The 60,948-nt window shown below is 45.5% G+C and overlaps 1 protein-coding gene across 1 annotated transcript; it reads left to right on the top strand.

Annotated features, from left to right (window-relative positions):
- The first annotated feature begins 21,943 nt into the window (after nt 1-21,943).
- TNFAIP8L3 (TNF alpha induced protein 8 like 3) lies at nt 21,944-59,286 on the top strand. The gene is made up of 2 exons (XM_082734834.1): nt 21,944-22,282; nt 57,788-59,286. Exons 1-2 carry the CDS (start codon nt 22,231-22,233, stop codon nt 58,348-58,350), a joined length of 615 nt encoding a protein of 204 aa, XP_082590960.1. The 5' UTR covers nt 21,944-22,230; the 3' UTR covers nt 58,351-59,286.
- Nucleotides 59,287-60,948: the final 1,662 nt, after the last annotated feature.

A 60,948-nucleotide genomic window follows, 5' to 3' on the forward strand; every position in this document is an offset into this window, starting at 1 on the left:
AGCAACACTGACAAAGAGAGTTAAATTTTTGTGATTTTTCTGAAGGTTAATGAGTCATGAGTCAACCATTTCCAAGTAAACATTTCAAGCTGCATTTCTAGGGCTTTGGGCAGTAATAAAAATGAAGGAGTTACATCTGCATTTTCATTCAATTTTACTTTATTTTAGACATAACTCCAGACTTGTAGAAAAGTTGCAAGAATAGCTAGTTATTTTATATAATGTCCTCAATTTGGGTTTGTCTGATGCTTTGCCATCAATAGATTCAGATTATGCCATTTTGGTAGGAATGCCATATAAATGGTGCTGAGCCCTTCTCATGTCTCCTATCAGGAGGAGGTATGTTTAAATTTGCAAATAAAATATAACATAATATGGAGGGATTATTCTCTGAATAACTGTGTAGAGATTATGTTTACTATAAAAATGAGAACAAACTGTGCCTAGAGGAACCATAGTAGGAACAATTGTGAGCAATGAAGGTGTTTTGCGAGATGACACCAAAGCCTGAAGTTGTTTTCTTCCTGTCTACAGAAATTTTTCTGTGTATTTAAGACCTGAGTCCATGTAAGAGCATTTGGCCCTTAAAATTTTTTAAATCATGTAATTTAAAAAACAAGTCTTTATGATATATCCATAAAATAGAATGCTATACAGTCAATAAAATGGTGAGAAGATAAGAATCATATGAATAGACATGAAAAGATGTCCAGAGTAGGTTTTATTTTTTGTTGTTGCTTTTCTTTTCTTTTCTTTTTTTTTTTTTTTTTTTTTTTTGAGTAGGCCCTATACCTCACATGGGTCTCAAACTCACAAGCCGGAGATCAAGAGTTGCATGCTCCACCGCCAGAGTCAGCCAGGCACCCCCAGAATAGGTTTTTAAAAGCAGGGTACAAAGCAGAAATGACAGAAACCATCAACAAAACTAAAAGACAACCTACCAAATGGGAGAAGATATTTGCAAATGACATACCTACTAACCAGTTTATATTCAAAATATATAAAAAACTTACACAACTCAATACCCAAAACAAAAAAAAAATCCAATTAAAGATGGGCAGAAGACATGAACAGACATTTTTCCAAAGAAGACATACAGATAGCCAATAGACACATGAAAAGATATTCAACATTACTCATCATCAGGGAAATACAAACCAAAACTACAATGAGATATCACTTTACACCCAAGAGAATGGCTAAAATCAACAACCCAAGAACCAAAATGTGTTGGTGAGAATGTGGAGAAAGGGGAACCATCTTGCACTGTTGGTGGGAATGTGAACTAGTGCAGTCACTCAGGAAAACAGTATGGAGAGTCCTCAAAAAGTTAAAAATAGAACTACCCTATGATCCAACAATTTCATTACTGGGTTTTTACCCAAGGAGCACAAAATATTAATTCAAAGGGATCCATGCATCCTGATGTTTATAGCAGCATTATCAAACTATGGAAACAGGCCAAGTGCCCATTGACTGATGAATGGATAAAGAAGATGTGGGGTGTGTGTGTGTGTGTGTGTGTGTGCATGTGCACATGTGTGTGTATGTATACACAATGGATATATATCCCCCCAATGAAATACTAATGAAATAACTCACTCATGAAAAAGAATAAAATCTTGCCATTTGCGACAACATAGAGCTAGAGAGTATAATGTTGAGTGAAATAGAGAGAAAGACAAATACCATATGATTTCATTAATATGAGGAATTTAAGAAACAAACAAGCAAAAGGGGAAAAGAAGAGAGAGAATATTGGATTAAACAAAGTTCTACAGGTTTCTTAATACAGAACTCATAGAAATCCTTCATACTCAAATGGATACTTTGAATCTCTAAAAAAGAAGTTGTAAGTCCATTATTTTTCAAAATTATTTGACCTCAGATTTTTTTTTTAATTCATAGAAAATTCATGTTCAGGAAAGATCCTTGTGAAGGGGACATAAAATGGAAAATAGGTCCCTGAGCTACTGCTTGGGGCTACCTAGGAGACCAACCTTACAAGAAACACCAGTGATCCGTTTTGGCTAGGTGGGAAAAACATTTTTATTGTATCCAGCCACTTAACCTTCAGGATTGTTTGTAACAGCAGTTAGACTATGCTGTCTAATACAACAAATGCATGCAGGTTTTTAAGTTATTTGCCAAAGAATAGATTACCTTTTTCAGTCTGGGAAATTTTGTCACAAACAATAATACGGCACAAGAACTACAACTTTCTTAAGACTGGTGCATTGTGATAAGCACTTTGCAAACGTTATTTCAGTTAATCCTCTTGACCACCCAGGACAGTAAATACTATTGTTGCCTCATTCACAGATGAAGAAACCAAAGCTCTCACCAAGGCCAATAACTTGGAGACAAAAAGTCCAGAAAATGAATTCAGGTCAACTGATTTCTGGAGCTTTGCTCTTTATCACGTTGAGGTCCAGCCTTGTAAGCCCAGGTTGCAAGGTCAGAAAACCCGGATTTCAGGTGCCATGCATTAATTACCTAGACCAACAGAACATACAAATGACTGACTTTTAGCCTTTTTATTTAGGTGGGTGGGTCTTAACCAGAGGTGGTTTTGACTGTATCTGGAGACTTTTTTGGTTGTCACAACTGGGTAGGTACTACTGGAACAGTACTTTTGTGGCCAAGAACACTGTTAAAACATTGTACAGTGCAAAAAATCCCCCCACTTCCCACAAAGAACTAGCTGATCCAAAATGTCAGAGTACCAATATTGAGAACTTCAGCCTAGACATCTTATATATTTTCTTGACAGAGCTCAAAATGTCCTACATTCCTGCTGGACTGAGAAGCATGTTTGAAAAGTCTACTTTCTACCTCAATACCTATACCTAAATACCTAAGTAAGTGGATCTTAGTGCTCAGGGATTTTGAACCTTGGCCTTTGTGGAAGGGAGTCCAGCCCAAAGAAGACTGACCATGGATAAAGAATGTGCCTGGCAAAACCTCAGGAACACTATATGGTGGCAGAATAGAAAATTTCTTGAAAGAATGCCAAACCCTTTTGGTTTCCTAGTAACATAATTTTCCTGAGATTTTTCTTATATTTGAATATGCAGCAACTCTACACCTATTTTAAATCAAGGCAACAAAAGAAATAAAAAAAAAAAAGATGACATAATAGTCTCAGAACCTCCTTAAGAAGGAGAGAAACCTAAAAGACATCTGGTCCACCCCCTTCCCTCCCCTCTGGTATATGGTGCTGATGTTTCAATACCATATGATTGCAGGGTAGGGATGTCACCATCACAAGGATCCTGTTCCATTTCCAGAATATTCTGTAGAAAGTTTTCCTCCCCAAGGGAAGAAACTATCTTCTCTGAACTCCATTGGCTGCACCTAATTCAACTCAATGTTGGAGGTTGGTGGGGAGAAGGAAAATAGGTACAAAGAGAACAACATGGGATAGAAATTACCCTTTAGGGAAAACTTACTGGTTCCAGGCAGTATACTCGGCACTTTATGCATATAATTTTTATTCCTCCAACAATCCATCTAATCCTTCCAATTCTGTCCTCAGCAGCCTCAGTAATGATCATGTACGTTCTCTTGCCTGTTGACTCTTTCCTTGATGAAACATCACAAGATCTATTTTCACATAGAAAAAACCTTTTGGCACGCTGTTTATTCACTCAATCATTCAGCACACATTTACTGACTACCTTCTTTGGGCCACGCTTGTGCCAGACTTTGGGGATACCACTGTGGGCAGGCTGGTCTCTCAGGACAGCATAGAACTGTTGTATAGTCTTGGCAAGGAAAGCCTTCAGTTTGAGCAGTCATTATTGTTATCTATGCCCAAAACTCCCATGCTGTTGACTAACCTACAACATCAGGGACTCATCTTGGAGAAAGTGATGTCTAACTGGAAGGTAAAGCTCCGAGAGGGGGCCTTCACCAGGCAAAGGGGATGACGAGTGTTCCAGGTAGAGTAAGTCCTGTGTGGATACCGTGAATGGACTCAGGTCCATGTGACAAGAATGAAGAGCAAGGATCTAGGAGAGACAAGAGTCATGGGGCTGGGCCCAAACCTTCATCAGCCCTGCAGGTCCTGTAAAGAAACTGGGTCTTTAGCCAAAGGACAATGAGGACCACCAAATCTGGGAACAACAGGATTGATTCAACTTTTAGAAAGCCAGCCTTGAAAGCTATGTAGAGAATGGGTCAGAAGGAGTACAGGTGTCAGGGAGTCTGGGTGGGAAGCCCCATAGCTGTCCTGTGTCCTGCAGTTGGGGGAGGAGGCTGATGCAGTGGGGACTGTGAGATGAAACTATGGTTATGGAGGGGTTGGGGGATTCTAGCCATTACTCATGATCTCCCTAAATTCACCTCCAAAGTCATCCCAAGTAAACAGATCCTCAAATTTAAAGCAGGGTGTTGGCTATGCACCTATAGCCAAGAAAAGGCCTCCCATTCTGTCCCTCTTTTTTTTTTTAAGATTTTATTTATTTATTTGACAGAGAAGTCACAAGTAGGCAGAGAGGCAGACAGAGAGGGAAGGGAAAGCAAGTTCCCTGCTGAGCAGAGAGCCCGATGCGGGACTCGATCCCAGGACCCTGAGATCATGACCTGAGCCAAAGGCAGAGGTTTAACCCACTGAGCCACCCAGGCACCCCCATTCTGTCCCTCTTCTACCAGAAGCTCCCCTATAGGGAATTTTATCCAGCCTGGAGAAATGGGATTATTTAGGGTAGATAGGTCTTCGTATTTAGACATGGGACACAGAGAGGGAGAGGAAGAAAGGATGATCCCAATCCCTGGCTTAAGCAGCAATAAGATGGAGTGTTTCAGGAACCAGGAGAAAGTTCATGTTCAGTGGGGAGGGGCCAGGTAGAGCAGGGGGCACCTTCGGGTAGTCCAGGTGCAAGGAAAAGGATTGGGAGTCCCGGGAGAATCAGGGTGTGGGAGAAGACAGAGGACAAAGGAATGAGCCTGACAGGAGAGTGAACAGCCTTTTGACCTCCATGAAATCTTAAGGATCTGTGAAACTCACACAATGCTTGCCACAATGGCTACCCCAATGGAAACAAGTGTGGCTGAGCTTGGCACCAGGGTGGATGTGAGAGAAAACATCCAGGAGCCAGAAACTGAGGGGACCCCATGATTATCCTAGACATGGCTTCATCAGGCTGTGGAGATGTGTAGGATAGCAAGAAGGAGGGGTGTCTGGGGAATTTTACCTAAAATAAAAGGAAGTGAGAACCCCAACACATATCCAAATTATGTTCATCTGGGGTTTTGGTACAAGAGTTCATTTGCAGAAGGAACTCCATTGCATTACCATCATGCCATCGAAAAGAAGTCTGAAAACAACGGCATCAAAAGGGAATATTACTTAGCCATAAAAAAGAATGAAGTCTAAGCATTTGCAATAACATGGAGAAATAAGTCTGTCAGAGAAAGATAAACACCATATGATTGCACTCAATGTGGAATTTGAGAAACAAAACAAATGAGCAAAGGAAAGAGAGAGAGAGAGGGGCAAACCAAGAAACAGCCTCTTAACTCTAGAGAACAAATTGCTGGTGACCAGAAGGGAGGTGGGTTAGGGGGATAGGTAACTAGGGGATCAGGGTTAAGGGGTGCACTTACTGTGATGAGTGTAAAGTGTCCTAGGAAAATGTGGATCACTGTATGGTACAGCTGAAACTAATACAACACTGTTTGTTAACTAATTGCCCCCTGAAAGAATGATCTGAGAGGCCAAATTTCCCTATAGTTTTATGTCTGGAGGCTGAATAAAAACAGGCTTAAACAATTGCACAGAAGCATCATAATCTCCCGGAAATCTCTTGGGAAGCTATGAGGTAGATGTGGAAATTTTTTTTTTAATTGCTGAAAAAGTAATTTGCAGTTTGATTGCCATATGACAACATTTTTTATATCATGTACATTTTCATTTCAGGCTCATCTTGTTGAAATAGCATTGTCTGTTCCGTTTTTGTTTTGTTTTGTTTTTCAGCACATTGCTAAGCAAGAAGAGGCCCATGTTCTGCCTGCTAATAGAGTAGTTCAGGTACCTGTCTTGTATGCTCCTGCTTCCCCAGCCTCCAATCAAGTTAGTCAACTCTTTAAGACTAAAAAGGTCCCATTTTTCTGTATCCTCAGAGAATATCCTCAGCAAGCCCAAAACCATCCCTCACAGGTAATAAGTACTCAAGAAGAATCGGCAAATCTGAAGGAAACTGGGGAAGGCAGCAGCATGGCCTTTTCCTCGGGGCAAAAAAGGCAGGGTCACAGGGCAGCCATCTGGAAGGGCACCTGGTCTTCTGTTCTGAGTGTTCCATGACAGTAGGGACTGGGCCATAACTCGTTTTGTATCCCCAGTCCTTGATACCCAGAAAGTACTTAGCAAATGTTTGATGTAAGAGGCCAGGCATTAGGGCCAGGAAAAAGAACATTTATACATCAAGGGAAGTACTACAAATCCAGGCCTTTCTTCCCCTTGCCATCAGGGAATTCCAGGCCAGAGGATCAGCCTTGCTTTGGGTGCTGGCTTGTTAGAGCCGTCACTGGTGAGCAATGGCAGGATCTGCATTCCTGGTGGGTAAAACATGGGAGCAAGGGGCACAGATCAGCTCCTCATTGCCTGGACTCTGCAGAACACAGAGCCTCATAAGCCTCAGTTCAGAACCTCTTTCTGAATACATTCAACTGTTGACATTTTTTTCTGGGAGGGGCTCTAGGGAAAGACAGATTTGGGTTTCAGCCAGAATTTCACCAATTAGCAGCCATGTGACCTTGGGCCAAATGACAGCCTTTCAGAGCCTCCATTTTCCCATCAGTAAAACAGAGATAAAATTTAGTAATGCCCATCTCATCAGGAAATCTCAACACATGTAAAGCACAGTAGTTAGAACATGTTGTCAAGTACTCAGTGAATTTCCCAAGTTCCCAAGTGAACTTCCCAAGGCAAGACTTACCCAGGGTGAGCCTTGGCCAAAACTGCGAGGTGGGACATGTGTGTCCAATAAGCCCTCTCATAGCTCCTTTCCCTGGTGGTGATTACATGCAAACAGGCCCTACCCCAGGAATGGGGTGGGAGGACTGGCGAGGAGCGTAAGTGGTGGCACTGGAGCAGGACCAGGAAGGGCTGGGGCTAAGGGGAACCAACATGCAAGGTGGCCTGCTCCCACCTTGGTGTAAGGGGTAGGGGGTGGGAGTGGCCAAGTAAAGAGTGTTGAGGCCATCCCCGGGGCCCCTACAGAGCTTGCAGAGGGATGTAGTGGGGAGGGATGGGGAATTGGTAGGCTGTTTCCAGGGCCTCGCCTAGGCCATCTGGGGCTTTGGATAGAGCTCCTGGACCCTCTGGGAGGGAGGCTGTCATCCACTAGTGTTTACTCCAAGCCTCCCAGGCAGTTGGACTGGGAATCAGGAGTAAAAGCTCCCACCCACCCCCATCTCTGACTTCCTCATGGACCTCACCATGTCTCCCCTGAGCTCCCAGACCCTCTTGCATATCACTTGTTCCCCCAGCATATCACTTGTTCCCCTGTTCAGGGCTTCACCCTAGCTGCTGCCTCTATCTGGGGTGCCTTCCCTATGTTGCCCACTGGCTCTCTCACTGCATACTGCTTCTGCCTGGCTGTCACCCCATCCAAGAGAACTTACCTGTCTATCCAGGTGAAATATCACACTCTCCTTCCTTATCACTCTCCAGCCCCCTTACTTTCTTTACAGAATTTATCACAGCTGACCCATGATACATCTATTGGTGAATTTATTGTCTATCTCCTACCTAATGCATGCCCCATGAGGGCAGGACCCGTGTCTACTCCAGTATCCCCAGAGTCTAACCAAAACCCTGACACCTAAGCATGTAGCTCAATAAATATTTGCTGAATGAGGGATGAGTGAGTGCATGAGTTCCAAAGCCCACCTGCTGGCAGGTGAAGGGTACCAGCATGCTGAATCAGCTCCGGAGCAGGCCAGGACTGAGCCAGAACCTCATGAAGCTCACAGGCACTAGTGGCCAGGTCTTGGAAATGGGGAGGAAGAAGGGCTGAGTGCCGAGAAGGCAGCAGCTCTCCTTGGGGCTCCCATATACCTGCTTCAACTATCCACCCAACAGTACTGTTATTAGGGGACTCTGACACTCTGACAACTTGCTTTGGATTCAAGGGTATAAACCACTGACGGTGAAACCTCAGGCCCTGGGGCCAGCAGGGGAGAGGTGTTGAGCTGCTGGCCTCACCCAGATCATACCCCTTGAGTCACTTCATACCTACTAGTAAGTCTAACTCCAATAGCAACCAAAAGGCCATTCATTTAAGCCTTAGTTTCAGTGGCTTTACCTAGATGAGTGACAGCTTGTGGCTAGAGCTTAGATGGCATTCTCATCCACAAGTCAGTGTTCCTTCTCTCTGATGCTTCAGATCACTGTCTGGCAAAGGACGCAGCAAGTAAGGTATCACTACCCAGAACAATTCAGGACCCAAAGTGCAAGAATGTCCCTTAAGCCCCACTCACAAGCCCATGGTCATGATGCTTGCCCAGTCTGCTCATGGTTGAACCCATTGTGAGGGATTATTTTGGTACTAAGAACATATTTCTCTAGTTCCTGTCCATATGGGGGAAGAATTAGTAAACGCCTCTCTGTGACAGCACCCAGCAGACTCTCACATTGGTAAGTGACAGAAACCTCACCCACAGCCACAGTGGACATCTCAGAGGTTTTCTCAATAGCCTTCTTGAAGCAGCAATGATATTTTCCAGAGAAGGGTGGGGCACGTGGAGATATTTGGAAGTGGGGAAAGAAAACAAAACTCCCCATTCTGAAAGTGATGGTTGTGTAGGGGGCTGTCACTGCTCTGTCTCCTGTAACGTGGCTTCCTTGCTGGCTGCCCCCCAGGGTACTGAATCCCTCCTTAGCCAGGGCCAGTTACAAAAACACGCCATTCCCAGGAAAGAGATGTGCCTGCACAGTGTTCACTTGGATGGGATCGGATCTATGCCTGGGGAAGTATTCTAACTTACGTGGGTCTCCAAGCTGTCATCAGGACCTGCCATAACTACAAAGTGATTGAGTTTGAACATCCGGTCTCCCAGTTAGCTGAGTTAACCCTGGACAAACTTGTCCTCTCTCAGCCTCAGCTTCTGCATGTGCAGAGTAAGACAACTTTAAGCCCATGTGTGATTTTATCGGGATTAAATATGATTAAGTAAAATTGTGTACATAAAAAATTTAGAAAATGCCTGGGAGTGTGCAATAGATATTATTTTCCCTGTCCAAGCCCCTCGCTGTTTTGCTTACTAAATAATATTTGCAGGGAATAATTTCTCCTTTTAAATCCTGGCTTAGACTGCCCCATTAGTTTCTTGTATTTTATTTTACAGAATGTAGATAGAATATGCTTGGCTTTTAGCTCTGATAAAGCTATATATTGGAACCAGTTCAGTCCAAGAACACTCTCAAATACTAGGGTGATTTGAGGGATATCTGTTCTCATGAATTCATTTATACCCCACCTTGCTCCAAAAGTATTTTGAGGAAGCTTACAAAAATAAATACAGTGGGATACAAAGAGAGAAGAATAGGTGTTCTAAGTTGATCACAAAGCTGACCAACTGGTTTCTAGAAAGCTTCCTAGAAGTCAAAGCAAACAGGAAAGGCTGAGCAATGGTAAGACTCACAGAGTTTGTTAGATATCAGTTGTCACCAGGAAACACAATTACTCCTGCACTAAGCTCTAAGTGAGCTCTGCCCCATCTTCAACACCATCTCCACAGAAGAGTTGCCTCTGATCCTACCTGTTGGTACGAAATGGCACCATAGCTGAGGGCTGCTCAGGAGAAACCTAAGCACAGTAGTTTTCTGCTGGTCTGGTTTGATCCAAAGGTAGGATTTCATTCAGAGGAATCAATAAAATTCATCACAAATTGCCCCCAAACTTAGAAGCTCACAACTACCATTTTTTCTTGCTTAAAATCTCATGGGCCAAGAATTTGGACAGGGTACAACAGGGATAGTTTATTTCTGCTCCATGATGGTAGGTGCTCACATAGGGGCAACTCCAAAGCTGGAAAATGGAGGCATCTTCACATATATGTCTGTTTGTTGATCTGGTGCTCACACATGGCCTTTTGATGTGTCCAGGACTGCCTCACTGCATGAAGCCCTCCGGGTAGTCAGAATTGTCATTGGTAGCTCAGGGCTCCAAAGATGAACATTCCAGAGAACTAGACAGGAGCTGTCTACTCATCTCTGGCCTACCTTCAGATGTTATGCAATGTCCCTTTCACTGGATTTGGTTGGTTACAAGCAAATCACAGCCCTCCCTGATTGTGGGAGAGGACATAGAACTGCTTCTTGATAGAAGGCCTATTAAGGTACCACCATGGTCAGATTCTGGTGAAAGTTTTCCCCTTGGGTTGTAGATAGCTACCTTCTCACTGTATGCTCACATGACGTTTTTGTGTGTGTGTGTGTGTGAAAGCATGAATGTGGGGGTTTGGCAGCTGGGGAGGACCTCTCTTGCCTCTCTTCTTATAAGGGCACTAATCCTAACATAAGGACCCCACCCTCATGACCTCATATAACCCTAATTACCTCCCAAAGTTTCCATTTCCAAATACGCTGGGGATTAGGATTTCAACATACAAATTGAACACATTCAGTCCATTACACCATGCTTATAGACATGCCACCATTCAGTAGAAAATGACAATTCCTGAATATTTCCAAATATCTGGAGTCTTTAATCAAGTAGACAAATCACCCACACACATGAATTTTTCACTTTCTTTCCAACTTCGTCTTACAGCTAAAACTCAAGCCAGAGACTATGACATAGATATAAATAGACCCAGAGCATCATTATATATAATTTGGAAAGGATTTCACTGGTGTACATCTGTAAGCAGTTCAGGCACACTTTCAAGCTGTGTTTACATGATACCAAACATCTGGATGAAAACTGAAAAAAATAATCAATTTGGATTGGAAACAAAACAGAAGTACAAATCTCAGTACATGGGCCCTTGGAATACTGAATGCAGAACTGATCCCCATACTCCAAGAATGAGATAATAGTGCACAAGAAGAGCCATTGAAATGGCCAAGGGGCAAAAGGGGCTTCCATGGGAAGAGAAGCTTAAAAAAAAGAGAACTCCATTATGCAAACAGGGTATGGGAAGGGATGAAATCAAGGACTATGAAAAACATGAAGAATACAAATATTTAAAAACCAAAGTGCTGGAACCAGGAGCTTTGAAGCTTTAAGGCAAGGATTTTAGTTCAACTGAAAACCCAATATATCCTGGCTATCAGGGAAAGTAGCACCCAAGAGACTCGAGCTTTGGGATAGTCAAGGAATTATTCCCTGACACATCACAACCTATTTCCACAGTTTTGGACAGAAACCTTTCTAAAATTTACTTCTTCCCCAGCCTCCTATAGAAATTACACCACCCCTAGATCACCACTAAACCCCTCATTGCATATAGTAATTAATAATAATAATAATCTCCAGTACCAATGGTTCCTGCTAAATGACCTCCTGAGCCCCAAAATAGTTCTTGTCCCTGCTTTTTTCAGAATTCTTCAAGTTCCTCTTTCCATCTCTTCTCACCTTTTCATTCTTGTGGCATGATTAAGACAGGTTCCCTTAGACACAGGCCTTGAGATAGGATTGGAGGGCAAGTTGTTTGTTTGGGAGGTGATCCCAGGAAGCACCAGCAGGGGGCTCGAAGGGAGACAGGACCGAGGAAGCAGCGCATACAGGTGCATTACTTACAGGTGCAAGTTACTTAGCTCTGGGAGCAGCTGGGGCTCAGGGTACTGAGACTTCCACAACACTGTGCAGAGCTGTTCCACAGGAGGGGCAGAAACCTAGATTTTATCCCCAAATCCTGTCTGTCATTATTTAAGGGCTGCTCCCCTTAGCATCCTGGCACTTCCAGAAGCCTGCAGGTGTTTGCAGTAGGAATGCAGCAGGATATGGGGGAAAGTGAGTGTGGGGGACAGAGGCTCCTCCACTGTGGTTCTGGTGCCATATGGACTGGTGCTCCACCCCTCTCTTTTATTCTTGCACCGGAATTTCAGGGTAAAGAAGGAAGACTAGACTATGGCTGAGAGCCTAAGGGACCCTCCTTTAGGTAAAAGATACCTTTTATGATAGCCCAATAAAGTCTTAACTTCTTCTGGTTCTTGGTTATATTCCTAAAATGTGCTAAACGACAACTGGTAGTTTAAAAAAAATTTTTAAGCCACTCAAAAATATCCAATCACACTAACTTCTGAAACAGAGTGAGAGTCCACAAATTGCAGGTTGTATTAGGCAATCTCTCTAGAGATAAAAGCTGGCTTATTCATAGTACCTCAAATAATAGGATATGCCCAGACCTCAGGTCTGTTCAGAGTGGGGTTACAGTCTCAAGAAGGATGTGTGAGTGCACATGGGAAAACTGAGGCAAAACCAAGCATACTGCTTCAAGTATAAACCTTCTGTGGGGCAGAGCCAAAGGAGAAACTGTAGGTCAGTGGAAATGCGGGGTTCAGGGTACACTGGATGCCAGGTTACAAACAAGACTCGTCCCCTCCCTCATCTTGGTGGGGTAGGGGACTTGGTCAGAATAGACACAGGAATTAGCAGGGAGGAGAGGGGCATGTTCATGTGAGATGACAAGACACAGACACATGAGATAACAAGCTGGAGGTCTTCAGAGCTTGCATATGAGGAGGGCTGGGACAAACATCCCTGACTTATTTAAAGTCACATATCAGGTTCATGAACAGTCAGGACAAAAATCCAGGTGTCTTCACTCCACCACAGCAGAAATTACCCAATAGCTAGTGGTCCCAAGACATAGCCAAGAAGAAGATGTGGGTTCCAAGAATACCAGGGCACACTGGCCAAAAGTTCCTGCAAGGATAATTTCAGGGAGAAGGGGCCCTGGGCCAAACCAGAAAGTCAAAACCTCTAACAAAGCACCATGACTGATAGGAAGGAGGCAGGCTTTATGCTGGAGAGAGGAGGAGCAAGGAGCCTACACACCAGGGATGGGGCTGCAGCAAACAGAGCCAGAGAAATTAAATGTGGGGCAAGATAGAAGCAGGGAGAGACGGAAACTGGGTGGGCATGGAACAAACCCATCCCTGCTTAGACTCTAGCTAGTTCTCTGTTTTGATATGTATTCAGGGCTCTTCTGTGCATGGGGAGCAGTGCAGGATAGTAAAGGCACAAGCTCACAGATGAAAAAGATGGAGCCTGAGCTCTGGCTTGGGTGTAGCGGGATTTGAGCAAGGCTGGATGGACAAAGCGTGGGTGACAGAGGAGAAGAGCAGAGAGGAGGGAGACTGCAGATTTGGAATCAAGAGGACTGTAGAGAAATGGCATTAGAATTTGATCAGACTGTGGATGCCAAAGTGAAAGAAAAACACAAGTCAGGGAATTCAGTAAAAGATTCTGAGCCTGGGGGATGGGGGGCTGTTGGCACCGTGGGTGCTGATGGAGACTTTGGAAAGACGCGATTCTTTGGAGCAGAGAGTGCACGTGGCGCTGACTCCACCCTGCACTCTGTATCTGGGAGAGGAGAGCATGATGGAGCTGGGATCCAGTGTCCAGGGCTGACCTCTCTCCTGTGCATCACTCCCCATTCCTGTTAACTCTTACAGCAATTTCACTGCCCTAAGGAGACAGGTGTCCCCTGCACTTGTTTTCTGGGATAGAAACCTAGTACGGGATCCTTGGACTTATCAACTTCACCGAAAGAAATTAAAGTATGAGTTATAAGAATGTTAAGGGTGAAATGCATTCCTGGATTCCTGACAATTATGTGATTTGACAAAATCCACATTGGAAAAAAGTAACACAGAGTTTGGAAGGAGAGAGGAATATAATTAAGCCAACTGGAAATATGGCGTCAATGTGCCTGTTCAGGGGGAGAATTGGTGCATTTGAACAAGGTCACTGTGACTCAAATATTGTACTGTCATGATGATATCCTGAAAAAGCTTCAATAAATCTAACCTCTTGTGAACGTCCGGATAATACACATTTGGAAAGATCTAAAAACCAGCTAAAACTGATACTGACAGCTAAAGAAGAAAGTTGTTGAAACACTGAAAACTATGGGATGGTATGTGTTAATGGTTTGAACTAAAATAAATTTGGTATTTTTGGCTAGGGAGGATTTCCCATCTATGCCATACTGTCTGAGATGGTAAGATGCTCACATCCATAGTTAAGAGGCCAGGGAAGTAACAGAGATATGCCCAGGAGTCCTTCTAAATGATGACATTAACTTATGGCTTTCCTTAGAAAATGATCAGAGGTTTATGGCAACGAGGAATCATATCTACTGCTTGAAAGATTTCTCCCTTAGAAGTGTTGATGGCTTCAACCAAACAGATTGGCTTTGAGCACAGAAGGGAGGAATCAATTAAAGAACAATGCTAAAGGAAAGACTTGGTGAGAATGAAAATGTTGGCTAGCAAGGAAAGAGAAACGGAAATTTTGAAAATCCGTTAGAGAAGAATAAGGGAGGGAAGAGAGTGGGGAAGGGAAGAAGGGGAAGGGAGGGGAAGAAGTAGGTGAGGAAAAGGGAGAGAAGGGGAGGGGAGGAGAGGGGGAGGAGGAATGGGAGGGGAGGAAGGAGAGGAAAGAGAAAGGGGAGGGAAGGGAAAGAAGGGTAGGGAGGGGAGGGTGACAAGGGGTAGGGAGACAAGGAAGTCTTTGATGAGATGAAGGAATTAAAGAGGGGTTGGTCAAGTCCTGCTTTTGATAATTCCATTCCAGGTGGAGATGGACTACAACACTGGTATGCAAGAGGTGATAAAACAAGGAAAGATCAGTATTGAGGGGGGAGATTTGAGAGCTGAATTCAGAAGCAGATTGAAAACAGATGTAGTAAAGAAGAGTAAAGAGCCCATAAAGGAGAAGGGTACTATGACGAGTGTCCTGAACTAGGACCAGAGACCTGGATTCTAGCCTTACTTCTGCCTCAAACTCTGAGCAAGTCACTCCATCTTTCTGGGCTTGTCTCTTTGTATGTAAAGTGATGGGCTCAGACTAGGGGATCTTGAACATCCCCTCCCTCTTCTACAGCCATAGACTCAGTGAAATCAGAGACTTATATAAATGGAACCTTCCAGACTGGAACATGTATTTAGCTTTTCTAAGTAAAAAATGCTTTGAATGGAGGGGAAAAAAGGTTCCACTCAACACTTGGCGAGCAGTATTTGTTCTGTAAAATAATTAGCAAGTAAGCATTATTGAACTGGGTTGTCCCATAATTACAAGAGAATTAAAAGGAAAAAAAGAATTTAGAGGAGACTCAATTTTCCCTCACATAGATCAGAAGAGTGATTAACATAAACTATGGGTGGATGGCTAATAAAGATATAAGCAGGAGGAGAAAGCTAAGATCAGATGAAAAGAGTGCCGGTCCAGGGGTCGAAGTCTTGAGTTCAGTCCCAACTCTGACTCGTCCAGGATCTGGACATGTTATTTCTCCTCTGTACCCCAACTTCCAAAGGAACCTAAAGATCATGGATGCCAGCCTCTCATCATGTGGTCATCCACCTGTAATCATTAAAATAGTCTTTCTGCTCTCTGTATGTCTCTACTAAGAAGATCCAACTAGGAAGAAGAAGCTAGTTTATGTATTTTCAGGAGTAGTGCGGGGAACTGGGCACAGAGGTGACTGAAGAGCTGAGAAGGCAGAAAGAGGACAGCAAAGCAAGAGACATTAGCAACAGCAAGGAGCCACTGCCACACTGAGCTGGAGGGACTGAAGAGAGGAGGTGCTGTTGTTGGAACCCAGAGGCTGTGGTCACCTGATCGAAGCTCCAACCACAGTGGGTCCATCTGGTGGAAGCTGGAGGAGCCACGGAGGAGATGTGGCCACTGTCAGAGCTGCTAAGATCTGAGGGACAGACAGTGGCAGAGTACATCCCTGGCAAATGCAGACTGCCGGGGTCAGCATTTCCTCCACACAGAACAGGGAAATGGCAAGAAAAGGATCTGAGGACAAGCAGGCCAGGACTGGCATGAAATCCAAAGTCTACCTTCTTACCATGTTCACCTATGGATCCTGCAACAGCCTCGGGTCCGGGTCTTCCACACATCTGAGGACATCCCTGCTGTCATGCCTTATTTTCTTTCTTTCCCAGCATGATGTTCAAACTTCCTCACACAGAATGGTTTTCAAACCTCTCTCATCATCCTAATTCCTCTCCTCTGGGAGCTCCCTGGTCTGTCCCCTTAAAACGTGGCTCCAGATGTTCACAAGACCCCAGATGTCCATAATACCAGGTCATACACAAGACTATCCCTGCCCTTCTTCTGGCAATGTAGCTGTTCTCTCACTGTTGACTCACACTGAGTTTATGAACAATCAAGACGACATATCTCTCCAATGTGATTCCAAGTCTTCTCTAACTTGTCCTAGCAGGGTAATGTACATATTTGATAAACACAACTAAATTCATCCTCTAAATCACTGATTAAAAAAAAAAAAAGTAAAACAGACCAAGGACAGAACCTTGTGTCACTCCACTCAAGACTTCTGTCAAATTAACTCGGAACAATGAATGACTCAAGGCTCACTGGGTAGGGTTGTTCAACCAGCTTCAGATTCACCTAACAAGAGAATTAGGCAAGATTTCATCAAAATCTTTACTTAAATAACAATTTATGGCATCTGTGGCAATCAGATCCCTTCACTTTGCACCTGAAAAACAGAGAGTACCCAACTATTATTTGCTACTTTGAAGGCAAATAAAATTATCTTGATTTATACACCTTGACACCTAGTGACCCTGTGTAAAGGAAGTCCGTATGGTCATTTTAATGAGACATGAGAATGTATCCATGTTGGCTGCTGGTGAGCACCATTTTCTTCTCGAAGTTTGTTCTAGACTTCTGCTAGCAGGCACCAAAAATGTCACCAATCTGTTACTCCTGGCATTTATTCCTTTCTTCCTTTTGAAAACTGGGGCAATATTGCCCCATCCAGTATTTGAGTACTCTCCTATTTTCCTGAAAACCCAATATACCCCAGAAGGAGCTGGGCCAGAGCATAAGAGAAATTGGGCCCACATAGCTTTGTTCTTTTTCCCTCGTTCTCTCCCCCCCCCAATATCCTTCTCCCTCTGAATCGGTTATTTATTTATTTATTTATTTATAGCTGGGGTGGAGGAGGAAGAGACAATCCTAAGCAGTTTCCACACTTAGCATGTGGAGCCTGATATGGGGCTTGATCTCAGGACCCTGGGATAATGACCTGAGCCGAAATCCAGAGTCAGATGCTTAACCAATTGAGCCACCCAGGAAACCTTGAATCAGTGTTTTAGAGTCACTATAACTGCATTAGCTGCTCCAGAAGCTATCTTATAGGCAACTCATGAGGGCAAAAGCTAAGAACATAGAACAACTTGATGCCCAACTGCCCAGGTCCCCATACCCTGTCTCCTATAAGGTGGCTTTATTTGGATAGGGCTGTGCAGGTGATATACTGTCCACCAAGAAAATGTGAAAGGAAACTTTCCACTCCTCTCCTCAACCCAGAGGAATCCCCTCTGGGCTCAATGAATGCTTAGAAAATGCAAAAATGAACTCAAATGACTCACTTCCTACTGAGAGGGGACAATGCCCATGACAATTCTTGATAATCTTAAACTCTTGATATATATATACAGCAATTATTTTGTTAGATGCAATCGTCCATCTCTCTCCCCACTATAAAAAAAAAAAAAAAACAAATGAAGTTGTTGAAAGTTCACAGACATTGATTAAAGATGTATACAAAGATAAGCATGAAGTGTTTACTAATGCTGTCAGTTATACCAGAAAATTGGAAACAACCTCAATGCCCAATAATAAAGGATTGTTTAACTACATGATGGTATATCCCCATACAGTAGAATACTGTGCAGATATTAAACATCACGGCAAAAAGTAGATGGAATGATGTTCATAACATACTATTAAAAGGAAAAAGCAAGTTGAAAAAGCAGAATGCTACACACACAAAGAGAAAGGTTTTTCAAAAGATGTGTTATAGTTACTATAACTAGTGCACTTATTACTGGATTTTAATTTTTCCACAGTGATACTCCTGAAATAAGGAATGGAGGACAATAAAAATTTATTTTTGCTAGCCAGAAAGAAAGAGGAAAGGCCCCCCCCTTTCAAGATTGTCTTCTGCCAGATGAATATGAAGCCAGTTCAGATCCCAATGTCCAGCTTGCCTAGAGCCCCATGAAGGCCACCTCACTCTGGGCAGAGCTTCCCTGGTGCCATAATCCACCTCAAGAGTTATTTAAAGTTATTTAAAATGGGGCTGTCCTAGGCAACCTCTCATCCTGAAATACCAAGGACCACTTCAGCCTAGAAAAAATGGCAGTGCCAGAGCCCTGTGGGGTTTTGAAGCCGAGCAGCAGCCCTAGCGTGTGAGAGGAACCTCCCTCCTCTCTCCAGGCTGCTTGCCCAAAGGTTTACAGACAGCTCCCTTGCCATCCCACAAGAGGAGACAGGCAGATGAGTCATAGCACTGGCTTAGATTAAAGGAGTATTATTGTGTTCACAGAAATGGATATACTTTATTATCCGTTTCTTGACACCTTACATATATATAGATAGGCTTTTCCCACCAGACTGGGCAAGTTTCTTTAAAAGCCAAAGACTTCATTAGCTAAAGCTAAGGAATGACCAATAAGAGTTAGAGACTCATCTGTCTGAAAAGCTGCCAGGCTGAAAAGATGTAGTGGAAACACTGAGGAAAGTGGTTTATAACCCTCAAACTTTAGATTCAAGTCTGCAAAGTGATGCCATTCTTCTAAAAATACACAGAGGAACTACGGAAATCCTTTCCTCTTTTCTAAGAGCTTTTCCTTTCCTTCTTTTTCTTTTTAAAGAAATATACTAGGTCTGCTTGTAAAGGAGATTCACCACCTCAGATTTCACTGTTTTCGTGGGGGTGATGGTCGTGAGATACTATTTTAAGGACTTCCTTCTCTTATACAGATTTTTCCACACTGGGAGGACAGATAAGGTATATTCCACTAATGTTCCTCATTAAACCCACATGTGTGCCAGCAGTCATTTCCCTTTGTCTTGCTATCCCATGACAACAGATTGCATGTCATAGGAAATTGGAATGGGGACCTTATTTGGTTTGGATCTCTCTTCTCCATTGTTTAATTCCACATTCAATTTTTCATTCTAGGTCTGCTTTTTTTTTTTTTGCAGAAATATACTATGACTGAATATAGGAATAAATAAATGAATAGGTGTTGTTTTTCTGGACTCATACACTTTTCTGAAGCACTTTGACCAGCATCCCCCACCCACAGCATTCTATCTCTGGGATGAATGTACTAGTTATTCAGTAAAGATCCAATGACTGATGGGCCTGTATCATAAATGTGTGCTCTCCATACCTTGTTTACTGTTAACCAAGTTCCAGTAGTGGCTTCCCCATTTCCTTTATTGCTGTGATGTACAGATACCTCTGTGGGATTCTGTCTCTCTCATCCGTCAACCTAGACCATCTGTCCATTAAAACAAACAAATAAATACTCATTAAAAAGCTTCTACCAAGTGCCAGGAAAGGAGGTGTAAGGGAGCAGAAAAAGTTTCACATTTCCTGTTGTTGAATCTAGGGTTGGTTTTCAGAGGAAGCTGGGTGTCTTTTCAATCTAATATACTCTGTTCTCTGCTACCATTCTTGTTTTTCCTTAAATATGCAAAGCTATGGGGCATAACTAACTGGGTAGCTCAGTTAAACAAATCTCTTGATTTTGGCTCAGGTCAAACCTTTGGCAAGGTCCTGGGCTCCAACCCTGACTGGAGCTCTCCAGTCAAAGCAGAAAGCAGAGTCTGCTTGGGGTTCTCTCTCCCTCTCCCTCAGCCCAACCTCGCCTCCCCTGCAGCACACAATATAAATAAATAAATAAATAAATAAATTTTTAAATCTTAAAAAAAGAAATGCAAAGCTATGATGGCAAGCTCTTTTTTTTAAGATTTTATTTATTTATTTCACAGAGAGAGATCACAAGTAGAGAGAGAGGCAGGCAGAGAGAGAGAGAGGGAAGCAGGCTCCCTGCTGAGCAGAGAGCCTGATTCAGGACTCGATCCCAGGACCCTGAGATCATGACCTGAGCTGAAGGCAGTGGCTTAACCCACTGAGCCACCCAGGCACCCCTATGATGGCAAACTCTTTAAAGGATACCAGCTATTTATTTTTTGAGTATCAACTTTTACACAACTGTTGCTGTTACTCTTTTCATTTAAAAAAGCGATTTTAAAATATTTTTTCTAAATGGGAGCCATTAGATCTAAGAAGTAATGTTTTTCCCACTTATCAAACATTAACTGTGTGTCAGGCATTGCGTAATAGCTTCCACAGTCATTATTTCATTTACTCCCTTACTATCCTATGAAGGAGATGCCAACATACAATGAAACTGAGAGATTAAGCCATTTGCCCAAGATCACATGGCTAGAATGGGAATCTTTTGACTATTCCACAGAAACTGATCCAACTTTTGTCAACTAAAGCCCATGAGTTTGGCCACCTAGAAAATGTTTTCTGAGGACGCAAAGTAGAACCGCACTTGTATTCTATGAAGCCCCTACCTTCACTAAAAGAGGCAGTCATCAGGTATTCAAAAGGCCAAACTGACTTGTTACACTCTACCCTACCAGCTGGGAGCAGGTCTGGACCTCAGACAAGCCTGATTTCAAGTCGCAGCTCACTCACTCACTGGACATGCGACCACAAGAAAATTATCTGCTCTCCTGATACTCAGTTTCCACATGTATAGAATGGAGACAGCAATATAGGTCGGATTCTATGAAAATACCAACTTTCAGCTCTTTTTGAACCCCCAAAAAAGCATCTGCACGTGGTTCAACCCAAATTCTTCAGTAGGTCGCTGTACAGATTAAACAAGAGCACACAGGAAACAATTAAATGGCACTTTCAGGTAGACTGTGTCCTCCTGACTTCATTTCGCTCACGTCAATATAGTCTGCATCTTCGGTGGCACTTCATAAACACAGAGGCTGGCCTGAAGTTACGGAAGTGCTAGGAGTTGATAATTCGACTGCATCGATGGTCGAGAATTAACCAGCGATCTCCCGATCTCCTGAGGCCTTACAGTTCCTGCTCAGGGCGTACCCCCCCACCCACCCACCCACCGGTCCCCGTCGTTTTGTCTCTTAATTACTAAGTGAATTCACAAATATCTCTTTCTACAAAGTGAAAGGGTAGGCGCTTCGGAGCACGTGGAGCGCTCCTCGTTAACACGAGGTTTGAAAATCCCATTCTCCGCCCGAATCCAGGGCACCAAGGGGCGGGGCCGGCGCGGGCAGGGTGTGTCCCCGGCGCGCGAGGGCCACGAGTTAGGCCCCCAGCTCACGCCCCCAGCGGGGCCCCCGCTGCGCTCCGCCGCCCACCCGCCCGCCCCGCCCACGCGGGCAAGAAGCGCAGCCGGAGCGGAGCGTACCTGCCGAGCGCTGTTGCCTTCCTCGCCAGGTGCCAGGCCCTGCTCTCGGCTCCTCACGTGCATTATCTTATTTACTCCCCCACAACATTGCCGGCAAAAGGCAACTGTCATTTCCCCATCTGCCAAGTGAGGAAACACCTTAGGGAGGTTGAGTTTCTCGCCCAAGGTCCGGAGCGGTGGACTCGGATTCCAGCCAAGGCAGCCCCAGGACTCCCACACGGAACCCTTTTTGTTTGTTTGTTTCCCTTACGGGGTAGGGGCTTTTTCGCCTCAAAAGCCAACCAACTTGGCCACCCGCACGCGACCGCGCTCGGTCTCGCCGACCGGCACGACCTCACCGCGCGCCTCAAGTCCAGGGCTTTGGGCGCGGGCGCGGGGCGCGGGTGGGAGGAGCGGCACCGCCCCCGGGGTATTTAAGCCCCGTCTGGAGCCCACGGGGCCGGACGCTCCCGCTCCTCCCAGCTCGCGCCTCCCCTCCCCCTCCCCGCTCTCTCCCCGCGCGCCACCACCCTCCGCCCCGCGCTCGCCTGGCGCGCAGGCAACGGCCGGCGGGGCGCGGGGAGCGGGGCGCGGGCGGCGCTCGCCTCTGCGGAGCCGCCCCCCGGCCGCCGCCGCGCGTTGCCCAGCCCGCGCCGCCAGCGCTGCCGCCGCGCGCTGCCCGTCCCGAGTGTGCCGCGGTCGCCGGAGCCCGGACGCCGGCCCCGAGCGGCCCCGCAGACGGGCGAGCGGCTGTGGACGTCCGGCCAGCAGTCCGCAGCATGGATTCGGATTCCGGCGAGCAGAGCGAGGGCGAGCCCGTGACCGCCGCAGGTACCGAGGGGCCGCGGCAGCCCAGCCGGGAGGGCCGGGGCCGGGAGGAGGGGAGGCTGGGGCAGGAAATCGCGAGTATTTCTCGGAGCTGCCGGGCGGGAGGCCGATCCCTTCCAGGCCAGGACCGGGGATTGCTCCGCGCCGTGAGTTTGCTGTGAGGTTTTCCACTGCACTTGGGCGCGCGGGAGGGAGAAGAGGTGCATCTGCGGGTGGCTCTCCGCGTAGCTACGTCCTGCGGCGGGCTCGGGTCGCCCGGGCTGGGTGGGGGTGGGGAAGGGTTCGGGAAATCCGCGTCCTGTAGTTTGCTGCAGCGAGGGTTGCAACACATCTGCCCTTTGAAATAACTTTCTGTGCGCCGACCCTGTCCTCGAACCCTGGCGCCAGGGACGCTGCGGGACAGGTGACCCGGTCCGAAGGCGTGACAGAGGACTCCGGCAAGGAAAGGACCCACGGGTGGACGGGCAGGGGTCAAACCACAGCTAGTGGCTGCGGTTCCCGAGGCTGCTACACGAGCGGAGCAGAGGGGTTCGCCCATCGCTGCCTCGCAGAGGCCCAGGAGGTCCCAGTGGAGGAGTCCCGGAACACAGCCACGGTGGGGGGAGGGGGGGAGCTGCGGGGGCGCAGACGCGCGAGTCGGGCTTCGCCTTTAAGAGGCGCCGCCGGCTTTTCACGATCGATAGTTATCGAAGCAATGGGTGGATGCTTACTTAGGAAAAAATGAATGTCCTCCCCCGCTTCTCCCTGATACTGAGCAACAGGAGGAAGCCACCCACAGCCTTGGGTCGACTTACCGCTGGGTTCTGCCCACCTTCACCGGTCGGCTCCACCTGCCGCCCACGGGTCCACGCACGGTAGAACTGGTCGCCCAGCCCACCTGTCCCCGGCTCCCGGCACCCTCGGGGGCCCTGAAGGCTAGCCGCAGCGGACTTGTGACCTTAGAGTTGACCCCCCTGTTACAGACCCAAGGTCCTAGACTAGTCCCCACTCTTCCCTATGTCAGACCAGCAGCCTGAGAGTGGGGACCAAGTGCCAGGAGGCACTCTCACTCAGCCCAGGCGTCCAGGCGTGGGTGTAGGAAAGGCAAGCTCAGGAACCAGGCAGGACAGCGCCAGGCGCTGTGCCAAAGGCCCTACATAGATGATTCCCCTACATCTTCACAGCATCTAGCCAGGTGGTTATTAGTTCCATTTTACAGAAGCCCAGAGAAGCTAAGTAGCTTGCCCACGTCTCACAGCAGGGAGTAGCCAAGGGCACAGTGATTCCCTATCCACTACACGGTACCCCTCCGCCTTTCACAGGGCGGCTGTGGTCAACATTTTTGGGTGGGTGGAAGAGATGAGGCTGGTCAAGAGGCAGGGTGGCATTACCAAGATGCCTGTGTTGAGGATTCCTCCGTGTGTGTGTGTGTGTGTGTTTGAGTGTATGTGTAAGGGTCACCTCCTTTGTGCCGGTAGGTGTGGATATAACAAATTGAACTGAGCCCTTTGCCTATTTGTATGTTTCTGTGACGAGGAAGCACCAAGATTTTGTGTCATGGGGGACTTGTGGATCTTCTCACATCTGTTTAAAGTTCCTGTGGGTGTTTATGTATGTATCTAAGTGTATCTGGAAAGCTGGGGCAGGGTTGGGGGATGCTGACCTTGACACTTTACAGTCTCAAAATCCCAGGAACTAACATGCTGTCCCCACCCCACCCTCAGGTCTCTTACGCAGGTTGATGTTTCAAGGAGAGGAGAAGGAAGCTTAGAGAAAGAAGAGGGAGGAGAAGAAGAGGGAGGAGAAGGGGGAGGAGACACTCCAGAGGAGGAGTTGGTGCTTTGGTAAAAGGGGAGGGAAGGAGTTCTCAAGAGTCCTGTTTCTTCACCACCAAGCCTTCCCAGTCCCGGGTATCCCAGATGTGTGCATGTCTGTTTGTGTCAGGCCCCTGCGCTAACAGCAGACCTTACCACTGAGGTCAGATGGGTCCCATGAAGAATAGGACAGCCAACTCTATGAGCTGTCACCATGTGTCTCTGCCCTGCTGTTTCCTACAGTCATTTCTTCTTCTCTGTGCATAAATCTCTCAATCTGAACATTTAATTGAATATCACAAGCCATTCTGCTAAATGGCATTCCATCTCATTATTCTCAGGCTTAAACTATTTTTCGTGACAAAGCTTCAGAACTAGATGCTAATTCATTGCCTTGCTGTAGTTGCATCCTGTCAAATGGAAACCCTTGTTGCAACTTCAGATACAGGTTAAATGAAGCTATGTTATCCTTAGGGGTTGATCTTTGTCTCCATGCAGGTCCATCTGTGGACCTGTATCTGTGCAAGCTGAGTGCATTTGTGTAACTGGGGACAACAGAGAAGTGGGACTTCTTGGAGTATTCATTGTGTGTGTGTGTCTGTGAGAACCTACCTCTTGGGGAGTTAATATATGAGGACTGCTTCCTCCTGAGTGGCCTTCCCTTCTAGAACTTGCAAAAAAAAGGCCCTGCCATGAGATACCCTGTTAAGGTCAAGAGCCTATATACTCTTGGAATCAGAAGGACCTAGGTTTCATTCTCTACCTGTTGGGCAAGTATCTTAACCTCTCCAAACCTGTTTCTCCCTCTGTAGAATGGAGATAACAGTAGTACCACAAAGAGGTGTGAGGATTAAATAAAATACCACATGAAGGAAGACAAACCATAAGTGACTCTTAATCTCACAAAATAAACTGAGGGTTGCTGGGGGGAGGGGGGTTGGGAGAAGGGGGGTGGGGTTATGGACATTGGGGAGGGTATGTGCTTTGGAGAGTGCTGTGAAGTGTGTAAACCTGGCGATTCACAGACCTGTACCCCTGGGGATAAAAATATATGTTTATAAAAAATAAAAAATTAAAGATAAAAAAAATACCACATGAAGTGTTTCCAGTAATTTTTCAGTACATGGTAGCTGCTATGTTGATTGTCATCTGACTGGACTATTTATTGTAAGAATACTGCTAAATAACGTACGCCAGTGCTTTATAAAATGTAAATCAGTAGACATGTGTAACACGTATTATTGTCATTATCATCATATTAATGTAATTGCCTGCGGTTTGTTTTGAATTTCACTCTCTCATTCTCTCTGGGGTGTGTGTGTGTGTGTGTGTGTGTGTGTGTGTGTTAGTTTGTTTGGGGAAGGTTATCTTTAATTTACCTCTTCTTCCAGCTCAGGGCATGAAGATGGAGACATTCAGAACTATTACCTTCACCATCCCCCTTTCCTCTAACCCTAGGTAAAGTAACACAAAGCAGAGAAGCCCTTATCCAACCCACCGGCTAACTTGGAAATATCCACTTTCATGCCATTTCAAATGATACAAGAGGAGGTAGCCCTTCCAACCAGTGAACCGTTTTCCTTCAAGGTAGAAGGAGGCCCAGGAAGTCCTCATCATTCCCCTTCCATTTTTACCCATCTCAGTCACTTTCCCAGTTACAAATTGGCAGAAGAGTAAGAAAGTCTCCGAGGACCACCTACTCTTCACCCCTTTCAAGAGACGTTTCCAAAGATCTCCCTGGTGCCTGTGGTGCCCTTATCAAGCAGGACAGCACTGTGCATAGTGGGTGAAGGGGGGAGATGAGATTTGTCTCCAGCTGCTCTTTCTGTTTTTCAGGAAGCACAGGATGAGGCTTCTGTGTCATTCTGCTGCCTGAAACTCTACTCTGCCTTTCTGTCGTTTGGGGTTCTTTCTATGATTAGGAAAGAGGCAGGGTTTATGGAACACTGGATTCATTCCAGAGACCCAACTTGGCAGTCTGTCATTTGGCAAACCCACCATCCATCTCTCAGAAATTTTAGCACTTGGTATATTAACTCGACAGTGATTAAGAATCTTTCCTAAGAAGCAACAAGCAAGTAAACATTATCCCTGTCAGCTTTTTCTCTTTTAGGCCTGTAAAACAAAGTCTACCCAGCTGAGGGCAAACAGGCTCCTTCCACTCACCGCTAGGTGGTCCAGGGTCGTCAAGCTGGTGGGGTTTCTTCACAACCCAGGCAGGCGCAACAGAAAAGCATTTCCAAGCCATGGAATCAAGATATGGTAGGGAAGCAACACAAAAGCATTTCCAAGCCATGGAATCAAGATATGGTAGGGAAGCTTCAAGACAGTAAAGGAAATGGGAAGACATTAGGCCTCTAACCCTGCCTTTTCCATCCTTCTCATCACCTAGGTCCTCAGTGTGGTCCTTGTGAACAAAGTAGCAAGGTGGATTAGGCAGGTAGGATTCAAGTAGGTAGGATTCCGTAGGTGATTGAGAAGAGGAAAGGTGTTCCAGAAGTCAGACACCACTTGAGCAAAGGCCCAGATGAGCAGGGAGGTGACTGGAGTGGAGGACATATTCTAGGGAGTATGGAAAATAAAGGTATTGGAGTGATAGGGAGGGCCACGTAGAAAAGGATTCTTAGTGACTAGTCTTGATGGGGCCAGGGAGGACCCTAATGAGCTGATCATTATGCAGAGACAGGACTGACAGAGCTGGGTTTGCAGGAGCCGCATCCAACAGACATGAAGTGCGGGACTGCCTAGGCTTGGAGCACCGGTGACTGGGGTGGCCGCGGTATCAGGGCAAGTGGCAGCGCTCAGGCGAAGCAGAAGAGGGAAGATGCAAGTGCCATTTCCGAGAAGCAAACAACAGAAGTGCTGACAGACTGTATAAAAGCAGTGAAAGGAGAGGGAGAGTGGAAGAGGACTGGCATGCTGAGTCGGGGTGAGGGCCGGGGAATACAGAAGAGTGACTCCCCGACCCACACTTCCCAGCCGACCCCTTCTTTCCATCAGGCACTTAGAGGTGGTGTTTTGCTTACAGGCACTTGTCCGCTGTGAATAGTAGACCATGCTAGAGCACTAGCTTGAGGTGATTATGAGGTTCGGCAGTTTGTTCATTCTCATCGTTAGGTTCCTGGTGGAGACTGTTGGGTAACCCTAGTTAACTGACAGATTGACAGTGGATGGGCTGGCCAGCCTGGGATGGAGACCATCTGAGGATGAGGTACCACATGCCTGTTAGTCACTGTCTTGTGTCTTGTTCCTGTTTGTGGACATTTCCATGGGCCTCTGCCTTGTCCACACACTGTAACTGCTTTATGGGTCAGGACCTTGTCTTGTGCTTTCAGGTTCCTGAGATTTTATGGGCATAATAAATGAATGTGCATCTTGAGGAGCCTCCTGAGAACTCTGCACTGAGAGACCAGACAGCCAGAAACCTTTCCTATGCAGTGGAACTGCCAAAGATTGCCTTCAGTGTTTTAAGATTTCTTGCTGTCTGGGACCCTGTGTTGGGAAATATGGGGAAGGCAGAGAGGTAAGGACACTATCCATTCTGGCTTCCAGGGCTTAAGATCAGATGGGGAGACAGGACACATACAGCAATGGCCACGGCCTGCACCAGTGCATGAAAACTCCTGACCCCTTGCCCTGGGATTGTACCCAGCCAAATCTCTGTTGTCTTAATAACAGCCACTTGCCATTGTGTGCTTTAGGGTTATTCTGGTACATTCTTGCCTCTTGTCCTGGATTCTTAGCTCCCTGAGGGCAAGGATGGGGTCATTTTCACCTGTATCACCTCCCACTAACACCTTGGATCCCCCCCACACTGGTAGGTTTCTGGCTGGCTGGCTGGCTGGCTGGCTGTGTGCCTGCATGGATAAGTGAAGACAGGCACAGCACAGGATACTGCAGATTCAGTATATTGCAAATATTGCAATAAAGCAAATATTGCAATAAAGGTAGGCCAGGGAATTTTTAGCTTCTCCAATGCATATGAAAGTCACATTTATACTGTAGTGTAGTCTCTTAAGTGTGAAATTGCATGATATCTTTAAAAAAACAATTTATATACCTTAATTTAAAAATCCTTTACTGTTCAGGCACCTATGTGGTTCAGTCAGATAAGCATCTATCTGACTCTTGATTTGAAGTCAGGTCATGATCTAAGGGTGAGATGGAACCCCACGTGGAGCCTGCTTAAGATTCTCTCTTTATGGGGCACCTGGGTGGCTCAGTGGGTTAAGTCTCTGCCTTTGGCTCAGGTCATGATCTCAGGGTTCTGGGATCGAGCCCTGCATCAGGCTCTCTGCTCAGCGGGGAGCCTGCTTCCCCCTGCCTCTCTGCCTACTTGTGATCTCTTTGTCAAATAAATAAAATCTTTAAAAAAAAAAAAAAAAGAATTCTCTTTGTCCCACCCCCCATCTTTTTCTCTCTCACTCAAAAAAATTTTTTAAGAACATTTTACTGCTAAAAAAATACTAACCATTATCTGAGCTTTCAGTGAGCTATAATCACTGATCACAGATCGCCATAACAAATGTTAATAATAATTTGAAAGTTTGAAATATTGTAAAAATTATCAGGATGTGTTACAGAGACATAAAGTGAGCAAATGCTGTTGGGAAAATGACTTACTCCATCAGGGTTGCCATAAACCTTCAGTTTTGGGGGGGAAATGTGCAAAGCTCATTAAGCCAAGTGCAACAAAATGAGGTATGCCTATATGTGGATGGATGGATGGATGGATGGATGGATGGATGGATGGATGGATGAATGAATGGATAGATGCTGTTGTAGGCTGTTTCCCCAGGAAGTGGGCTCTGTGATTGAGGTTGGCATGCACTGGGTTTATTTGGGGAAGGAAAGGGAAGGGGAGGGACACTGGATTAGGCAGAGTGAGAAGCTGAACTCCAATGCACACCCAGTAATAATAGCCTCCAGCTCTGGAGCTAGAACAGCCCTTCAGAATTGTTCTGAGTCAGGGTAAGGGGCCAGGCCTTCATGTCCCCTTATACAAGGGGACGAGGTTGGTCATTAGATGCAGGCCATCCCAAGGAACAGGGTGCAAACTTGGGTGAAGCTCTCCCCACCCACTGAGAGCTATCTACAGGCCCCCAGAGGCTTGTGGCATGCTTGGCCCTTCATTCTCCAGGAGAAACCTGGGCAGGACATTGCGACATCCCCTGCAGGTAGTCCCCAGAATTCTTCAGGAGTGTTTCATTAGAGAGGGCAGCCCGGTCTACCAGCAAAGCTCAGGGAATAGTCATTGAGCTGTAAGTTTTACCTAGACCTCCCTAGGAAAATTTGGATTGCCAGATGAAATTAGCCATTCCAGACCTCATAGCTCCGCACCCAGTTGTTCAGTCCATTCAATCCAAGAGGTACTGGCTGTTCACCTGTTTCATGTTCAGAGTGGCACAGGGTGCTATGGTCACATGGAGAAATAGAATTCGATGGGACCCTACCCTCTAGAAATTTGCAGATTTGTTGAGGAGAGAAAACACCCACCCAAAACTGAATCTGCAAGACGGGGAGGCCTCAGCAAAAAATGCTGTAGGATCTGGAGCAAGAGGCATTGTCTGGAATTCTGGTGGTGAGCTTCATGGAGGAAATGGGCCTTGAGGGTAGCCTTGAAGGAGTGAAAAATTTAGATGGGGGTAGAAAAAAGAGAAAGTGGCAAGGCTGGAAGCCTGTGAGGAGCTTGGCCTGACCCAGTGGGGATCTCCTTTGATGACCAGCAGCAGAAGGGAGTTGTCGTACTTAAAAAGTAAAGTAAAATGCGGGGGTGCCTGGGTGGCTCAGTGGGTCAAGCCTCTGCCTTCGGCTCAGGTCATGATCTCAGGGTCCTGCGATGGAGCACTGCATCAGGCTCTCTGCTCAGCAGGGAGCCTGCTTCCACCTCTTTCTCTGCCTGCTTGTGATCTCTCTCTCTCTACTTATGAGATCTCTCTCTCTCTCTCTCTCTCTGTCAAATAAATAAATAAAATCTTAAAAAAAAAAGTAAAATTGGGTGTCATAGTGGTACTTGTAGCCAATGTAAGTTTCTAAAGTTGGAACAAGAATATGTGTGAGTGTGTAAATATAAAGCCCTATTTCCTATGCTATTTTTTTCTTTAAAAATATGGCACCTGTTTTTTGATTTGTCAGCAAAACCAAATTATAGTCACACTTTCCATTAGCACTCTCCACTAACTGGTTCCTTTTCCTCCAGAGTTACCATTGGCTCCTACTTTAATTCACATGCAGATCTCTATAAAAACACTATATACATAATTTGGTTTTGTTTTTTGCAGTCACTTGGCTTGTAGCTCTTCATGTAAAATGCCTGTGTAGGTGGGTGTTTGGGCTGTATTCTGTGCAAGTATAGAAATAAAGGATAGAGAAAAATTTTAAAAACAAGTTTTCTCTAACAACCTAATCTAAAGAAACATATGAGAGTGAGTACCCTTGTCCCCCACATATATTAAGGCATGCCAAAAAAATCTATTACTTTTTTGTACGTCAGAGATGGGTTTGTTTGCTTGTTTTTAGGCAGTTGCATGGTCCAAATTCTGATGCTGCTTTCAAACAGTCTTCACGTTCATATTGGCTTGCCTAAACATCATTGCCTGGGAATAAATTTGAGCCTGTTCATGGAAAATCTCCTAGTGTGCAGACTATAAAAATGGAAAGCTTGGCGGCACAGAAAGTGCTAGACACACCCTAATAGAAACCAGTATTTTGTAACTCAGTTCTCCAGAAAAAAAAAGAAGAAAAAAAAGACACTTTGGTAGTGTCCAAATACTGGTTTAAACTGTTGAAAAACCCCAGGAGAAGCCACTGTCTTATAGGTTCTCTTCTCAAAAGTAAAATATGCTTTCTGTGAAACTGTTCTAACCATGCAAGGAAACATTTTGGTGATACGTAGCTTTATGGAGATTCCTAATTGATATTTTTATAGTGGAGGCTCCTGTTTCACGCAAGGGAAGAAGTTCTGTCACGGGCCGTTCTGGTGAGCACGCATGTCCAGCAGGTCTGATTTGGGGCCTGTGGGTTGCGCTGGGGAAGTCAACAGAGATTTCGGTGTAGAACGTGGGAGGGAGATGATGGGGCCTTCTGCAGGGCAGGCTTTAACAGCGACTGTCTACCAGTGTGCTTCCTTGGTTTCCTTAGGATAACACTGACACAGCAAGTGTCAACTGGGGTTGGGGTTACAGCGGAGAGGGCATGGGGTTTAAGAAGCTGTGGCAAATATCTAACAAGATGAGAAGCTGTGAGGATGCTCTTTGCCAGCCAGAGTCCAGTCCCAGAGGGCTAGTCCTAAATGTAAAATAATAGTGATGTTTTGAATTTTACTCATTTATTTCATGTTAACTAAGCACATATAATGTATTCAAATCTGGACAGATTATTTATGTGATATTGAACCCTTATACCGCCTTCTAGAATATGTACTAGAAATAGCCTCATTTTATAAACTGGGAAACAGAGGCACAGAGAGGTTAAATAACTTGCTTAGGAATGTGCATCTTGTCAGTGGATATGAAGTCAGGGGAACTCCAAAAATAGTGCTCTTGTACAAGGTAGATTAGGTGCTTAAGTTGTTGGATGCCACCAGGCTCATTTGTATCCCCCTCCAGCACCCATGGGGCCCAGAATCCTGACTGTTAGGTTTCTCCATGAGGCTCCTTCTGGTAGGACATGACATCTCCAGAAAGCCCTGTGTTAAGCACCAGATATCACCTGCACTACCCCAGTAGCACATTGGCAAGGACTGGCTGGCCCAGATTCCTCTTCTAGAGCTGGTGAAGTGTGGTTTGGGAGGGAGGATGGAGAGAGGGGCACCAAGCTCCTACCGGGGAGAGAAGGTTATAGAAGGACCCTGAAGCCATGCACATCTCCAGACCATGGGGACGTGGCAGGTTGTGAATGTAGCAAACACTAGGACAAGAGAAGGACTGAAAAGCAAATTCAGGAGAGACAGACAAACATTCTTTTTATCAGAGTGTACTTAAGCTTGCTGGGTCCTCAGGCATTTTTTTTCCACTCCAGCATTAAATCATCTCAGATAAAGAATTCTGAGGGCATGGTAACCCATTGGATTCGAGGATGAGCAGAAACGCAAGGATGAGCCTGCCTCACAGTGAAGAGAAGTTGAGATTCAGAGCTTGATTATTGGGGTTTGGGTGTCCCTGCGGTCTCTTACTTGCTGCTTTTTAGTAACATTAGTTTCTGACCAAAGGAATGCAAGCTCATGGTAGAATATGTGTAAAGATCGGTACAAAGAAGGAAATTAGATTGAGCCCTAAGAATAGATGTGCTTTTCCGAAGCCAAAAAAACAATCCTGAAAAGATGCAAGGGAACTTTCTTTGGGGAGGGAGCAGTCTTTTTAAGAGAACAAAAGCCCCCCCAACGCAATGTTTTCTTGGGGACATTAAAGCCTCTGGTTATGCTGCCAAGCAGTGTCAGAACCAGAGCTGGAGACCAGATCCTCTGGCTCCTCTGTCCTTCCCAAAATCATACATAATTTTTAGAAAAGGATCAGAGTTATTTTGGATGTTGTGATATCAAAGGGACCCCTGCTCTGTGTCCTCCCAACACCTTGTCTTGGGTTCTTGCCACCCCTTCCCCACCAGGCACGTCTGCCCAGAACTCAGGCCACCACAGACCCACACAAGGCCTTACCCTTCTGCCTGGTCCCTCCTCCCCTTCGTCAGAAGGGCCCTACACAGAGCCTTCAGAAGATTTTCATAGTTTTTAATAGCCAAAAGATGTTTACTGGGTTTTATAGATGCCCAGTGACAATTGCAAAGGCTAATCTACTTTTGAGTTTAATATTTACTGGCTTCAGGGATAGATTTATTGACTTCTAGTTCTCCAGTTATGATTTTTATCTGTGTTTAGATTGACTGTTTTTGTAAGGAAACAGGGAAATTTGTTCATCTGTGTTAACCTCTCTACCCTTAGGATTTAAGGGTATTCATATTGAATGATTCAGTCTCAGTGAAGCAAGACAGGCAGAGTTCAGTTAAAACAGAGTCAACTTTGAGAGAGCCCAGGGTCCAGTGGGAATTCAACAATAATATCTTGGCTTTTTTTTTTTTTTCCTTTTGAATTCTCCGACCATATGTAATCCTGGTTTTCCCAGACGCTTCTTCCATTGCTCCTCCTGTGTCCATCATTAATACTTTTTTCCTACACATGTCTCTTCAGGCTGAGTCCTCAGCCTGGTCTTTTCTGACAATATACTTTCATTTGGGAGAGACTGTTCGTTCTAAAGGCGCAAGGCCAAAAATTCCCAAAGCTGCAGTCTCGCCCAGTCCTCTCTCCCAAAAAATCCTGCCTTTAAGGCATCTGGGCCTCTCCTTCTCACTGGCCAGGAGGCCCCTCATCTCAGCACCTCCACACCCAGACCATTACCTCTCCCTCAGCTTTCCCCAGGTTTTCTGTGGCCTCCTTAGCCACTAAGTTATTCGGAGTGAAACAACGGTAAAGGCTGAAGAACAATGAAATCCCCTGTACACTTGATCCACAGCAAAACCAGGACATGGATAAAGCAGGCATTATTATTCTCAGTTTACAGATGAAGATACAGAATCAGAGATTACCCCAAATCACAAAACAGGTGCTGAATTTTCACTATTAAAAACAGCACCACCACCCCCACCAAAATGAGGGCAGCAGCAAACCTACGTATCCAACCTAAAAAACAACATTCGGTCAAATAGCTACTGAACAATTAAATACATAACAACATTTCCACATGGCAGAATATTATTCAGTTGTTAAGAAAAATTTGGGGGGCGCCTAGGTGGCTCAGTGGGTTAAAGCCTCTGCCTTCAGCTCAGGTCATGATCCCAGGGTCCTGGGATCGAGCCCTGCATCGGGCTCTCTGCTCAGCAGGGAGCCTGCTTCCCTTCCTCTCTCTCTGCCTGCCTCTCTGTCTACTTGTGATCTCTGTTGTTTAAATAAATAAATAAAATCTTAAAAAAAAAAGAAAAATTAATTTGAAGAACATATAATAATATAGGGAAGAGTTTGCAGTATAATGCATAATGAAAGCTTGATAATCTGTGATCTCACTTGTGCTCCATACATGCATATACACACATATATGTACATATATTTACTTATACACACACATGCTCCTACACATACATATACATACACTCGTTTTTATAGAGAAGAGGAGAAGAGTCTCCTTTATTCTCATTCATACACATAAACATTTTTTTAACTTTTTAATTCTGGAACAGAATTAGTCATTTTATATGATGAGTTTATGGGTAATTATAATTGCCTTCTTTGCACTTTTCTTCCAGATATTTCACAGTGAGTATGTATAACTTTTAGCAGGACATGCTAATTGAAAAGCAACAATCCAGTGAGATCTGGTGGCCTAGGCCACTGCTCATCCTGTGGTTTTCTTTTAGTTTTGTCCCAGTCCCCTCCATCTTCTTCCTTGAAAGCAGTTCTTCCCTCACTTCCCTGTGCTCTTCTTTCCCCTCAGACATGTCCTCCCTGAGTCCCTCTCAGGGCTTCTTCTGGTGGGGGTTATGCTCCAGGCTTCTCAGCCCTCTTCCTGCTCACCCACTGCCTGGGCTGTGGCCCTCCACTCTCCCTGGTGCCTCCCCCGCATCATTCTGTCCCATCTGGGGCCACCTGGCCTAGGCTTCGTGGGCCCTCGTGACATGAAGAGGAAGTGTGGGCCGTCAGAATAGGTAATGAGTAGGTAATGAGCTCATAGCTTTGGGGTTCAGAGTCCGGCACAGGGTACCAGAGCCTCTCAAGCCAAATGCAATGCTGGAATGAGCTTGCTGACTCAGCCATCTTGGCCCCTGAACGTGGCCTCACTGACGCTAGCTGACTGTCATTGTATGCAGCTGGCATGACATTTCTTTATCCCTGACCTCTATCCCAAATATGAATGACTATGACTTTCCACTTTTTCATTTACATATTGATTTTGTGTCTTTATTACTTTTACAATTAGAAAAAAAGAGGGGTGAGCATTTAAAATCCTATTATAGAAGTCTACTGCCACCATTGGTCTGCCATTCTAAAACAAAATTATTATTGAGGAGCTGTATGATATTAAATATCATGTGTATCTATTTGTGTGTGTGTGTGTGTGTGTGTGTGTGTGTTTCTAATGGAATTAGAAATTTAATTGAGGATTTCTTACGCAGAGGGTTTCTTGGAGCTGAAAATAAGAGACATCGTGGCCATAGTGTTCTTTACTGCCTCCCTATGTCCACCTTACTCTACTCTAGCCAACCAAATAGGGGTAGCCCAGTCAAGAAGCTTATAGGAAACAGAAGTACTAACCATTTCAATTCACCTTTATCAAAATTTTTAACCTAGGATTTTGTCTATCTTTACTTTCTTGGTTTGTAATATACAAAATAATTATTTTTACCTCTTTTCAGATATAAAAATATATATTGACTATGTTCACCCCCCAAAAAAAACCTCATTCTCCCATTTGAAAAAAGAAAAAAGTTACTTAATTTTCCCATGGAGAGCAATGTCAGTTCTTTATTAAGCAGCCATATCTCCTTCTTATCAATTGCAAGTGAGTGAATATGGCCACTGTGATTTTTTTTTTAAAGATTTTATTTATTTACTTGAGAGAAAGACAGTGAGAGAGAGCATAAACGAGGAGAAGGTCAGAGAGAGAAGCAGACACCCCATGGAGCTGGGAGCCCAATGCGGGACTCGATCCCGGGACTCCAGGATCATGACCTGAGCCGAAGGCAGTCATCCAACCAACTGAGCCACCCAGGTGTCCCATGACCACTGTGATTTTTAAAAAAGAGATCAGGGAATAAGAAAGACAGAATAGTCAAGATAGGAGTGAGTTCTTAGAGAAAGTAGGCATTTATGTCCATAATGGATGATACATCCTGAGACCTGCATTTGTAGTAAAGCACCCAGGAATTATCTCCAGAAAGCTGTCACCAAATACCCCCACCCCAGGCTTTCCTTCACCCCAGGAGGGAGGTCAGTGATGAACTGAGGCACGGGTGGGATGAAGATGTTCCAAACATCCTTAGGTTTTGTTTATTTCATTTTTGGTTAAGGAAAAAAAAATCACATAAAAATAATTCTGCCAAATTGTCATAACTCAATGAGAGAAACTGGAGTCTAAGTCTGAAGATCGTTGATATATAAGGAGCCAAGATTATCTTAAGGCAGCCTGGAGGCAGGCAAGAACGAAGAGCAGCTGGCCAGGACATCAGGAAGTCGGGTCACATGGCAGGGAGGCCAGAGGGGCAGGGGTCGCAAGAAGGGCCCTCTCTTGAGTCCCTAGGCCTGCAGTGGTCCTGCCATTCATGGTTGCCCAGCCTTCTTGGACCTCTTCACCTGGAGGATTGTACCTCTTAAAGAGTCCAACACTGAGAAAAGCTGGCTCCCCAGCAGCAGCCTCCTGGCCTCTTACCTCTTGCCAGAAGCAAGTCTCACTCCTGACCTGTCCCCTTCTGTCCTATCTCCCTGGCCCCAGATCACTGTCTCATCCTTAATGCTCCCCTTCCCTGCAGCCTTTTCCACCCAGGTGCATCTCTCCATTTCCTCTCCCTGGACCCCCCACTCACCTCACAAGCCCTCCTAGGCATTAGAGGAATGAAGGTGGAGGAAATTCTGAGACATACGGCCATGAGTGGTCATGAAACAAAGATCTTAAAGCTTCCAGAGAGAATAACCAGGCCCTTTTACCAATGGACTAGTTTTCCAACTAGCATCACCAAGAGCTAAATAACAGTGGTACAATGCCTTTGAATTCTCAAAGCAAAGGATTTCCCAGGTAGAGTTCTAAACCCCATCAAACCATCAGTCGAGTGTGTGGATGGAATAAAGTCATTGTAAGATATATTACGTGTCCACATTCCCTTCCTACCCTTCATACCCTACCACATTCCCTTCCTTAAGGAGCTGCTAGATCAGGAGTCAGCCACCTGAAGCCCCCAGGCCACGTCCGGCCTGCCACCTGTTTTTGGATGGCCCATGAGCACTTCTACTTTTTCTTTAATGGCTACATTTAAATGGTTCTATAAGTACCCAAATATATTTTGCCTTTTGGCCCTTTGTTGTTGGGCTCTTTCAGATAGTGTGCTGATGCCTCTGCTGCACAATGTGTTCCACTGAAACGGGGTATAAGTTAAGAAAGAGGAAGCCATGAGACGGACACAGAGAGAAGGGAAGAAGGATGGAAGGAGCACCAGGGTGGGGGCCTAGCAGGGGCTTAGGAGGGAGAGGTGCCCAGATTTGGACCAGGGCACCGAGAGTGCCCCAACAAGTCTCCAAGAAAGAAAATTAAAGTAAAAGATGAGTTGATGTGTCTGAGCCCATTGAGAACGTTGTATTGTGCTAGGAACTTTGGGAGTAAATTAGTGCTAGGTAGATAGAAAACCAACCGGAAGAAAAACAAGGCAGTGTTTAACTCCTGAGAAAATAAGATGAATAAAAAAGGAAATGCAGTCATGGAAGTGATCGAGCATACATGAGTCAGCTACGAACGGTATCCAAGTCACAGTAATGTAAATCACTAAAGTCTGATTTAACCAAATATTATAAACCAGAACTAAATGGGAAAGTGGAAGGAGAAATGAATGGGGGAGAGCTAATTTCTCAGCTTCCATAATAGGAAGTTAAAAGCAACGTGGAGGACTAACAGTATAAGCATGTAATTTATGTCTTTATGTAAACATAAAGAGGCAATTATTAGTTGAAATAGCTAAAAGAGTTTGAAATTTTTTGCCATGAAGAGCCAGCATCCAAAGTGGGCCAGAAGATGCTGCATTTTGGATAAGCCCTAGAGTGACCAGACTTTTAAAATAATGTACCCATATCACTTTGAAAATGGATTTCTAAAATAATAAAAAGGAAGTGTGACTGATGACCTAGAGGAGTGATGTCCTGGCAAGCATGCCCAGGTGGGAAAGAGGCTCAGTGGGGGTGACCTTAGGCCCCTGGTTGGAGGAGATAGGCTTCAGTGTCCTGGGGCCACACTGGTTCTGATTATCGTTATTTCTCCTGACATAAGTGTGAAGACATTTCAATAAAATGTTAAGACTGATAACCATTTGCTCACGCAATGAATGTTCTCTGCGTTTCAGTCCCTGGCTGGAGCCATGGGATGAATACATCATGATGCCTGCCGTCCAGCCACTCACAGACAGGCGGCACATGACGTCACTCACCCAGCTGGTGTGTGATGGCTCTGCACTGGGACGAGTAGACTAGAGGGAAATGTGGTGGCAGGGATGCATGCTCAGAGATCAGAAGTCCTTCTGTGGAGCCTGGCTGGTCAGATAGGAATCGGGAAGAAGGGGGCGAGGGAGGCACCTACGTCCAAACACCAGGGAGCGGGATGGGCAGAGGCGCAGAGAGGACCTGAGAGTGATCAAACCTGGTACTGGGACACCTAGGTGTGGCTGGCAGTCAGGAACTCAGAGTCTAGAGAGAATGAAGCTGGAGAGGGGAACAAAACATAGATTCTTGGCCCTGCAAGGTGGCATGCCATGATAGAGCCTGTCCTTGTCTTTCCCCCACAACATTGCTTCCTGACTTGTCACTGCTGGTTTTTTGAGGTTTAAATTTATTTGAGCTCCTACTATGTGTCAGAGACACAACTGTGGACACAGCAGGGCAGGTTTCTGCTTCTGCAGTTTGCAGTGGACAAACCAGTGAAATCAGGCAGGAGGTCCTTAAAAAGGCCTTGTGTTGGGGGTGGGGAGTTCTGGCTAGAAGGACTGTTCAGGGGAGGGGTGTAAGGGAGAGCAGCACAACATGTTTGCATTCAGGTAGAAGCTGCATAGAGTAAAACGTGTGGGGCTGGGGCAAGGATGAACCACTTTCTCTTTGGGCAGAAAGGTGGGATGACAGGGAAGTGAGACCCGGCAGGAAGAGCTGGCCCTGAGGGTTTCGGCAGAGCTCCCATTGGCAGCTATGTCAGCACAGGGCGGCCTGCTGGGGCTGGCAGTCTGTGGCTTGGTCTGTGGGAGCTGAGGCCAGCACAGGGACAGGCCTTGGGGAGAGTCTGCCGACCGCCTGTTCTGTGGTGACCACAGGCTGTGGTCTGATGGAGGAGGCAAAGGCCCCAGGAAATTTATGGAGGGGACATTCTGGAGGGAAACCACAGAAAAGGAAAGCTGGAGTCTTGAACGTCAGTGCCCTGGGTTTTTCAAGGAGAGAAAAAGGAGGTATTGCATTGCTGAAATGGGCAGTTGCAGAGCAGAGCGAGAGCTTGTTGAATGAAGGAGAATCTGAGAAAGGAGCCTGAGAATCCAACCTATGGGTATCTGCTCGTATGTCATGTATGCTCAATACTGTTCTTCTACAGACTTAAAAACTCCATTTATGATTCTGAAGAAGTTAATATAAAATTAGCAGAATCATCTAGTCCAGCTCCCCTATTTAACAGACCAAGAAACCAGGAAGGCGTGTATCATGGGCCCATGATACACAGTGAGCACAATGGGGGCCTTGGGGCAGCCTGGGGTTGGCCTTGGTCCTCCACGCCCTGCTGTCTACACAGTGACTGGGCACAGGGACAGGGGAACAACTCCATGGCCACAGCTCTGTATCCTGACCTCACAGGACAGCCATTGTCAGCGTCTGGGGGTGACCACACCAGATGACTTGATTTGAAATGGTAAAACAAATCATTTAGAGACATCTCCTGCCATGGGACAAGTATGGGACAAGTTTAATCTAGAAAGGAAGCCTCAAAGAAAGACACATTTGTGTGTAACTTCCAGGAACGTGAGTTCTCCACAACTTGTTTGGTTCCTGAGTGATGTGAGTGGGACCCTCTTGGCTGATAGCGGTTCTGTCTGAAGAGGGGTCCCAGCTGAGCCCAGGAGTCCAACCTTGGAGACTTTGCAGGTGAATGAGAGACCTGCCATCTCACCTCCCCTCTGCAAACTCCATTCCCTGACATGACCTTTCCCCTGGGCCAGAAATGACCATGGCCCCAGTGGATATCCCAAATGTGGTCTGACTTATGTCTTAGATCTCAAATCCATGGACAAAAAACAAAAACAAAAACAAACAAACAAAAAAAACCCCACAATTACTATCGAGTATATGTAAGGGGTATTATTAATGATATATTACATGTGCCCCTTTCCTGTTGTTCTGCTTTCAAATTGACTGAAATCCAAAAATGTCATTGTACAAAATTTATTATTTCACTTAAAAAAAAAAAAAAGTAAGTAGAACATTGAGCAAGGCATGGTACTGTCTGCCAAATCATCTCCCATCTAGAAGTACCTTCTGGTTTCTTACCCCTCACGTGTTCTGACCTCTCTAGTACAGCTACTGTTTATTTATTTATTTTCTTTTTTATTTTTTTATAAACATATAATGTACTATTAGCCCCAGGGGTACAGGTCTGTGAATCGCCGGGTTTATACACTTCACAGCACTCACGATAGCACATACCCTCCCCAATGTCCATAACCCCACCACCCTCTTATTTATTTCCTTTAAACTCACTAAGCTGTGTTAATCTAATCACAGCACCTTCCAAGAGCCTCATTCCTTTCTCAGGCCATTATTTTGTTTATTTTTTTTTTCCAGTATAGACTGAATGTGTTTCATCTTATTGCCTGATTTTTTTTAAAGGTTTTAGGTTTTATATCTACACTCCAAACTTGAAGAATTCCAAAGGCTGACATTTTTATTACATCAGTCTGTTTACTAATTTCACATATTACCAAGTTGGCATCCTCCCATGGCTCTGAATGCGGCATCCTACTGGTGTCCTTGTTAACAGTCTGCTGGCCTGAGCCTGGGTTTTCAGTGCCTGCCATGGAGAACAGTGTGGGAGCCCCGGCAGAGAGGGGATCACCCAGAGAGACAGATGTGGCCCATACCTTTGTGATCCCCAGCAGCTCCTGGGTGTTAAAATATTGAGTAAGCCTGAAGGGATGTGAATGGGAAGGCTCCGGGGGTGGCAGGAGGGTGGGGGCTGCTGCCATGGAGAGAGGGCTCCTGCCAGAGTTGAACACGGAGGATGTAGTGAGCAGCACCGCTGGTGTCCCGGGGGACGCTGCCGCGTGCAGGGGTGCAGATGGGCAGGACCCAGCTGGGCCGCACAAGTGACTTTCTGGGAAAGGCAGGGCATGAACTTGTGCAGAGCTCAGAATGTTCAGCAGGTACACCATGACTCCGCACACCATGCCAGCATGGATCCTGAACAGATAGAATCTGGGCCTCAAAGAATGAGAAAGAGCACTCTATATCGTTCAATCGGTTATTCGTTTACAGACATTTATTGAACAACTTGTACGTGGCAAATGCTGTCCTCATTGGGAGGATACACAAGTTCTCTGAGCATCAGTCCCAGAATAACTCAGTGCTGATCACAGTGAAGCACTGGAAAAGGACCACACTGGACATGGATGCGAGGGCCCCCCATCCTGGAAGGACGTGAGTGCTGGAGAACAAACCTTCGCTGCCCCTCTGCCTCCTGGTCAGGTATCCATGGGATTGCATAATGGGCACAGAAGACCAGAGCAGCTGGGGTCGGGCACTAGCCCCAGAGGAAGCCCACTGAATTTCTGGTACTGCTTGGCTGTCACCTGCCTGTCTTCAACCATTTGGGCTAGGGCAGAGCCATCCATGTGAAGGGATGAGCTGCACTTTGGCGCCTGATTTCAGCGTGTCCTCTAATGTCCAACAAGCAGGCATCTGATGGGATGAGGTGGATGGAGCCAGGGGTTCTGTGGAAGGCGCTCCTCCTCGGTGTCTCCTGCCACCTCCTGGCTTAGGAAGGGGCAGTAGAAGGGACTCCGGGATGTGCAGGTAGACACCTTTGGACACCCTTTCCCCCATCACACACCTGCTGCTGGGTATTTGTTACTTTCTATAGATTAGAAAATAGGGTTCTTTGATCATGTGTCTGTGGATATGAAAGTGTGTATACCTGAGAGAGTGTTTGGTAGAATATACACATGGGGACTGTGATGCATGGAGGGGTTATGGGAGACTCATTTTCTTCCCTTAGTGTATGCATCTTTTCTGACTTTTTTCAATATTCATTAATCATTTTTTGTAATAAAATTGTTAAAGAAAATATTTTGAGAAATATTTTATCTTAAAATAGAACAAGGAGAACAGTATTGAAAATTATACCTGTGGATGGGGTTTATTGCTTTATTCCTGAGAGTGACCCATCATTCACAGCAGCTACCTATTTTGTGGGTGCTTTGGGGAAAGAAAAGAAAAATCTAGAGAGCTTAAAATAAATGTTAAAAAAATCGTAAGTATGTGTTGATTTTAGGGTATTATTGCTCTTCTACACATGAATAAACATTAAAGAAATTGATTCTCCACTCATCCCCAGTCTCAAAACACAACACTTGTCACAAGTGGCTTTATGGGTGAGTTTTACTAAACCTTTAAAAAAACAAGGAGGCTACACAATCCATTTCATGAGGCTAGTTTACTCGAACATCAAAATCAGACAGGGACTGTACTAGGAGAAAGTTATAGTTCAATCTCACCTTTGAGCATAGTTGCAAAATGCTGAATACAATACTTACTATGGAATTCCTCAGTATATTATATGCATGTATGTTACATACATACTTATACACTATACTATGTATAATGTACATATGTAATATGCATTATGATGAAGGGGGTTTTATTGTGGGAAGGCAGTGATGATTTAAATTAGAAAGTCATTTAATAATTGGTTAGATTCACATGTTAAAAGGGATAAGCCATATGGGGATCTCAATAGGTACAAAGGAAGTGTTTGATAAAATTAGATACACATTTCTACCTTCAAACAAAGCCTTACTAGCAAAACCGGAGCAGATGGAAGATTCTTCCACTTGATAAGTGGTATCCATCAAAAACCCATAACAGAGATCATATGTGGCCAGGGTCAGGGGTGGGGAGGATTTTAGAGGCAATTCTGGTAGTTGAGAACAAGACAGGGATGCCAAATAGCACCCTTACGATTCAGCATTACACCGGAGGCCCCCAACAGTGCAACAAGGCAAGAAGAAGAAATGGGAGGTATAAGAAAATCATTTTGTGCTGGCAATGTAGTTGTCCGTACAAAAACATCTGAGAGATGCTACCGAAAATCAATTAGAATTAATTACAGAACTCAGCAAAATTTCTCAATTAGAGATAAATATACAGGAACCAGTTGGATTCCTACATATCACCAACAACCATTTAGAAACTATAATAGAAAAAATTATACTTGGAGTAGCAACCAAAACCGTATGATACCCAGAAGTAAATCGGACGAAAGAATGCGAGAGTTTCACAGGAATGACTCTGAAAGCATTATGGAAGGACACAGATCTGACAAATGGAGAGATTTATCATGCTAATGGATGGGAGGCTTGATAGCGTAAAGATCCCTGTTTGCTCTAGATTAATACAGCATGTTCATGGCTTTTGGTCAAAAGATCCTTAAATTCATGTGGAAGAGTAAAGGCAAAAACAGGACTTTTTTTTTAAGATTTTTATTTATTTATTTATTTGAGAGAAAGATAGTAACAGAAATAGAGTGCAAGCAGGAAGGAGAGAGAAGCAAGCTGCCCTCTGAGCAGGAAGCCAGATGCGGGGCTTCGATCCCAGGATCCTGGGATCATGAACTGAGCCAAAGGCAGAAGCTTAACCGACAGAGCCACTGAAGTACCCCAGTCAAGACAATTTCTAGGAAGAATAAAATGGTGGGGGGAGCCTTCCCTGCAGCCTGTCAAGATTTATTATGAATTCCAATAGTGAATATGGTGTGGTGCTGGTACTAAAATAGTTTAGTAGAACACAGTACAAGACACAGACCTGTTGTAATTTGGAAATTTGGTAAGAAAAAGGTGGCCCAACAGGTGAGTGGGACAAGGATGAACTATTTGATAAATTGAATAAATTGTGAGGAGACAAATGTACCTCCTGCAGAAGGCACAAAAAATGCCAAATGGATTAACGACCTGCAGGTGGGAAGCAAAACCTTCAAACTTCTGGAAGATATATGAGATTCACTTCCCACCTCATAGCAGGAAAGGGTTTCTTAAGTGAGATACAAAACCCACTAACAATAGAGGAAAACATTGATAAATTAGACTATGTTAAAAGTTTTAACTTCTGTATGACTAAAGACACCACAAATAAAGTGAAAAGGTAATGCTACAGACTGGAAGGAGATGGTTGCAACTCAAGTGACCAGCAGAGGATTAGAGTCCATAGCATAGTAAAAGCTCCTGCAGGGGAGCCTGGGTGGCTCAGTCCGATGACCGTCCCATCTGCCTTTGGCTCAGGTCATGATCTCAGCGTCCTGGGATTGAGTCCCCCGTGTCAGCCTCCCTACTCAGCCAGGAGTCTGCTTGTCCCTCTCTCTCTGCTCCTCCTCCCTGTTTGTGCTTGCTTTCTCTGTCTCTCAAATAAATATATAAATAAATTCTTTTTTAAAAAAAGAAAAGAAAAAGAAGCCCCTACAAATTAACCAGAAAAAGACATACAATCCGGTGCAGGGGGCGGGGGCGGCTGGGAGGGTAAGGCAGGAGTTAGTAAATTCTACGAATAAGCAATTCACAGAAGAAGGACCTGAATGCTCAATATACAGAAAATTACGTTGAATTTCCCTAGCAGAGAAAGATATATTACAACAAGCTACTACTTTGTACCTATCAGATTGGCAGGAAATTAAAAGGTGGGCTGTTTGAAGTGCTGATGAGGAAATGGAACTGCAGGCACCCCTTGGCTGCTGCTGAGAGTGAAAATTAGTGCTGTCTGCTGCAAAGCAACCAGCAGCCTCCGGCCCAGGAGCCAGCGGTCGCCTCCTAGATGTAGAGCCCAGGAGACTGACGTGTGTACACAGAGAGAGAGGTCTGTGGACGTTTTTGCTTGCAGAAAGGGGAAAGAACTGAATCGTCCATCATCAGGAAACATGGGGACATCGTATAGTCACATAAGCAACTCCATGCCTGAATACGATACATCTTGAAAGCATAATCGTGATCGAAGAGTTGCAGAAAAATGTGTGTGGTCTGATATCCTTATCTGAAGTTTTAAAACACTCTAAACAACATACTGGTGATACATGCTTTCTCGGGAGGCAAAACTATAAAAATGGAGGAGACAGACACATCAGCTTCCGAAACGCAGTTAGATCTGGGGAGATATAAAGGGAAAGAGGCAGCTGAAGACAAATAGGACATTTTCCCTAGCTCTGTCTCCCAGGACAAAATACTGAGATTTGTCACACCTGGGCAGAGGCCAAATGACCAGAGTTTGTCAGATTATCTTCCATTCTGTCTACGTATTTGCTATGTGTCATGGTTTTTAAAACATTAATTGTTCTGAGGGGAAAACATAAACCCATTTCCATTTTTCAAGTGGTCAGTAATTCAAAGCACATTTAAACTAATTGATCTTTGTCACTCGAGAATGGCAGTTTAGCGTGGCGCGGTGAAGCACGGGACTCTGGGGCTGGCTTCCGGGTGTGAACCCAGCTCCGCTGCTCCCTGAATGGTGGCTCCACATGAGCTATGTAATCTTTCTGCTGCGGATGCCTGGGATGGAAGACGTAGAATGCCATTGCTGCTGCTGCTGATGGTGATGGTGATGATGGTGATGATGACTGACGTGTGCTCACAGAGTTGTCGCAAGGCTGTGATGAGGCTGTGTGCATTAAACACTACGGAAGTGGGCTCTCTTATCATGCCTGAATATGACCTACCATCCAGACAGACCCCAGTTAACTTATTAGATGCAAGGGAGAGTGGGGGAGGAGATGAACAAGCTCTAGTTCTAGAAATCACGTAAGTAGATGTTGTGTTTGGTGGTGGTGGTTCTTCTACTGCAATAAGACAAAAATATCTCTCAAATCTCCAAAATTAACCTGTGGAGTTGGAGATGACTCAACCCCCAGCGACTTCACCTGTATCTGCCTCAGTTAGCTCTGCTAAGTAAAATCCTCACTCATTCACTTTTCAGAGCTGGCTGTAAATCAGTAGGAAAAACAAAATCCGTATGTAACTGTTGAAATATATAGAATTCCCTCTAAAAACAAAAGCGACATCTATCTTCAGGTTTTGATGAGTATGTGGCATTGTTCTATCACATAATAAGAAGGGTTTTTGTAGTTAAATGATGAAATGTAAATCTCGCTAGAAGGGGGCTTAAATTGAAGCCTATTTAATGTCTCAAATAAGTGAGAAATCACAGACATTCAGAAGCCAAGGATGATTTTCTGAAAGCAGGTGCCAGAAGGCCAAGATGGCAGGTTTTGTCTGGAGCTGATCTGAACTTGGGCCCAACTGCAGTTCTGCTGCTTACTAGCCCCATAGCTGTGAGTGAATTACTTAAATCTGCCGTGGCTCAGATTCCTCATCTGTAAAATGAGACTCACCAACCCTCTCTTGAAGCACTCTTGGGAAGATCAGATACGTCCCGTCCACCATCCCAGGTACATAATCTGTGCTCAGTAGTTAATAGTATCTGTGATGTGATTCTTAATTAAATGAGCTGCTCAGTGCTGATGAGTGGGGGTTTGAAGGGGGTCTAAGACAAAATGAGATAAGGTGCTGATAGGTCTTACAGCTGACCCTGCCAATTTCTCTTCACCTTTCTTAGAACAAGAAGTTATTTCAAAGCCCAGGAATTTTTTGAAATGAAAACAAACAACAACAAAACAACTTGGTCTTCTCCTTAACGAAGATCAAATGCTGCTCTCTTTTTTTTTTTTTTAAAGATTTTATTTATTTGTCAGAGAGAGAGAGAGAGGGAGAGCTAGCGAGCACAGGCAGACAGAATGGCAGGCAGAGGCAGAGGGAGAAGCAGGCTCCCTGCCGAGCAAGGAGCCCGATGTGGGACTCGATCCCAGGACGCTGGGATCATGACCTGAGCCGAAGGCAGCTGCTTAACCAACTGAGCCACCCAGGCGTCCCTCAAATGCTGCTCTTAAAGAGTAATTATTTGGGACTCCTGGGTGGCTCAGTTGGTTAAGCATCTGCCTTTTTGGCTCAGGTTATGATCTCAGGATCCTAGGATCGAGTCTGCATGTTGGGCTCTTTGCTCAGCAGGGAGCCTCCTTCTCCCTCTGCCTGCTATTCCTCCTGCTTGTGCTCTCTCTCTCTGACAAATAAATAAATAAAATCTAAAAAAAAAAAAAAAAAAAGAAGAAGAAGAAGAATGATTCAGTGCAAGGTGTTGCAACAATCAGAATCAGCTCTCCTGTAAGAAGTGTCCCGTTTTGATTACCCTTGCTTTTCTACATTTTTGCACAGCATCCTGAAATGTCCCGTACAGCTGGGAAGATTCATCATGCTTGGACCCCCCAAAATACTCATTTCTAACCACTGGATGAATGACTCTCAAGGACTGAACAGCCACCAACGGCAAAGCCCAAACTCTGTGCCTGCTCCCGGGCCTGGGCCAACGTCAAGATTTCCAGCCCAGCCCGAGCTGGTGGGGAACAACTGGCCAGTGCGACACCGCGTCCTCCATGTTTGCTTATCTGGCAACCTAGTCCTTCTTCCTTCCTCCCTCCTTCCCAGTCCTGCCATACCCAAGCCTGCCTCTCACTTCCTGCCTTCATTTTTCACTTACTAGGAGGGGCAGTGTGGTGATGGGCCCAAAGAGGGGAGAGAGAATCTCTAGAAGGAATACAATATGGCCCCAACTAAAGGGATTCCCAGCAAGCTGTGAATAGAGACTATGCTTTAACCAGCTAATGTTAGATAGTTGCATTTTTAAGAAAGAACCTGTTTATCTCCAGGGATCCCCCATTGACAAATTCCTTAGGGAAGATGGATCTCTTCACTGGCTCCTGCTTGATGGAAAGAGGTAGAGTTTGGGTGGGCAAATGGGACGCTCAGGGTGGGGCAGGTTGGTGTGAGGTGCCTACTGGGCAGGCTCCTGTGACCTTCTCCAGCCAGATTGCCCTACAGCCCTGGAACTCAGCATGCTAAAAACTGAATTCATCCACCCCACAAGCTTCTAGATGCCTCTTCCAGTTGATGGTGCATTCCTTGCCCCCTGCCCCCAGTTAACCTAGAAGAAGCACCCAGCGTCATTCTTGACTCGTCCCTGCCCCCCCACAGTCATCTGTGCTGTTCCTGAGTACCCCTCCCCCTCACCATAGGACAAGCTAAAATCACAATCACAAGCACATTTCACTAATGTGAAATTCCCCTACTACCTTGGGGAATATCTCAAGGCAAGTAAAAGTGTTTCAAATCATCTTATTAGAATTTTTGAAATTTTTATGGTCCGTTTCTTGTCAGATCTGATTAGATCATTGCTTTTACCTTATAATTTGGCTGTGGAAAAGCTCTTACGATGAGAAGGATAATCGTCTGCTCTGCCATTTCCTTGCTGTTCACTTAAGCTGGCATGATTAGTGTATTGTCTTCAGTTTTGGTGCTTGCTGGAATCTTCTGAAATCACTGGTCCATTTTGTGAGGGTTTAGTTGAAACTAAATAATGTAATCACTGAGTCTGTTTAATCAAACACACATAAACAAATGCTGAAATAAATTAAAACTTGTGGGAGGGGAGTGCCTGGGTGGCTCAGTTGGTTAGGCGACTGCTTTCAGCTCAGGTCATGATCCTGGAGTCCCGGGATCGAGTCCCATATTGGGCTCCCAGCTCCACGAGGAGTCTGCTTCTCTCTCTGACCTTCTCCTCACTCATACTCTCTCTCTCTCACTGTCTCTCTCTCTCTCTCAAATAAATAAATAAAAATATTTTTTAAAAATTGTGAGAGGGGATAAACAAGTGAGCGATACACTAAACACCCCCCAAATCCTGAGAGGGGGACTTTCCCCACTTCCCTTATGTCTCCCAGTCAGCCTGCATGTTCAGTGTTAGGAAAACTTCACTTCTCTCCTAAGAAGACAGAAACAGAGGTTCTAACATTTTCATTTTGCACACTGCTCCCCTGCATGTCAGGACATGCATGTACAGGACACCTGTAGGACCCACAAGCTGCCTGCTTCTTAATGCAGTCGTGGAAATTGGGGGGGACCTCAGGTCTTAGGCACAGAGGTGAGCCCAGGAGATATGCACTCAAGGCAGGTGTCTCTCTTGGGTTGGGCAGGGGGGCCCAGCCTCGAAGAAGTCTCAGGATCTGCTCTGGGTGTGCTCAGGGGTGACCTGTAGTCAGAAAAATGCATTCCTGACCCTCCCAGGCCATCCACGTTTTACTGTGATGCCTTTTAAACTATCCCAAAATATCTTTTTTAAGTCTCAAAATTGCCATCTCAAGTATGAAAGGGACTAGACCAACAAAGGCTTTTTTTCATGGGCTTCTACGTTTTGGTCATTTCTCTGTGGAGAGAGGGAAGGATCCAGATTTTTGCTTGTCCCCAACTCAAAGACCCCACCATCACTCAACGATCTCATTTCACTGTACCTCCTCTAATGCCATGTTTTTAATATTCCAGCAGTACACAAGCCATAGCTTTAAACAAGGAAAGGAAAGTGCTTTCTGGTTGACTCCACTGGAGATGCAACGATTCAATTAGTAGTTTTCCTGGAAACCAGAACTCTGTTAGGTTCACATTTCAAAACACTACTTAAGGTTGCTTAATAGTTTTGTCCCCGTAGCTACATAGGGACATCCAAGAACTGAAGCAGAGCCAGTGTCTTCTCTAGAAGGTGTTTTGTCATTGTCATGGAGATCCAATCCTGCAGACCACCTCTCCCCCTAAGCCAACCCCTTTCCATCGTTCACACAGAGAACAGACAAGGAAGCAGGCAGGGAGAGGAGAGGGTGTCACTCTCACCACTGGGTGCTGGCCCCTTGTCAGTAGTAAAGGAGGGAGCCTGAGGGACATGACCAGTCCAGTCAGCTTTTCTGGGTGCGTGTGCAGGTGAATAGGGAGGAAGGTGCCCATGAAAGTTCCAGTAGTTTGTGAGGCTGCTGCATCCGAAGGAGGCGTGCTTTTTTTCCCCAACAGTTACATGTAGGTGATTGAGCACCAGAAATTTTGGACTACCACTGAACACCCTCTGCTCAGGGTTTTGCCCTTCCCATGTTCCTCGTCTGCTGGGTCTCCTGCTTCAACAGATGGTGCTTATTAAGTGCCACATATTGTTTTCCTCTGGGTACCGTCTCCTCTCCTAACTTCTCCTTCTCACTGCTAGCTCACTCTCTTCCTTGCTATCATCATCTTAGGCTGTTTACAGAATTGACATGATCCCATGTACAGCACAGGCCATGAGAAATAAATTTCCAGTTTTATTATTTTGACACAGCTATCCACACACGCCTTCAAGTTTTCCCCCACACTCCTTTGCCGGAAGCAGAGAAGTTACCGAGTTGAGAGTAGGGAGAGGTGGGTGGAGTCTCTCCCCCAGCCCCTCCATGCCTCAGCACATCCTGGGCAGATGCTCAGAGCTCCTCATCCCTCATAATCAGTGTTTGCTTTATTTTTCCCAGAATATACTACCTGCTCTTACCATGCTAGAGCTCATCTGCCTCTTTTTCTGCCCACTCACCCAGCTCGGTAAGATCTTCCTGCTGTGTGTCACCACCCGTTTGGCATTTCACCATCTGAGAGAGCTTAGTGTTGTCTCAAATGTGGAAACATCACTTGTACTGTGGCTGAACATCATTTATAGAAGCATCAACTCAGCCAGCCCCAGCACTTTTCCGTTTAGGGGTAGACCCTCTTAAATTATCTTTTGCTTTCTCTCTCCAAACTAATTGGCCACCATTGTCATGCCAGTCTCCCAGCATGTCTCTGGTACTTTTCTTTTCTTTGTGAATATTCCAAGAGGGCTTATTAGAGTACTGACCTCACATTGCTCTCACTTGAGCTTCTCCATCAATCTTAGTGTAAGGAAACCCCTGTTATGCTTCAGTGGTCAATTTCACAGCTTTCTCCATCTTGTCTCATGGTACTGGCCAGGGGAGCTGTATAGTAGCTGCATGATCACATTTTTATCGCCATTCTCAGAGACTCTGAGGTGTTGTAAACAACTCCTTAGCTTTTGTGGCTGGGGAATGGGAACTTTTATACAAACATGGTTAAGAGAATTATCCCTGGCCAAAACAGCCCTCCAAAGGCTTGTACACAGCAACAAGGGGACAGTCTGCGCCAAGACCTAACCTGGATCTCTTGGTGTTTTCCCAAAACAAATATGTGTCCACCAGTTAGGCCTGTTTCCCCAAATATCCAAGTACACTTCCAACCCTGGCTCCCAAAACTTGCATTCTTTCTCTCAGCCAGCACTGTTTCTCCCTGACAGATCACCCACATAGTCCCCCCTGCAGAAGGCTGAGAGAGAAGAATGGAGGGAAGGAGACAGGCCCAAGATTTCTCTGTACAAAAGTCTTCTGAAGACGACTGCCTCTCTGGCTCTCCTCTTTGTACACACCCTCCGTTTAATCATGCACACATGTTGGAGACATTGGCTCTCCTCAGCCCTGCCCAGCCGATCCCTGGGAGTTGTAAAAGTTGACCAGAATGTCTTGATTTTCTCTCAATCCTATCCCAGCATTTCTCATCATATATACAAGATGATTGTGTGTGTGTGTGTACAAATTTTGTAAGGTTCAGGAAGTTTGAGAAGTGGGTAAACAAAACTACACAAGTATCTTTACTGTGGGTCTTCTCAAAGCTTTTAATAAGCTACCAGGTGGGGCGCCTGGGTGGCTCAGTGGGTTAAGCCGCTGCCTTCGGTTCAGGTCGTGATCTCAGGGTCCTGGGATCAAGCCCCACATCGGGCTTTCTGCTCAGCAGGTAGCCTGCTTCCCTTCCTCTCTCTCTGCCCGCCTCTCTGCCTACTTGTGATCTCTCACTGTCAAATAAATAAATAAAATATTTAAAAATAATAATAATAATAATAATAAGCTACCAGGTATGGCAGAGCCTCAAGAGCCAACCATAATCTGTGGTCATTCACAAAGTCATTATAACTCACCACAGATCCTTCTCTCCAAGAGCACCTAGCACGATGAGTGCTCTGGCGGATCCGTGTTGGCCATGTCCTGATCAGTGGGTCTTCCACACAGCATGTCAGAGTCACCTTGCAAGCTTGCATTACCAGCAATCTCCTGAAGATTTTCCTACTGGCAATCTGGGGTAGAGTTGGAGAATCTACTTGTTTGTTGTTGTTTCTTAAAGCCTTCTTGGTGATTTTGATGATCCATAGCACTTGGGTTCCTCTGCTCTAGACTGTTGCTATTTCAGGCATCAGAGATGCCACAGGTGTGAGCACTCAACCCTGGAAGCCTGTACCCTAAGTCCCCTTATACATAAATAACACATTCTTATACCGTAGAGATGGCTGAAAACTTAGCAGGAAAACCACCCCAAGCCTTTGTGATTAGGCGGAAATTACTACCCTGTACTTTGTAACATGGTAGCCACCCCCATCTGTCCACATTCAAGTCCCCCTTTAGATGTCCCCAGCTGTTCTCACTCAAGCCATTCTGGGACGTTTTGCATGTTTCTGCATTTTGATTCATTTGTCTGTGTCTCCCATCCCTGGGGGACCATATTCAGAGCAGGACCCAAATGGATATTCTGGGGTGATTTCCTCCATAAGCACTTCATATAGAGCCAAGCTAGCCAAAATATTAGGCAGACTAATTTAGCCAAATTCATTTATTGCCAAACTAATAGGAAGTGCTCAATAACTACAGAGCAACCAAAGGACAAAAGGGACTTTGCCCAAAATGAACAAAAGGGGTTAAGTTTACAGAAATGAAAAGTAGAGAGAAGGGCAGATTTTGGTAAATGTGGCAACATGAGAGTACAATTTACCTGCTGAGATCATAGGCAGGTATGTATGATTTTCTACCACCCTCGGAAATTTTTCTTCAATTACTTCTCTGTTCAATTTTTAACTCAATGATATATGCCTCACTGGTGGTTTCGGAATAGGTTGACCAACTTTTCCCAACGTGCCTGCCACTGATCTAGTTCCAGCCCTGAAAGTCAGCTATATGGGAAACCCCTCCATCCTGGCAGCCCCAGGCAGCTGGGGGCTCTACTCAAAAGACAAAAAGAATCCCCTGACCAGATAAACTTGCTACATCACATCTATCCACCTGAATTATTGCTGCTGTAACAAAGCAAATCACCACAAACTTAGTGGCGTCAAACAACACAGATGTATCCAATTATACCTCTAGAGAACAGAAATCCCAAGTGGGTTTCACAGGGCTAAAAATCAGTGTATCCACAGGGCTACACTTTTCCTGGAGGCCCTAGGGGAGATTGTGTTTCCTTCCCTTTTCTAGTTTCTCGAAGCCAGCCGTGTTCCTTGGCTGGTGGCTCCCTCCTTTATCTTCTAAGCCAATGACCACATCACTCTCACCCTTTACTTCCACCATCACATCCCCCTCTGTGTCCCATGCTCTTCTGCCTCCCTCCTTTACTTTGAAAGACTCTTGTGATTGTATCAGGCTGATTGGATGATCCAGGGTAATTTCTCCATCCCTAAGCCCTTAACTCAGTCCTATCTGCAAACTCTTTTTTGCTGGGTCACACTCACAGTTTCCAGGGACCAAGACACAGACATCTTGGGGTTGGGGGTAATTCTGCCTACCACATCCAACCCTCTAAAAGTTGATAAAACACCTCAGTGTATTAAAGGAGTGTTTTAAAGTCTCACAGGAAAAGAATCTAACTGCTTAACCCAGTATTTTCCAAACTTATTTGGTCAAGAATCTCCTTACCCCAAATAGTGCTTTTTATCACCTCTTGGAATCCTGCTGCTCTTGCTGAAGAGAATTCCATGTAGTGTGCACACCGAGAGTCCAGACCTCCCATGTGATGTTCAGACAAGGATGATTTTGAGGGAATTGATTTATAGATCTGATTACCCTTTCACACCTCAATACATACTCTTTTCTACACTTTCCTACCTGAGGAACAACCTGAGGTCAAAGCGTGGTGGGCCTCTCTCCTTTCCACTCTTGTAGTCAGAGTTCTAACCCATAAAGACTCAAATCGGGGCTGACTGACATGCAGCCGGCGTGCAGAACCTCCCTGGTCAGACACAGGGAGGACAGGAAGCTCTGGTGCTGTGTGGTGCCTCTTTGAATCAAGGGGCCATAATCCACCCTTATATATCTCATTTGGAAGTGCATCTCCAATAAAAATTTATTATTTTTTATGTTTAGTGTTTACCAACGTTTTAATATTATATATTGTACCCCAAAACAAAATAGCTCACTCTAGACGAAATGTTTTAAGACATTTATGATCGCTAGAATCATCTTTTAATTTAAATTTAATTTAAATTCAATTTGTATGCATCCTTTGGCTGTAGAGAATTGTGAGGAATTGATCAAATAAAACATTTTCAAGCATAAAAATACATTAAAATCCTCTGGGTGTCATGTCATAGAGATAAGGGGGGAAGAACAATGTACTATTTCTAATTTTTTTTTAATTTTATTTATTTGTCAGAGAGAGTGCCCAAGCAGGGGGAGCAGGAGGCAAAGGGAGAGGGAGAAGCAGCCTCCCCACAGAGCAGGGAGCCTCACCCAAGGCTCTATCACAGGACACCGGGATCATTACCTAAGCCAAAGACAGACACTTAACTGACTTAGCCACCCAGGCATCCCTAACATTTCTAATTTTTAAAGAAGAGCTTGCTCTTAACATTTTAAAATTGACAATAATGGGTGTTATATCACTGTAGTGCTATGTTATTTTGGACATATTTACAAGAATGCTTTAACGGGCTAATTTTTAAATACTCACTTTATAATACCTAGAAATTATATCTTTTAACAAATTATAACTATTTAACCTTAAGGTGAAAAATACTTGCTGTCAAGGGTGCAAGGAAGTGCATAATTTTTTCAAAATTCTTATGGGAGTATATGAGCAAAAGGTATGACAGCTACTGGTCGAGAGAAGAATGTTGGCATTGCTGGAAGGGAAAAGACTAGCAAGGAAGCCTTGGTAAAAGTGTCAGCTTCATTTCATGTAGGTTGCCACAGAATGAGAGAAGATATTCACAAATGACAGTACAGACAAAAGGCTGATATCCAGGATCTATAAAAAACTCCTCAAACCCAACACACACAAAACAGATAATCATGTCCAAAAATGGGCAGAAGACATGAACAGACACTTCTCCAATGAAGATATACAAATGGCCAACAGAAACATGAAAAAATGTTTATCATCATTAGCCATCAGGGAGATTCAAATCAAAACCCCATTGAGATACCACTTTACACCAGTTAGAATGGCCAAAATTAACAAGACATAAATAATGTGTGTTGGAGAGGATGCAGAGAAATGGGAACCCTCTTACACTGTTGGTGGGAATGCAAGTTGGTACAGCCACTTTGGAAAACAGTGTGGATATTCCTTAAGAAATTAAAAAATAGAGCTTCCCTATGACCCTATAATTGTACTACTGTGTATTTACCCCAAAGACACAGATATAGTGAAAAGAAGGGCCATCTGTACCCCAGTGTTTATAGCAGCAATGACTGCCAAACTGTGGAAAGAACCCAAGATGCCCTTCAACAGACGAATGGATAAGGAAGATGTGGTCCATATATACAATGGAGTATTATGCCTCCATCAGAAAGGATGAATACCCAACTTTTGTATCAACATGGATGGGACTGGAGGAGATTATGCTGAGTGAAATAAGTCAAGCAGAGAGAGTCCATTATCATATGGTTTCACTTACTTGTGGAGCATAAGAACACGGAGGACATGGTGGGATGGAGAGGAGAAGGGAGTTGGGGGAAATCGGAAGGGAAGACAAACCATGAGAGACTGTGGACTCTAAAAAACAATCTGAGGGTTTTGAAGGGGTGGGGGTGGGGGGTTGGGTGAGCCTGGTTGTGGGCATTAAAGAGGGTACATAATGCGTGGAGCACTGGGTGTGGTACATAAACAATGAATTCAATGAATTCTGGTACACTGTAAAGAAAGTGTCAGCTTCAGCTAACAGAGTGAAGCACCTGGTGCACTCAGCACTCCTTCCCTGCCCCTCCCCCCACCCCCATTCCCTGCCCTGCCGCCGCCCCCCCCCCCCCCCCCCCCCGCACCCAGAGCCACCAGTGCCTGAGGCCCTGAGCACACAGGAGGATTGAGACCAGGGCTCCCCTTTTGGTTCTCTTTATACCTTGACTGTAGGGAACGTCTAGCATCAGGGTCATTTGGGAAGTTGCTTGAAGATTCTGTGGTTTCAGACTTTAAAGAGCGTGAGCTCCCTGGGCTGTAGGATGCTCCTGGCCTCGACTGACTGCCCTACTGCTGCTGACCCTGCCACACCAGCCCCCCTCCAGCCCAAGCCTCGGGGAGAAGCCCCAGAGCAGTAGAGCTGTCCTGGAAAGGCCCAGGGCTGAGGGAGCAAGGCGGGGCCCAGGAGGGGCCCATGAGGAGGGGGGAAGTGGGTGCAGGAAATGCGTGGGAGCCTTGTTTAAATTGTGTGGGAGTGTTTTTTGAGTCTGTCCGTGAGACCCGAGCATCTGGGTGTTAATCGCTCAGCACTGAGCCATAAGCCCCGGGTCGGGAGACCATGTGGAACATGGGGGCGAGGCTTGCGGGACCTGGCCATGTGTCCACTCTGCCTGTCCTGTTACTTCCCTGTGGCCACAAAGCACTGGATACAGTCTCTTTGGATCCTAGAAGGGTCTTCAGTCCTCAAAGGAAAACTTTTTTAATATAAATTCACACTGTATTTTACAACCTTCTTCTTCTGCCACTTCATCCCTGTGCAGAACAGAGCTGGGTGCTATGGGAGATACCGTCTCCACCCTCGGGCAACCTGCCTCTCCTCTGGGCCAGTAATACACGTACATGCTGTAGCAGGATGGACAGTGGGTTTCTGATGTCAGCTGTAGCTAACTGCCCACACCACGGAGTAGTTCATCAAATCTAAGGCACCACTGATTGTAAGAGGTTCTTTTATGTGCTCTTAAGAAAAAGGTGCTGGCCAATTAAATTGTGAGTGACTGCTTTCTTTTTTACTTAGAAATGTTATACTTATTGAAAGGTCCTTTTGGACTTGCTTAGACATAGGGTTTTTGTTTTGTTTTGTTTTTTTAACATCTTTTACTCTTGTTCATTCATAAAGTGGAAAAGAAGAGAACCTGATTGACTTGGAGGTGTTAGTGTGTGTGTTTTTGCACACAGTGCCCTTCAGTTGTCTCTGCCAACTGAGGGCATCTGAGTGCTCTTGACTTTTCTCCCCAATCTCTGGCTCCTGTTGTGCAAATTGCTTGCATATAGATAAAGACAACCACAGTGCATGTGTCCCTGGCAACAGTGACTGTAAGACACACAACAATTTCCTAGATAGGGAACATGAAAAAAAAAAATACACCTTAGACTCAAAATATGGATTCTGAGACTCAGTCAAATAGACTGCCGTGATCAGGCATCCATGTCCATCCAGGGAATGGCGTTGGCATCAGTGCGATGTGCTTGTTGCAGTAATTTGCACAACTGGATAGTGGACTTCTCTGTGAACTAAGAGGGTCAGGAAAGCATTGTGCATGAAGTAGGTCTAAAAAGGTGAGATTCGGCCTAGAGAAGAGGAGGCCACTTCCAGAGAAGGAAGAGGGTGATTAGAAGATTCAAGAGGATAAACAAGCATGGTATGTGGAGAGGACAATGTAGCAATCCCAGGCTTGGGTGGAGTTTGGTGAGGGAGCAGTGGGATATAAAGGCTTGTCTTTGCTCTAGGAACGTAAATTCAAATTAGTGCCTTTCACTTGTGGAATCATAATAAACAGCTCTCATATTTCTCTAACTTTTCTCTCTTTCCTCACACTAGGTCCTGATGTTTTTAGTTCAAAGAACCTTGCCCTTCAAGCCCAGAAGAAGATCCTGAGCAAAATCGCCAGCAAAACCATGGCGAATATGTTGATCGATGACACCAGCAGCGAGATCTTCGATGAGCTCTACAAAGTCACCAAAGAGCACACCCACAACAAGAAGGAAGCCCACAAGATCATGAAAGACTTGATCAAGGTGGCAATCAAAATCGGAATCCTCTACCGACACAACCAGTTCAGCCAGGAGGAGGTGGTTGTCGTGGAGAAGCTCAGGAAGAAGCTGAACCAGACCGCCATGACCATCGTCAGCTTCTACGAAGTGGAATACACATTTGACAGGAACGTGCTCTCCAAGCTCCTGCACGAGTGCAAGGACCTGGTGCATGAACTGGTGCAGCGACACCTGACGCCCCGGACCCACGGGCGCATCAACCATGTCTTCAACCACTTTGCTGACGTGGAGTTCCTCTCCACCCTTTATAGTCTGGACGGAGACTGTCGACCCAACCTCAAGAGAATGTGTGAAGGAATCAATAAGTTGCTAGATGAGAAAGTCCTCTGAATGCCTTCTCTCCTCCCAGACTTTGCTGAGTCCTGGTTGCAGCACCAGTGTGGTCCAGGTTCGAATCAAGAAAACAGGAAACCCTTGTCCGAGATGCCCATGTCCTACCCTAGTTCCTGTCTGCCATTGATGCCAGATTTCACTCAGGTGTGTTTCTCCCCTGAGCCCACTGATGAGCTCTGTACTTCCAGTCACCTTGGTCAGCCAGCCCAAAGGACATTTCGTCTCTTCTCAGCGAAGGCTGCTGTGCTCATCGAGGTGAGCTGGCTTCATCTTGGGGAGCTGAAGGAGCCCTGGACCAGGAGCTGGAGGACACAAGTTCGGTTCCTGGCTTCACTGGGACAGCTATCCTCAGGATCCTAGGACCACGATGCCCACCTGCCCACCTCCCGGGGCTGCTGGGAGGTTCAAATGAGGCAACATATGTCCACACTTTTGAAAACTCTAATGTAAGGTCTTATTATTTTCTCTCTGGAGTGTGAGAGGGATCCACCTGGATTTAGACTACTAAGCAGCAGAGAAGAAAAGAATAATAGTATCTAGTATCTAATAGAGACAGTCTGTCTCTAGATGTGCTGTTTCAGACACAGATGAATACAAAGGTATGAAAAAGCATAGCAGCAGACTGGAAAAATGTTTTCCAAGAGCTGTGTTTTTAGGTCCCAGATGCAGGTTTATGATCCTGCAGAGGGAGTCTTTCCAGTGGGGTGGGGATGTGGAGATTTTCCTACTCCTGATGCAGGGGCAGAGAACTGTGCTTCCTGCAGGCTAGGCCTCCCCTTCGGAGGGGCGACGCCCATGAGGTGAGGTGTGGGAGGGCTCATCCTGGCAGCCTGGGGGCCGGGCAGAAGGAACCCCTATCCACCTCTCCTGGCCTTTCACATCCCATTGTGCTAGTTTCTTTGGTTCATCAATAAATTGAAACAACCCTTCAAACAGGAGGTTTTGGAGTTGTGATTCCAAAATAAAATACCTTGGAGTTAGATTAGAATAGGTTAAGAACAATGGGATTGAAAGGCAGACAGTGCTGGGCAGGAGCTGTGCACTCAGACCCTAGGGCACACTGGGAGGGCGGGCACAAACGGGGCCCCGGGGCAGCTCGCTCACAGACATGTGGCCACCTTCTCTGACCTGCTCCCAGCCTCGCTTTCACACTGTGGCTTCTGACATATTTTTCTCAACTCTTAACAAACATCAGGACAGGGTATTTGCCGCCTTCTCCTGTCTGCAGAACACTACGTTAAGGAGACTTGCTCTCCCTGCATCACCTCCTGTCCCACTCTGCTTCTGGTACCTGATGATTATAACAGAATACCACATTAGCTCAGCCGCTGGCTCAGCCCATCAGAAGACAGCTTGTGGGAGGCTGTGAAGTGACATCCTATGAGCTTCAGTGGCCATGTTGCCTCGTGTCAGCATCAGTGCACACCATCAGTTAAGTTCTTCCACTACCAGCACTCAAAAGTAGTTCATAGGAGGGGCGCCTGGGGGGCTCAGTCTGTTAAGCATCTGCCTTCAGCTCAGGTCATGAACTCAGACTCTTGGGATGGAGCCTCATGTTGGGCTTCCTGCTCAGCAGGAGTCTGCTTCTCCCTCTGCTCCTCCCCTCTCATGCTCACTTTCGCCCACTCACTCTCAAATAAATATTTAAAAATAAAATAAAAACTAATTCAGCCCCTAGCACCCCTCACAGACCTGAGGACTGAACGTTGATATCTGGGCCCATGTGGGCTGGGAATGTGGTTCAGCAATGGAAGCTGCAGGTGGCAGGTGCCTTCCTTCCCAGTCACCCACCAGGCAGCAAGCAGACCAGCAACAGCTGAATTTTCACGTAGAGTCTTCAATGCCTGCCTCGGTATACTTGTTTAATTAAGAACTCCTTCCTAGGGGCGCCTGGGTGGCTCAGTGGGTCAAAGCCTCTGCCTTCAGCTCAGGTCATGATCCCAGGGTCCTGGGATCAAGCCCCGCATCGGGCTCTCTGCTCGGCAGAGATCCTGCTTCCTCCTCTCTTTCTGCCTGCCTCTCTGCCTACTTGTGATCTCTGTCTGTTAAATAAATAAATAAAATCTTTAAAAAAAAAAAAAAAAAAAAAGAACTCCTTCCTAGTTCTAGAGATGGTTCTAGAAGCAGCAGGTCCTTTTTCACTAAGCACCTATCCAGGGAAATCAGACCCACCAGGCCTGGGTGGAACTATCTTCTGCCCTATCTGAAACATAGCAGGGAAGAAGGTGGCCACTCCAGAGGCCACCACACACATCAGTTTCTGACAGTCTGTGAGTCTCTAAGGACACTGAGTCCTCCTTATTCTCATCTGAGAAGGACTACCACTTCCACCAGCATGTCTCAGTGAGTGCAAAAGCGGAGCATACACCAAAATCTGTTCTGCTTCCTTATACACCCCCCACCCCCGCTGCCCCACACTGAGGCAGCAAAGGGGCGCTCTAAGTGCGTGGCCAGTTGGGTATAGCTCAAGCTTATCAACAGTAGCCAGGGGGAGCTGGGATATTCAGGCACAAGTAACCCACATGCCTCCAAAAATAGCCCAGGCCAATCCCATGTGTACAATTTAAGCATAACCATTGGCATATAAACTCAAGT

The sequence above is a fragment of the Mustela nivalis genome (assembly GCF_964662115.1).
Source record: "Mustela nivalis genome assembly, chromosome: 6".
In the NCBI taxonomy this organism is placed as follows: Eukaryota; Metazoa; Chordata; class Mammalia; order Carnivora; family Mustelidae; genus Mustela; species Mustela nivalis.

Coding starts and splice junctions, on each gene's coding strand:
- TNFAIP8L3 (XM_082734834.1), top strand. CDS start 22,231: ATGGATTCGGATTCCGGCGAGCAGAGCGAGGGCGAGCCCGTGACCGCC. Junction 22,283..57,787: donor CGAGCCCGTGACCGCCGCAG/GTACCGAGGGGC, acceptor TCCTCACACTAG/GTCCTGATGTTTTTAGTTCA.